Here is a 72,089-nt window from a genome sequence, read left to right on the forward strand (position 1 = left end):
TCGTAAATAAGATAGATTACGCGGATCTATTCACCCCCCAAAGTCAATACTTTGTAGAGACACCTTTTGCGACTATCACAGCTCCAAGTTGCTTTGGATATGTCTCTATGAGCTTGCCACATCTTACCACTGGGATTTTTGCCCATTCCTCCTTGCAAAACTGCTTCTTCAATTTGGATGGTTTACGCTTGTGAAAAGCAATCTTTTAGGCCGCGTACACACGGTCGTTCCAAACCGATGAGAATGGCTCCGACGGGCCATTTCCATGGGTTCACCGCTGAAGTGGCCTGATGGTCTGATGTGCGTACACACCATTGTTCCAAAAACCGATCGGGTCAGAATGTGGTGACGTCAAACACACGACGTGCTGAATAAAACGAAGTTCAATGCTTCTAAGCATGCGTCAACTTGATTCTGAGCATGCGCAGGTTTTGAACCAATGCTTTCTGTACTAACCATCGGTTTGGAACGATCGGGCAGCGGGCCATCGGTTCGATTTTTGAAGCATGTTTTAAAATTTTGGACCAAAGGACAACAGACCGATAGGCTATACACACGGTCAGTTTGGACCGATGAAACTGAACCTCGGTCCATTCTCATCGGTTTTGTCAGACCGTGTGTACGTGGCCTCAGTCTGACCACAGATTTTCTATTTGATTGAGGTCTGGGCTTTGACTAGGCAATTCCAACACATTTACATGTTTCCCCTTAAACCACTCAAGTGTTGCTTTAACAGTGTTTGGGGTCATTGTCCTGCTGGAAGGTGATCCTCCGTCCTAGCCTCAAATCACACACAGAGTTGTACAGGTTTTGCTCAAGAATATCCCTGTATTTAGCACCAATACCATTTCCTCAACTCTGACCAGTTTGCCAGTCCTGACTGCTGAAAAACATCCCCACAGCATGATGCTGCCACCACCATGTTTCACTGTCGGAATGGTGTTTTTTGGGTGATGTGATGTGTTGGGTTTATGCCAGACATAGCGTTTTCTTTGATGGCCAAAAAGTTAAATATTAGTCTTATCAGACCAGAGCACCTTCCTCCATACATTTTGGGATTCTCCCACGTGCCTTTTCGCAAACTCAAAATGTGCCATTTTGTTTTTTGCTGTAAGTAATAGCTTTCTTCTGGCCACTCTGCCATAAAGCCCAACTCTATGGAGCGTACGGCTTATTGTCGTCCTATGTACAGATTGTTGTGCTTTTTTAAGGTCAGTTTGCCTGAACAGTATTTATTTTGAATTCTTTTTAATGAAGATATTTTTGAATACAAATCAATCTATCAAGTCTATAATATGAAACGTATTCACGGAGACGTATGATCATACAAATTAGGTACATTTATTGGTTGATAAAAATATGAATATTTACATGAAATTAAAATACCAATTGTGTTACATGAACAACTTGAAAACCAATAAAAATACCCCCAAAATGGGCATGCAGTACACTTTGACATTTGTGCCATGATATATTCTCAATGTGGTTCAATAACCTTGTGTAAATGACAATGAAACAGAACATCTATTTCACACGTCCAACTGTTACTATACTGCAGGTAAGTAAGTGGTTAACAATGTGAAATAAATTGGACGTTTGTTTTGTCATTAAAATTGGAACTATGCAAAAAGAAAAATATAATGAAAAATGTACTCTTTAGAGAAAAATCTATCAGTTATTGATTAATGAGAATAAATCATAATTGCAAGATATTCAATACTTCAATATTTTAGAGAACAACAATAGATACTTCAATATTTTAGAGAACAACAATAGATTCAAGATAAAATAAAAAATGACATAATTACCCATTCCAAAATGGCTATTTCCTACTTGCAAGTGACCAGAGTTAAAAATTGACTGCAGTGGCTTTCTATGAATCTTCATGGGATAAGAATATGTCTTCATGCATGGTGCTAGTGTGCCCCTCCCCATCTGAGTCAGTCTTGATTCATCCCTCCATGGGTCCTTTTTCTTTCGTCCTGTCATCTAATTTTCCGTTAACTTAAGTACCCCTCGGACAATAAGGGCCAGATTCTTGTACATCCCCGTAAAATTGTGCGGGTGTAACATATCTGATTTACGTTACGCCTCCGCAACTTACACGGGCAAGTGCTGTATTCTCAAAGCACTTGCTTCGTAAGTTGCGGCGGCGTAGCATAAATTGGCCGGCGTAAGCCCGCCTAATTCAAATTTGGATAAGGGGGGCGTGTTTTATGTAAAACTACTGTGACCCGACGTGATTGACGTTTTTGCGGAACGGCGCATGCGCCGTTCGTGGAATTTCCCAGTGTGCATTGCTCCAAAGTACGCCGCAAGGACGTCATTGGTTTCGACGTGAACGTAAATGACGTCTAGCCCCATTCACGGACGACTTACGCAAACAACGTAACTTTTTCAAATTTCGACACGGGAATGACGGCCATACTTAACATTGGTACGCCGCACTTATGCCTCATATAGCAGGGGCAACTATACCACGGGAAAAGCCTAACGTAAACGTCGTAACTTTACTGCGTTGGCCGCGCATACGTTCTGGAATTCGCGTATCTAGCTAATTTGCATACTCGACGTGGAATTCGACGGAAGAGCCACCTAGCGGTCAAAAAAAATGCAGTTAAGATCCGACGGTGTAAGGGACTTACGCCTGTCGGATCTAATGGATATCTAGGCGTAACTGATTCTAAGAATCAGGCGCATAGATACGACGGGTCGGATTAGGACTTACGACGGCGTACATGGCGCTGCGCCGTCGTAAGTCCTTTCAGAATCTGGCCCTAAGACTATAAAGTTTAGACTAAGTTCTGCCCAACCGGTATGTGTCCTTATCTCAAAGGTTGGTTGCACATATGGGAGTTACTGTCAAGAAGTGTCTGATTTCTATTGGTTGACAACTTAATGATTAACTGTTCTCTGGACTTTGAGATCCTCAAGTAATATCACTTTCAACCACCAGGTGTCTCACCTTTATTGTGAGATTATCTGTTTACGTTAATATTTATATTATGCTGGGGCGACTACATATGTATGTATGTATGTGTATGTGTGTATATATATATATATATATATATATATATATATATATATATATATATAAATATGTTTGTGACTGGTGGTCAGAGAAAAGATGTTAGAGCACCCTACACCAATCCTAATGATTCCACCCAAAAGTGGGTCCCGCTTCCCCACCGGGGTTCAGACTTACCACAAATAAGGTAAATAAAGCTTTAAAACGCTTCTCCTATGTCAAAACAACATCCTTCTTCCAAAAGGGTCGTGAGGTTTAATCTCAGTAGAGGCACATATAAGAAAACAAAAAGTACTGCAATAGTATAATTCTGTTTAAAAAAGTGCCCCCCAAACAGTTAAATGCCCCACTTAGAATGCCCGTACAGATAAATCACTTGTGAATAAACAGAATATGGAAAGGGTTCACCGCTATCACCGCCGTCCTCCCAAACTAGGGGCCGCACTCGTGCTGAGCAGCGTTGTGCTGATACATCCTGGTTGGTCAGCGGTGGAACGTAATCTCCTTCCTTCCTTGTTGCGCCGTTGTAGCCACGCCCTGACGCGTTTTGTCACTTCCGACTTCGACATAAAGCTTTATTTACCTTATTTGTGGTAAGTCTGAACCCCGGTGGGGAAGCGGGACCCACTTTTTGGTGGAATCATTAGGATTGGTGTAGGGTGCTCTAACATCTTTTCTCTGACCACCAGCCACAAACATTTCATCCTTGCTTGCTTCTGGGTTTATTTCTGGAGCTGGACCTCATCCAGTCATATAGCGCTGTTTTATCATCTGAACCCCAGTTCTTTGATTTTGATACTTTGTTTTATATCTGCTTTTAGATGGTCTTTTCCATTTAATTTTAAATAGCTGCTGTTAGGTTAATACCACTTAAATTTGTAGGTATTTCCCTTTTTTATTCTCTCTGTTTTTTTAAATGTACATCCTTTATTTTACCTCGGGAATAGTTGATATATTGTTCCTAGGCGCTGGGAAGTGCATTGCAGGCCCTTACTTATGCACCTCTCTTTTATTTATATATATATATATATATATATATATTGAACATTCTGGTATTTTTATAATCTATAAAATACAATTTGTATATTTTTGATTCCTACATAACATGCTTCTATATTCCTGTATAAATGTATATCTTAGAAAACAGTTTTTCTAAACATGCACAGATTATATCTATCAATCTACACAACATAATTATTAATGTGGATACATGAATCATTTCGATATGTGTTCGATGAATATGTGTTACTCTAAATACAGGTTCATTCATATTCTTATATTTATGATTTGACATCTTTCATAATGTTGATTAGCTCTATAAAACACTTCTAATTAAAATTACATTCAGATATATATATATATATATATATATATATATATATATATATATATATATATACACAGCCCTCAAAATTTCCACTCGCCTGCTCGCATTTGGCGAGTGGAAAAACGTTGAGGGCGAGTGTACCTGCATGGCAGGTTGCTTGTCTCGGGCAGAAGGCAGGTCTGCTTGGCTCGGGCAGGGGAGGTGGGCTGGTTTAGCTCGGCTTGGCTGGGGCTGGTCCAGGCGGGGAGGTTTGGCTCCAGGCGGGGAGGGTCTGCTCGGCTCGGGCGGGGAGGTGTGTCTGCACAGCTCGGCTTGGCTCCGGCGGGGGAACGTGATTCCTCGGCTTAGGTGGGCCGACCCAGCTCCGCTTGACTCGGGCAGGGGCGGGTTCGCTCGGCTTGGGAAGCCGGCTCAGCTCGGCTTAACCCGTGCGGGGGACGTGTCTGCTCAGGCAGGGAGGTGCGCCAGCTCAGCTTGGCTTGACTCAGGTGGGGGGCGTGTCTGCTAAGGCTGGGAGGCGAGCCGGCTTAGCTCGGCTTGACTCGAGCAAGGGGTGTGTCTGGGGAGGTGGGTCAGCTCAGCTCGCCTTGACTCGGGCAGGTCCGCGCGGCTCAGGCAGGGAGGCGGGGAGGTGAACGCACCGCAACTGAGACTGACGGCCGCTCTACCCATGGCAACTAGATACCAATAAGGTGTCTCCAAAGCTACCATTCATTAGAACTTCATCAGTGACATGACAGGAAATGTTAGCGGCTTCCTGTGCGAGTGGTGGAGTCCTTAGAGGTCAGTTATGTGGCATGTCCTCATTCAGAGCTGTGTTTGCAGGCTTGTTCCAGGTCAGGGATTTCTTCCTCTGCACTCCAACCTCTCATGTCAATGGCAAACTTTACATCCAGTCTGATGATAGCTGGAGCAGAAAGGGCAACTCACTTCTGTGCAGTAAAAGTGTATTTTTGTCAGTGAAACTCCCCCTCTCCTTCTGCCTTTCAATTTGTGAAACTGCACAACTTGCCAAATTAGTGTTGGGCCAGTTCACACTAGAATGTGTTGCAGCAAAATCGCATTTAATGCTTGTTTCCTGTACCACACGTTAGTGCACTGCCCTTGAGAGATGCAGGCAGAACTATTCATTTTTAATATCACCCAAAACGCATCAGTTGCAGTCACCAAGGCCGTATGGTAAGCGTAGTAGCATGCTGTTTGGTGCGGCACAATTTAAGAAAGTTGTGCTTGTGCTACTTTTTGCATGTCAACATGGGAATGCATGTATTCTATTGTGAACCAGTGCGTTTTTGTAGTGCGACATTGTGCATTTGTTATTCATTTTTCATGCTGATGCTTTAATTTCGGAGGAGGCAGCTCGATTTAAGTTCTCAATTACACCACAAAAGCGACCTCCAGATTCATTCCAATTGTATTTCTGCATGCTCATTTTTTATGCATTTCCGGATGCATTCCAGATGCTTTTTTTTTTTTTTCCTTGTTTTATTTTTTTTTTCACTGTACTGGGGTACAGTACCTTTTAGTAGCCAATCATATTTTGTCCTTATTTTATTTATCACAGTCAGATGAATGAAATATGCTTTATGTTAATATTATTAAAGTTGTTGTTAATAATTATTTGTGTAGTTTAATTCTGCATAAAACATTTAACAGTGTAATTTCATGAGATAATTTGCGAGGGCGTGTTTAGGGGCGGACTTAGGAGCAAGGCAGGGGAGGGGTTGGGTGGGGAAAATGGTGGCGAGTAGCTCTTAAGCCCTGGCTAGTAACTCATGACTTGAAATTTTGAGCCCTGTGTATACTGTATGTGTGTATACTGTGTGGCCCCATAATCTATTGCCTGGGGGCCCCATAATCTCCTATTGTCCGGGGGCCTAATAATCTCCTATTGCCCCATGAGTTGTCAGTCTGCCCCTATGTATCTGGTCATAGTCTCTGGAATAAAAAGTGTGGGGTGTGGGAAATCTCATTTAAAGGTTGAATAAATGGTTTAGTGGAATACAGCACTTTCGGCAATTAAATATATTTTCTGAATGTAAAGCAATTCATGTTCAGTCTTGTACAAACTCCTATGTTCTCACCGACCTGTTGCATTACACAAATAAGGTCTGTAATCAAATATTTATTAATGCCAGTTTGCACACGCTCTGATAAAAAGTCAAGTGTGATCCAAACACATTTGGCATTAGATATATGTTTTTACCTTGCCTTTTTCACACAGTTCTATGCAGCAGTGGGTAACACCAAGTTTAACCTGCTAACTCAGGAAAACAGTATAACCAGGTATGTGGCTACTACACTATAGACATGTATAGAATTTTGTTCTAACTTATTTTTGACATTACACAGTAAAAGGTGTTATGTTGGTACCATCATTTTATTTCATAGAAGAAAGTAGACAGTTTTTCTTCTTTTTATGTGCTTTCACTTCAGTTATTTACAGGAACATGACTACTTTTACTGCACCAGAAAAATCATTATATAATTGAATACACCTATGCTCAGTTTTAGGATTGTTTTTATATATTTGCATAGATGATAAGAACAGTGTATTAAAATAAGTGACAAAATTCAATAAACTTAGTATACTATGTATGCAGAAAAAAGTTGATATACCAATTTAACATTGAAGTTCTATGCACATAGCATATGTTTTGCTGGACATGTGTCCACATTATTAATAAACATGTACACATTATCATAAGTCAAGATAAAGTTTTTTTTTTATGATCTTCTTGTTAAAATAATTGACATGGACAATACTTTTAACCCGATTCACAGGGTTTCACTTTTTAAAGTTTAAGGCACACGGGTCTCTAAAACATTGCAATGTAAACCCCAGCATTTCCAGATTCTGCATATAGCCACCCATAGACATGAATGGCTGTACTCCAGGTACAAGTATAAACTAAGCTATTTTTTTAAACGCTCGTATGCTATACACTATGTTGTCAAAAGTATTGGGACACCCCTCCAAATCATTGAATTCAGGTGTTCCAATCACCTCCATGGCCACAGATGTATATAATCAAGCACCTAGGCATGCAGACTGCTTCTACAAACATTTGTGAAAGAACTGGTCACTTTTAAGAGCTCAGTGAATTCAAGCGTGGTACCATGATAGGTTGCCACCTGTGCAATAAGTTCATCCATGAAATTTCCTTGCTACTAAATATTCCACAGTCAGCTGTTAGTGGTAATATAACAAAGTGGAAACAACTGGGGATAACAGCAACTCAGCCACAAAGTGGTAGGCCACGTAAAATGACAGAGCATACCAAGACATTTTGGACAATTTCATGCTCTCAACTTTGTGGAAACAATTTGGGGATGGCCCCTTCCGGTTCCAACATGACTGCGCTCCAGTGCATAAAGCAAGGTTTATAAAGACATAGATAGGCGAGTTTGGGGTGGAGAAACTTGACTGGCCTGCACAGAATCCTGACTTTAACCCGACAGAACGCTTTTGGGATAAATTAGAGCGGAGACTGTGAGCTAGGCCTTCTTGTCCAACATCGCTGCCTGATGAGCTTCTGTAAGAATGTTTAACCACTTCAGCACTGGAAGGATTTGTCCCCTTCCTGACCAGGCCATTTTTTGCGATACAGCACTGTGTCCCATTTTACTGACAATTGCGCGATCGAGCAAAGTTGTACCCAAGCAAAATGTATGTCCTTTTTTCCCCTTAAATAGAGTTTTCATTTGGTGGTATTTGATCATCTCTGCGATTTCATTTTTTTTTTTGCGCTATAAACAAAAAAAGAGTGACAATTAAAAAACAAAAAAAAATATTTTGTACTTTTTGCTATAATATCCAAGAAAAAAGGAAAAAAAATCTTCATCAGTTTAGGCCAATATATGTTCTTCTACATATTTTTGGTAAAGAAATCGCAATAAGCATACATTGATTGGTTTGCGCAAAAGTTATAGCGTCTACAAAATAGGGGATAGATTTATGTAATTTTTATTATAATTTTTTTCTTTTTACGCGGGTGCACAGCTGACTTCGTTCCCGCCGGGCACAAGCATCGGTTTCGGGGACATGTGGCGGACGTGTGCGTGCACATCCGGCGGCACCTGCTATGACGTCTTAAAGAAGCAACGTACAGCTACAGCGATTTGCGCAGCCATGCCAACCTGCCACAGTATAATTGCGGCGGCTTGTCAGCTAGTGGTTAATCATTCCCTTAGACACACTCCTAAACCTTATGGACAGCCTTCCAGAAGAGCTGAAGCTGTTATAGCTGCAAAGGGTGGGCCAACTCAATATTGAACCCTACGGACTAAGACTGGAATGCCATTAAAGTTTATGTGCATGTAAAGGCAGGTGTCCCAATACTTTTGGCAATATCGTGTATGTTCCGGCCCCATTCAGCTTTCGCATTGAAATTTTGCCGTCAGTGACGAAGTATAAACCACAGCTATAGCACTTTGGATCGTATACAATTGACAATGCAAAAATATATATCTCCCCAGTAGATCTATTTCTCAAAATACCAGAGAGCGATGTATCAGTACAAGCACCCCTCTAAAAAATGAGGAGTGAGTGGAGTGATAGGACCAGTCCACTCAATTATATTGCATACAGGACATCTAGTAAGATGAGTCTCTTGAAAACCATAAATACCTAGGTGATATTTACGAATAATTGCTGTAATCATAGTTTCCAATGGGTGCCGTAAGCCCTACACATTCCATGATGTAGCAAGGTCCTGGGGGCCCAGAGGCCTAATGATGACCTCAAGGGTTAGGAATAGACGACATCCTTCCTTGTAGAGTGAGTTACCAGGCATGGTGTGGTGCAAGAAGAAAATGTGGGCGCCAGTCACTTTTGGATGCGAACAAGAGACTTAATGGGCCTGATTTACCAAGCCTTTACTCCATGACTCATGGAGTAAAAGCAGGAGTAGCAGCCGTTTGTCCATTTACTAAAGAAATACGCTGCTAGTGCAGTGTATTTCCCTAGTTACTAATGTGCTCCGTGCGCCCAGGAGAGGGTGCATTGTGCACCAGTACAGACCTGGCGCACGGCACATTAAACTATAAATTGCGGGGGTTTGGGCGGGAGTTTATTAAGGGGGGAGGTGGGGGGATGCAGGGGAAGTGAAGTGACATGTGTTTTGAAGTGTTTGGCGGGCCGAATTGAAAGGGAAAGTGTTTTTTGAAAACAGATCCCCGTACGCTTGCACAGTGCGCCTGAACCTCGGGAGGTTCATTTGCATACTGGGCATGCGCAGAGAGAAAAGTCAGGGATTCCCGTGCGCCTTGTCAGTACGCCGTGAAAATCTTGGTAAATACCAAGCGGCGTACCCGTGATTGCGCTGCGTGACGCGGCGCACGGGAATCTCCGAGCTGTTTTCAGCCCTGAAGGGGAACTCGGCGCCAAATTTCAAACTTGAAATCGGCGCGGGTCCCCCTTCAGGGCTACATTAGGCTCTTAGGCTTGGTCCGGAACGTGAGGGGTTCCCCCCCAAGATCCAAACCAAGCCCTCATCCCAAGCATGCAGTCTGGCCCGGACAGGAATGGGGGAGGGGACGATCGAGCGCTGCCCCCCCACCCCAAAGCACTCTTGCCCCCATGTCGATAGGGACAAGAGCCTCTTCCCGACAACCCTTGCCATTGGTTGTCGGGGTATGCGGGGTATGCGGGCGGGGCTAATCGGAATCTGCGAGCTCCCTTTAATAAGGGGGCCCCCAGATGCCGGCCCCCCACCCTATGTGAATGAGTATGGGGTACAAGCCCTGTGCTCCGCGGAGGAGACAGGCAGAAGAAGGAAGAGAGAAGAAAGAAGACGGAAGAAAGCCCTGGCTCCGCGGGGGAGCCAGGCAGAAGAGGGAGCAGAGAAGACAGAAGAGGAAAGACCTGGGAGTTGGCGCACCCCCGGCAGAAGACCAGGAAGACCGGAACCCTGGCGGAAGGCACCGGAAAGACCGGGGGATAGGCGCCATCCCCTGGCAGAAGACCCCGAAGTCCGGATGCCCCTCCCTAATGAAAAAGAGCTTAAATGGGGTGGGGGCATCCGGCGGAAGGCTCCGGAGAGGACCGAGGGATGGCGCCCTCCCCCGGCAGAAATCACCGAAGCCCAGGGTCCCGGCGGAAGATCGGGAGAGAAGAAACCCCCCCTTCTAAGAGAGCTAAAGAAGAAAGGGGGGGCTCCGGAGCAGATTAATAAAATATTTTATTCTGTGTGGTGTTTTTTTTTTACTTTACATTTCCCCCATGTGAATGGGTAGAGGTACGATGTACCCCATACTCATTCACATAGGGTGGGGGGCCGGAATCTGGGGACCCCTTTATTAAAGGGGTCTCTCAGATTCTGATAAGCTCTCCGCCCGCATACCCCGACAACCAACGGCCAGGGTTGTCGGGAAGAGGCTCTTGTCCCTATCGACATGGGGGCAAGAGTGCTTTGGGGTGGGGGGGCAGTGCCCCCCTCCCCCACAGCACACACTCCCCCATGTTGAGGGCATGTGGTCTGGTATGGCTCAGGAGGGAGGGGGGCGCTCGCTCGTCCCCACCCCCATTCCTGTCTGACCAGACTGCGTGCCTGGGATAAGGGCTTGGTTTGGATCTTGGGGGGGGCCCCACGCTATTTTTTTGGGCCCCGGTTTAACCCCTTATGTTCCAGACCAAGCCTAAGAGCCTGGTATGCACCTGGAGGGAACCCACCTTATTTTTTTTTGGGGGGGTCTGGAGTTCCCCTTCATGAACAGCGATCTGTCATTTACACATGTCAGTCCCACCCCCCCCCCCTACAGTTAGAACACACCCAGGGAACATATTTAACCCCTCCCTCGCACCTAGTGTTAACCCCTTCCCTGCCAGTGGCATTTTTTGAGTAAGCAATGCATTTTTTACAGCACTGATCGCTAGAAAAATGCCAATGGTTCCAAAAAACTGTTCGATGTGTCCGCCATAATGTCGCAGTACCGATAAAAATCGCTGATCGCCCCAATAACTAGTTAAAACAACAAAAAAAAAAAATTGTAGACGCTATAACTTTTGCAAAAACCAAACACTAAACGCTATTTGCGATTTTTTGGAACCAAAAAGATGTAGAATACGTATCGGCCTAAACTGAGGGTTTTTTTAGTTTTTTGAATATATATTTTTGGGGATATTTATTATAGCAAAAAGTAAAAATAATTTTTACATATGTGGGCGGGACTTACGCAAGTCCCGCCCACATATATAAACATCGTTCAAACCACACATGTGAGGTATTGACGCGTGCATTAGAGCGAGAGCAATACTTTTACCACTAGACCTTCTTTGTAACTATAAACTGGTAACCTGGAAAAAAAAGAAAAAGGTCGCCTATGGGGATATTCACGGAATTCATTTTGGCCCCATTGCAGGAGTGTTTCCAATAGTAAAGCGTGACATGTAAGGTATCTATTTACTCAGTGTAACATCATCTTTCACATTATCCCCAAAAATTGGGCTCACTTTTGTGTTTTGTTAATTTTTAACCACTTGAGCCCGGACCATATTTCTGGTCAATGACCGGGCAAGTTTTTGTGATTCGGCGCGGCGTCGCTTTAACTGACAATTGCGCAGTCGTGCGACGTGGCTCCCAAACAAAATTGGCAACCTTTTTTTTCACACAAATAGATTATTAAATGTGCGTGTTTACTTCTGTCTTTAACACCTCCCCTTCAGGCTGGAAAGCATCAGATCAGGGGAAACCAAAAAAAAAAAGCTCTCATTCCATTGCAGCTTGGTTCCTACATGTGTGATGAACTGAGCATGCTCAAACACTTAGAAAAAAAATATCCTTTCTTTTTAAAAGGTGAAAAACACTCATTGGATGCTCATAGAGCGTGGTTTGGATTAATTGCAGGTGTGCCCAATTACAAGCTCACCCAAACTAGAGACTGCAATTTGGTCATGTGATTTCAATTGATTCATTACTAGCACTGTTATAAAAAGCTTGGATCGATCAGTCCTCAGCTGCCCTCAGAAGGGGCAGGCTGGCAGAAATGCTGTTGCTAAACACAAATGTGGTTTGTTGCATGGGTTTTGTTTTATTTTGCCAATGGTTTTGGTTTATTTTTAAATGATGTTCACTTTGATGTATTTGTCTATGTGGCCTTATTTTATGAAAAATGTGTAAAGCTATGGTTAATTAGAATTTTGAAATGTATTTTTGTTTGTTTGTCTTTTTTTGCTTTCCTTGTTTTGTTGACCAATAAAAATTACTTTAAAATTGTTAAGTTTGTCTTTTGTTACTTTTTCATGCTACATATGTTGACAGCTGCAGCTGAACTAGGTTAGGGCCTAACAAATTATGTGTGATTTTTGTCTAAGCTTCTTTCCTGGTGTGTAATCATGAAATGTTTGCCATGTTTATTCTCCCTGACTTTAAAGACAAAAACTGGTAAGTATTTTATTTATTCTGCAGTGGTCCTCAGCCCTCAAGTACCCCCGACAGGACATGTTTTGGGGATTTCTCTTATCAAGAATTGCTGTCCAGACTATTTTAAAGCACATGTGCAAGATGAAGGAAAACCTGCAAACATGGCCTGTGGGGGGGGGGGGTTTGCTATTGGTGGACAGGCTTGACGTGCTGATTTACAGCACTGTGCTTAAATCTAGCGCAAGGCAATCCTATTCAAATTGTGGGTGTTTGAGGGAAGCCAAGTGAGTGTTAGAACCCCTGCTTTGTGTTTTTTTATTTTTGTGTTGAGCTTTGTGTCCCTTTTCTTAAAATTGGCTTCACTTCCTGTCACACAGCTGAACAGGAAGTGAGGTTAAAACCCTACCAGTGTCATTTCTTGGGGACACCGGTCAATCTAACTAGTGTCCCCATTAAGCAAATTGCACTCCTGCACTGCTGTGTACACCCCAAATCATGGGTCTTCAAACTACGGCCCTCCAGTTGTTCAGGAACTACAATTCCCATCATGCCTAGTCATGTCTGTGAATGTCAGTGCATTACAAGGCCTCATGGGATGTGTAGTTCTACAACAGCTGGAGGGCCGTAGTTTGAGGATCCCTGCCCCAAATGATTATTTAGTTTGGGGTTTAGTAAAGGCAAAGCCACTCTGCAGTACAAGCATAGTTGCTGAAAATCAGAGAGGAAGCACTGATGGTTTTAACATCCAATCCTGTAGAAGCAAAGTTGTTTTGTTTTCTTCCTTGCTTTGCACTTGTAGGAGTGGATTTGCCTTTAGTAAATGGACCCCAAAGTCCAAGATCCCTAATAATTTGGGGTGTACACAGCAAAATGCTAGAGTGCAATTTACATAATGGGAAACTATTTAGATTGATCTCTGTGTCCCCAAGAAAATATATTAGTAAGGTTTTACCCTCACTTCCTGTTTGGCTATGTGACAGGAAGTGAATGAATTAGAAAGGGTGAAGACACCTCACAAATGTTGTCACTATCAGGGGTGCACACATCCCCAAAAAAATGAGCAGATAATACTTATTTGCAAATTAATAATTTTTTAGTTAACATTGGGTGGGGTGCTCTAACACACACATTCCTACATATTAGCAACGCTCTATCCTGGCCTATTGGCATGGTTATATTTTCTTAGGGCTCTCAATAAAACTCTATGAAATTTGTGCTTAAACTAGAACCAGGGGCGGACTGACAACTCATGGGGCCCCTGGGCAATAGAAGATTATGGGGCCCCTCTGGCTTACAGATGACCACCACGCCAGGAGGTAGTGCAGAGGCGGGCAGCTAAAATCTTGGGATATTCACATTAAAAGCATGTCATTTTCGGACATATCAGGGACAGATCTAAAAAAAACACAGATTTTTACATACTGTCCCTGGTTTTACTGAGCCTGGCAACCCGGATGGGGCCCCCTAGTGGCATGGGGCCCTCGGGCAGTGCCCGAGTGACTCAATGGTCAGTCCGCCCCTGACAAGAACTATAATCAACAAGTTTTATTTTCTTTCATTTTGGATAGAGTGAGGGAGGGTTATAGGCCCTGTCAGTTTATTTTGTATTATCTGTTTCCAATTGGGGAGATTTGCCTTCACTTCCTGCCCCATAGCCAAACAGGAAGTGAGAGAAAAACTATGCAAATTAACCACTTCCCGCCCAGCCTATGGCCGATTTACGTCCGGGAAGTGGTTACACAATCCTGACAGGACGTCCTGCAGGATTTCATGCCGCACGCGCCTGTGGGGGCACGCAGCGCGGCGATCGGTGATGCGGGGTGTCAGTCTGACACCCTGCATCTCCGATCTCGGTAAAGAGTCTCTCACGGAGACGGAGACTCTTTACCACGTGATCAGCCGTGTCCAATCACGGCTGATCACGATGTAAACAGGAAGAGCCATCGATGGCTCTTCCTCACTCGCGTCTTACAGACGCGAGTATAGGAGAGCCGATCGGCGGCTCTCCTGACAGGGGGCGTTCGCGCTGATTGTTTATCAGCGCAGCCCCCCCTCGGATCACCACACTGGACCACCAGGGATGCCCACCCTGGACCACAGGGTGTGCAAAAACAAAAATAATATAGAAGAAAAAAACAAAAAGCATTAAAAAATAAGAAAAAAGATGCCAATCAGTGCCCACAAATGGGCACTGACTGGGAAAATCAGTGCCACCCCACAGTGCCCATCCATGCACAGTGCCCACCTGTGCCACCCATAAGTATCCATCAGTGCCACCCATAAGTGCCACCCATAAGTATCCATCAGTGCCACCCATAAGTGCCGCCCATAAGTATCCATCAGTGCCACCCATAAGTGCCACCCATAAGTATCCATCAGTGCCACCCATAAGTGCCGCCCATAAGTATCCATCAGTGCCACCCATAAGTGCCGCCCATCTGTGCCGCCCATGAGTGCCCATCAGTGCCGCCTATGAGTGCCCATCAGTGCCGCATAGCAGCGCCGCCAATCAATGCCACCTCATCTGTGCCGTCAGTACTACCTCATCGATGTCCATCAGTGCCATCTCATCGGGGCCCATCAGTGCCGCCATATCAGTGCCCGTAATTGAAAGAGAAAAACTTATTTACAAAAAAATTAACCTAAAAAAAGAAAAAGGTTTTTTTGTTTCAAAATTTGCAGTCTTTTTTTAGTTGTTGCGCAAAAAAAAAAACGCAGAGGTGATCAAATAACAACAAAAGAAAGCTCTATTTGTGGGGAAAAAAGGACGCCAATTTTGTTTGGGTACAGTGTTGTATGACCGCGCAATTGCCATTCAAAGTGCGACAGTGTTGAAAGCTGAAAATTGGCTTGGGCGGGAAGGTGCGTAAGTGCCTGGTATGGAAGTGGTTAAGGGAATCCAGTGCCCCCCCAGAACTAGTGTGTGGGTCCCCTGAAAATTACTGGGCGGGGTTATACAAAAACAGGGTGTGACCTTGACAGGAAGGGGTGGGTCATTTTTCTATTAGGAGGTGCAGATATGTAGTCAGGCCTAGGGCAGAACCAAACCTTAATATACTACTGCATATTAGGGCTTATTTAGACCGGAACCGATTTACAGCGTGTTTTTATATTGTGGGAGGAAACCCACGCAGGCACAGGGAGAACATGCAAACTCCATGCAGATGCTGTCACGGGCGGGATTCGAACCAACGACTCTTTTGCTGCTAGGTCAAAGTGCTATACACTACACCACTGTGGTGAACGAACATGATTGCAGCTGAAAGCATGAGATTTTTTTTTTTTTTTTTTCAATACCATGCTTTCCAGCCTTATTGACCCCGCCTCTCTCCATAAAGAGGACCTGTCACACACTAGTCCTATTACAAGGGATGTTTACATTCCTTGTAATAGGAAGAAAACTGATCATTTTTTTTTTATTTTTTTATTTCAGTGTAAAACATTATAAAACTAAATAAAAATAAATAAGAAAACCCCAAAAAAAAATTTTCAAGCGCCACGTCGCGACGAGCTCGCGCACAGAAGCAAACGCATACGCGAGTAGCGCCCGCATATGAAAACAGTATTCAAACCACACAAGTGAGGTATCGCCGCGATCGTTAGAGTGAGAGCAATAATTCTAGCCCTAGACCTACTCTGCAACTCAAAAAATGCAACCTGTAGAATTTTTTAAACGTCGCCTATCGAGTTTTTTAAAGGGTAAAAGTTTGACGCCATGCCACGAGCGGGCGCAATTTTTAAGCGTGACATGTTGGGTATCATTTTACTCGGCGTAACATTATCTTTCACAATATAGAAAAAAATTGGCCAAAATGTATTGTTGTCTTATTTTTTAATTCAAAAAAGTGATTTTTATCCAAAAAAAGTGCGCTTGTAAGACCGCTGCGCAAATACGGTGTGACAAAAAGTATTGCAATGACTGCCATTTTATTCCCTAGGATGTCTGCTAAAAAAAAATATATAATGTTTGGGGGTTCTGATTAATTTTCTAGCCAAAAAATTGTGATTTTCACATGAAGGAGAGAAGTGCCAGAATTAACCCGGTGGGCAAGTGGTTAAAGTACTCATGGCTATAAAGAATAGAGTCATTGCTCATTAAAAAAAAAAAAAAAAAAAGGGGGTCCCTCCAAATTAAATTACCAGGCCCTTCAGGTCTGGAATGGATATTAAGGGGAACCCCGCCGTAAAAACCCAAAAAAAAAAAGACGTGCGGTTCCCGGCAAATATCCATTCCAGACCCTTCAGGTCTGGTGTGGATTTTAAGGGGAACTCCACCCCAAATTGAAAAAAAAAATGGCGTGGAGTCCCCCTAAAAATCCACACCAGACCCTTATCCGAGCACGTTGACCTGGCCGGCCGCAGAAAAGAGGGGGGGACAGAGTGCGGCCCCCCCCCTCTCCTGAACCGCACCAGGCCACATGCCCTCAACATGGGGAGGATGTCCCCATGTTGATGGGGACAAGGGTCTCATCCCCACAACCCTTGCCCGGTGGTTGTGGGGGTATGCGGGCGGGGGGCTTATCAGAATCTGGAAGACCCCTTTAACAAAGGGGACCCCCAGATCCTGACCCCCCCCCTGTGTGAAATGGTAATGGGGTACATTGTACCTCTACCATTTCACCCCAAAAAAAATGTCAAAGTGATAAAAATGACAGTAGCCGGTTTTTGACAAATCTTTTAATAAAATCTTCTTTTCTTCTTTCCTTCGGGTTCTTCCGCTGCTTCTTTCTCGGGTCTTCTCGTCCACATCTTGCCCGACGTGTTCTTCTATCTTCTCCGTCCGTCCTTCCGCCTTCTGGTCCCGCATCTTGCCCGTTGTCTTCTCCGTCCGCCTCCTCGTCCGCATCTTGGGTCTTCTGCGGTCTTCTTCTCGGTCCGCCGCCTTCTCGTCCCCTGCGTTTGAATTGTAATTGGCCGCCGTTTTCCCGCTCCTGGGACCCGCCCCCCTCTGACGCCACAAGTAAACTCCTTAGAAGGTCATGTGCGTCAGAGGGGGGCGGGGTCGCAGAGCGTCACACAGCGGGGGAATTCAATTTCAATCGCGCCGCCCGGAGAAGAAGTTCCCGCCGTGTCAAACTCATGTGACCCCGCCCCCCTCTGACGCCACAAGTAAACTCCTTAGAAGGTCATGTGCGTCAGAGGGGGGCGGGGTCACATGAGTGTGACACGGCGGGAACTTCTTCTCCGGGCGGCGCGATTGAAATTGAATTCCCCCGCTGTGTGACGCTCTGCGACCCCGCCCCCCTCTGACGCACATGACCTTCTAAGGAGTTTACTTGTGGCCTCAGAGGGGGGCGGGTCCCAGGAGCGGGAAAACGGCGGCCAATTACAATTCAAACGCAGGGGACGAGAAGGCGGCGGACCGAGAAGAAGACCGCAGAAGACCCAAGATGCGGACGAGGAGGCGGACGGAGAAGACAACGGGCAAGATGCGGGACCAGAAGGCGGAAGGACGGACGGAGAAGATAGAAGAACACGTCGGGCAAGATGTGGACGAGAAGACCCGAGAAAGAAGCAGCGGAAGAACCCCGAAGGAAAGAAGAAAAGAAGATTTTATTAAAAGATTTGTCAAAAACCGGCTACTGTCATTTTTATCACTTTGACATTTTTTTTGGGGTGAAATGGTAGAGGTACAATGTACCCCATTACCATTTCACACAGGGGGGGGGTCAGGATCTGGGGGTCCCCTTTGTTAAAGGGGTCTTCCAGATTCTGATAAACCTCCCGCCCGCATACCCCCACAACCACCGGGCAAGGGTTGTGGGGATGAGACCCTTGTCCCCATCAACATGGGGACATCCTCCCCATGTTGAGGGCATGTGGCCTGGTGCGGTTCAGGAGAGGGGGGGGGCCGCACTCTGTCCCCCCCTCTTTTCTGCGGCCGGCCAGGTCAACGTGCTCGGATAAGGGTCTGGTGTGGATTTTTAGGGGGACTCCACGCCATTTTTTTTTTCAATTTGGGGTGGAGTTCCCCTTAAAATCCACACCAGACCTGAAGGGTCTGGAATGGATATTTGCCGGGAACCGCACGTCTTCTTTTTTTTTTGGTTTTTACGGCGGGGTTCCCCTTAATATCCATTCCAGACCTGAAGGGCCTGGTAATTTAATTTGGGGGAACCCCTACACATTTTTTTGTTTGTTTTATGAATGAATCCCTTTAGAATTGTCAGAGCCGACAATTCATTATAGCCGCGTGTGAATTTTTAAATGACTTTTTTCCTTCAGAATGTCACTTTGTGCAGGGGGAGTTCTAAGTGCGGGAAAAATGCGCTATTTCACATGCTGACATTACACCCCCCCTAGGTACGAAATTTAAAGGAATATTTCACTTTTATTGTTTCACTTTAAGAATTATTAATTTCACTGCTCCCGAAAAAACGGCCGTTTTAAAAAATAAAAAAAGCATTGATACATGTTCCCTGGGGCAGGACTGAGGTCCCCAAACACTTTTTAGGACTAAACTTGCAGATTAGCCTTTAAAATGAACACTTTTGATTTCTCCCATAGACTTCTATAGGGAGTTCGGCGCGGCTTTACATATTAGTTTCAATGCGCCGGCTGCTACGCTGGTTCATGCGCCTGATTAAGCCTCCACCCGGAGTACTAATTAATGCATGAACCAGCGCAGCGCACATAGCTTAGTAAATCAGGCCCATTGTGTCTTAACAGAACTGGGGGAGAGGGGGTTAGGGCCAGGACACCCTTGAGAAGATGCTTGTGTGATTGGCACCTTCCTCCTTTGGTGAGGAGGAAGCCACCGTGAAGCCCAATACACAGAGGAGGAGGAGGAGATGCAGGAAGGAGCCGAAGCTGTCCGTGACCTAGATGATGGGGTAAGTGTAGGGCTCACCGGCCAGGGGGTTGCGTGGTAAGTGTGGGGCCAACTGATCGGTGTCTTGTTTGTCGCCAAGCCCCCCCCCCCAAATATACAGCATCAGCCGCCACAGGTGAAAGATGATGTTACGCCGAGTAAATAGATACCTAACATGTTACGCTTTAAAATTGCGCACACTCATGGAATGACAACAAACTATGGTACTTAAAATTTCCATAGGCAATGTTTAAAAATGTTTAACAGTTACCAGTTAGAATTTAGTGATTGTGTGATTTGAACACTGTTTACATTTGTGGACACAATTTATGTGTGCATTTTATTTGGTGTGTGAGCACGTGGGAATGGGGGCACTTTAACTTAACCCCCGGACCATATTGCTGGTCAAAGACCAGAGTACTTTTTGCGATTCGGCACTGCGTCCCTTTAACTGACAATTGTGCTGTCGTGCAACGTGGCTCCCAAACAAAATTGGCGTCCTTGTTTTCCCACAAATAGAGCTTTCTTTTGATGGTATTTGATCATCTCTGCGGTTTTTCGTTTTTGAGCTATAAACAAAAATAGAGCGACAATTTTTGCTGTAATAAATATCCCCCAAAAATATATAAAAAAAACAATTTTTAGGCCGATACGTATTCTTCTACATATTTTTCGTAAAAAAAATCGCAATAAGCGTTTATTGATTGGTGTGCGCAAAAGTTATAGCGTTTACAAAATAGGGGGTATTTTTATGGCATTTTTATCAATATTTTTTTTTTACTAGTAATGGCGGCGATCAGCGATTTTTTTTCGGTACTGCGACATTATGGCGGACACTTTTGACACATTTTTGGGACCATTGGCATTTTTATAGCGATCAGTGCTAAAAAAAATGCATTGGATTACTATAAAAATGCCACTGGCAGTGAAGGGGTTAACACTAGGGGTGGGGAAGGGGTTAAGTATGTCCCTGGGTGTGTTCTTACTGTAGGGGGGGTGGCCTCACTAGGGAAAATCACTGATCTTCTGTTCATACATTGCATGAACAGAGGATTAGCATTTCCCCCCCTGACAGGACCGGGAGCTGTGTGTTTACACACACAGCTCCCGGTCCCCGCTCTGTAACGAGCGATCGCGTCTGCCCGGCGGCGATCGCGTCCGCCGGGCTCGCGCGCGGGAGTCAGGGGCGAGCCGGGGGTGCGCGCGCCTCCGGCGGCGCTCACGCGCCCCTAGTTGCCTGCGAGAGAGCCGACGTAGAGCTACAGGCTCTCGCGCAGGAGAGCCAACCTGCCGCCATAGAATGACGGCGGCAGGTCGGCAAGTAGTTAAAGAAAAAAATAATTGTTTTACACTGTTCCTTTAAAAAAAAATTCTGATCACTTTTATTGCTGTCACAAGGAATGTAAACATCCCTTATGACAGTAATAGGCAGCGGCAGGTACTCTTTATGGAGGAATCTGTGGTCTAAAAGACACCAAACCCCTCCTCTGTACTTAAAAGTATTCAAAACATCAAGATCGTAATTTTTGAATACCTTGGGCGCCGAGTAAACCAGAAGTGATGTTGTGATGTTGCTTCTGGGTTACTACATCGGAGACCCGATCTAAGCCGATTCTGGTCTTGTTCGGGTCTCTGGCCAGACAACGGACATACTGGCTGGTCACTCGGGTCACCGGGTGGAAGCGACAGAAGGCAATGTGGGGGGTGCTTGTGATAAAGGCTCTTTAGCCACATCAGTTGTTATCACTTGAAATCCAATCGCCAGCTCTAAGCTACGATGCTGAGGTGATGCCTCTGGCTGCAGGCATCACCCCGAAACAAAACAAAATGACGTACGTGATTTTGCATGAAGTGATTTAATCTAGTGAATGAAAGGGACAAACTAGGGACAGTTAGGCTGGGGGGGAGCCGGGTGATGTCGCATGTTTTCCAGCCACAAAATGTAACAGGCTGTATTTGACAGCTGTAGCTTATATTGCATACTGTGAGAAAATCAATGTGCAGCGAAATCAGAGTAAAGCAGTTTCGGTACAGGAGAGGAGCCTCTACTATTGTAGATGACTGAATATAATGCCGCATACACACCATCACTTTATGTGATGAAAAAAAACGACATTTTCTGTGAAGTAAAAAATGACCTTTTTGAAACTTAAATTTTCAAAGACGAAGTTGCCTACACACCATCGTTTTTCTCACAATGTTCTAGCAAAGCGAGGTTACGTTCACCACGTTTTTCCATTGAAGCTCGCTTCATAACTAGCTTCTGGGCATGCGCGGGTGTAAAAACGTCTTTTTAAATGACGTTTTTTGCTACACACGGTCAATTTCTGTGAAGTAAAAAACAACGTTTTGAAAAACGACACATAAAATTGAAGCATGCTTCAATTTTTTTTGGTCGTTTTTTACAAGACATAAAACGACGTTTTCCCCCACACACGGTCAATTAAAGTGACGTTTTTAAAAACGTCATTTTTTTTCATCACATAAAGTGATGGTGTCAAAAAGAGAAAATACCGCGCTTACACACTTAAAATAACTAACTTAGCTGCAACACGGCAGTGTCATACAAACACAAATCAAGTAAGGAACAGAAAAAATGTTGCGCTATTAGTAAAAATTAAACTAAACAAACAGTTGATATCAGAAAATTGATGGAAATAATATGAATTTGCAAAGACCCCTAGTTTATAGAGGAATAAAACAAATAGCTGACAAAAGAGTCTTTGTGTCAATCAAACATCATTGCAAGCAAGTTCTTCAGTGTTGAATAAATTGTTGATAACATATGTGATGACCGACACCACTAAATAAAAAGGTGGAGGCTTACCGGATGGCAAGCAATGACAAGCTTGCGGCTGCAAACCCCAGCCAGGGCCTTTTGATGATCCTCACAGGGGGATGACAAGAGGATGGATGTTGAAGCTTCCCGCTCCCAGAGCAGAACGTAGGCAGTATGAGCATGTGGCTAAACCCCTAGCCAGGGCCTTTAGAATCCCACGCGGTGATATATAATTAAAAGCAGAAAAAGATAGAAGCCGGCCGGCTCTAACAAACGCCCGTCCACACGGAACGAAAAAACGTCTTGCGTCAGCACGCTACCTTCCCGACGCACGTTTCGTCAAAAGTTGACGTCATCTGGGGCACGCAAGCTCGCCTTGCATCCCATTTATATAGGCATCACCGTCCCATCATGCTCCGGTAGGTACCCACGTGGTGGGTGCACGTGGGTAGGGCCCGCAGTGCGCCCCCCTGCCCCAGAGCACCCAACCCCCCCATGTTGAGGGCATGCGGCCTGGCACGGCTCAGGAGGGGGGGGCGCTCGCTCGTCCCCACTCCCTTCCTGACCGGCCGGGTAGCGTGCTTTGGATACGGGTCTGGTATGGATTGTAGGGGGACCCCCTACGTCGATTTTTCGGCGTAGGGGGGGTCTCCTTACAACCCATACCAGACCTAAGGGCCTGGTATGCTCCTGGGGGGGGAACCCATGCCGGTTTTGAATTTAAAAATTGCCGTGGAGTTCTCCCTCAGGAATGCATACCAAATGCCGTCGCTTGAATGGGCCTTTACAAGGTGTGACTAACTTTACACATTATAAAACCAGCCCTAGTTTTGCGCAAGCAAATTCGGAACTTACGCAGAAATCACAATGATGAAATGCTTTGAGAATCTGCTTAAGTGCTCATTTGCATACTCAAAGCTACTGGTACTGCATCCTAAGATCTGACAGTGTAAGTGTCTTACACATGTCAGATTTTCTGCCTAACTTTGGAAAAAGCCTTTTGAGAATCGTTTCCAAAGTTAGGCACAGACTGAACAGCAGTTAAGTCTGCGTATCTCTTTTGGGAATCAGGCCCTGTATTTGCAAGAATTCAATTGGACACAGGACTTTATATTTTGATTTGCGTCACTGGCACTTTCAACATTGAAGCATTTGGACTCTACTTCATTGATATCTTTTGTGATATTTTTGCACTTTTTGCACGTTTCCACTTGGTTATTTATAGTGTTTGCTATTCTAGTACAGCATTTTGTGTGTGTGTGTATATATATATATATATATATATATATATATATATATATATATGTGTGTGTGTGTATTGACATTATTTTACACTTTTAGAGGTCGCGCTCATCACATTTCTCTTTAATTAAATTGTAGTGCGCATGTACACTTTTTAGATTTGGAGCAGCAACTTCACATATTTATTTATTTTTATGATTTTTATTTTATACATTTTTTCTTGATTGGTTTTATACACATTCACTGTACACACTAGGCAAGCGCTGGAGATTCACTTTCCATTTTAATTTTGTTTGGGAGCTACGCCGCACGACTGCGCAACTGTCAGTTAAAGCGACACAGTGCCAAATTGCAAAAAGTGCTCTGGTCTTTGGCCAGCCAAATGGTTTGGGGCTGAAGTGGTTAAAGTGGAACATCAGTAATTTTTTTTACTTTTCCATCTATTAAACCCTCTGCTTTTGTTGTTTTAACTTTGGATAGTAAAACATTTTTTTTCTGCCAGTAAATACCTTATATAGCCCACTTCCTGTTTCTTGTCTGGTAAAAAGGCTTATGACGTCATGCACAGCTCTTTCTCTCTTACTCTCGTGAGAGTTTTCCAGGAAGGGAGGGGGGATGTGTCATTAGAGGGCCAATGGGAGCTGCAGAGCTGGTGGTGTGCCTCTGTGTGTCTGTGTAAATATAGGAAGTGAACAGGCAGTAGCTTATTTGGCAAGTACAGAATCACAGTATATATAAAATAATATGAAAAGTGATTGGAGGGAAGCTTCAGAATGGCAAAGATGTTTTGCATTACAAATTATGTGAGCAGACTGCAGTTCTTTAATGTTTACAGAGCTTATTTATGCACATCCCAGAAAGGGGAAGTGGAGAGAAAGAGACGGAGAACTGATACAAATGGCCTTATACACACAGGGGCTGCTACTGCTGCAGTATTTTCACCCAGACCAAAAGCAGAGGCTATTAGGAAAGTATCCCTGTGTTCTAATGGTTTACCTGCAGCTGTCCATTGAGTGTATATCTAAATCCTTGTGGCAGACATATCTCTGTCCTATTGTTATTTGCTTACAAGCACAGTGCCAGGTAGCTAGATCTGTGCTACAGTATGTGTGTAGTGGTCATCTTGCTGTGTATTAGTAGGTGGACATGTTTATTGCAATAGTGTTTATATGCAGCTCTTGTTATTTCAGTTAACCCTGTCCCTTTTAGCTCAGGGCTCAATAGCCACCATAAGCTATAGCCAACTTAGGCATCCTATGGCCTCTTCTGATAAATAGAGGACCAGTTGCATGACAGATTAAGCGCAGAGTAGATAGGCTAACTCTGAGTTCCAGTGCTTCACCACAGTTTCTGCTGGTGAGTAGCTGCATTCCAGGCTAGTTGGACATTAGTTGGAGGATCTCCCGATGACTGTTGATCTGGTCTTCGATACAAAGGACACTGCATCATGGTGCATTGTAGACCCCTGCAACTAGACTTTGCTGCAACAATAATTTGGAGATATTGCTAATAATAACTATATATCTGTGCAGTGCCAAGAGACATGCCTCATGTTTAAACACAAACAGACATTTCTGACATAGCAATGTGAAAATTGACCCTGCTGTAGGCTGTGTACAGGGCAACAAATAACACCAATAAACTATATGATCAATGCACAAATATCTGTCACCTATTGTGTGTAATAAGATTAAATCCCCAAATGTTTCCAATGCAGGTTAGGAGGTGAAAGGAATATAGAAACATGGACACTTTTTTTTCTGACATGTCATGTATTGTCCTGTATGAGTTATGACATTTTTATAATATGTGTAATATTTCTTTCATGCTATAGCCATACACATTGGTTACACATATTGGTTGATCTAGATGGTCTCATGTCTTTTTTTTTGTTCCACCTGACCAAGTACAGTTACTATATGTAACTATGTAACAAGCATCCTGAGGTTTAAAGCAGACATTTGCACTATTTCACTAAAAATCATATCAGCATGCTGATATGAAATCATCTTATATTCATTAGTGGTGAGTGAGGCACTGGTGATGTAGCCCTGACCTCACAGCTGAATCCTGGAAAGGCTTCACCCCCAGTGCCTTCCTAGGCAGGGCCGTTTGAAGACATTTGGGGGCCCCAGGCAAAAAAAAGTGACATTTCAGTTTCTAAGTTGAGAAGCGCGGGGGGGGGGTTGGCGTTTTACCTCTATCACCACGCACACGCCGGCAGATGTTGGTGTCCGCACAGGGGCCCCAGCAGGGAGGGCCCTTGCTGCATTGCTGCGTCCTCCTGCAGTCCGGTCGGCCGTGCAACATTACCGCGCGGAACAGGAGATTCAGTTTGCTGTTCCCGGTGCCGGACTGAAAGGAAGTGAACACTCAGTGTGTGCACTTCCTGTCAGTCCGGCCGGGAACAGGAACCTGATTCTCCTGTACCGCGCGGTTATGGTACACGGCCGACCGGACTGCAGGAGGACGCAGCGGTGCGGCAAGGGCCCCAGGCAAATGCTTGCTTTGCCTGTCGGTTTCCGACGGGCCTGTTCCTAGGAGACCTTGTCTTTGAGCAGCGGTATCCGGGACCCTCAGAAGAAGCCTGCAATTATCCATAAGTATCTGTTTTGTGGATTGCCAAGACTGAACATTTGTAAAGTGCTTTTATTTTAATTGTTTTATATAAAATAATGTTCCACTTTAACCTAAAATGCAATCTTTATCTACCATATTAGAGAAATGTGGCTTCCTCTGCTGGTGGTGCTGGGTCTGCTCCTCCTTTACAGATGGTACAGACAGAGCCAGATACTGGAGAATATGACAGGCAAATACGTCTTCATCACTGGATGCGATTCAGGATTTGGGAATAAGCTGGCAAAACAGCTGGATAATCGTGGAATGAAGGTTCTGGCGGCTTGTCTGACAAACACAGGAGCTAGTGAGTTAAAGAAAGAATGCTCCAGCAGATTACAAACCGTGATTCTGGATGTTTCAGACAGCCAAAGTGTTAGTTCTGCTGCAACCTGGGCCAATGGCATTGTTGCTGATAAGGGTAAGAATTTAACATATATGTTATGAATTTAATTATGCATTTTTTTGTTTTGATTTTTTTTAACATACAAATTAAAATAAGCGGAGTGATTTTTATAAAGGTAAAGAATATCTAGACACTGAACAATACATATAATGAGATACCCGAGCCCGCCCCCGACGTCCTCTTCGCCGCTCAGCTTGGTCGTTGATTAGCTAGAGTGGATGGATTAAAAGCAGCGCAGCCATTGGCTCATGCTGCTGTCAATCACATCCAATGACGTGGTGCGCCGGGGAGCGCGCCCGCAAGAACTTGCCACCATGCACTGAGCGAGCATGAAGGTGGAAAGTTCTTGCGGGCAGGACCAGAAACAGCCGCCGAGGGACGCCAGAAGATGTGGATCGGGGTTACACTGTGCAAAACGAGCTGCACAGTGGAGGTAAGAATAACATGTTTGTTATTTTTATTTTATTTTTTAATTCCCTTTACAACCCCTTTAAGGAAAGCTGATTTGCAAAATTAAATTAGAACTGTATTTTTTTTAGAAAGTACAATTATTTTTTGCCCATCTCTCTTAAAGTGGAACTAAAGTTTCACTGTCACAAACTAAGAGCAGGAAGGCTCTTTATTTCAGAAGAGGCATGCAATAAAATAAACCTACCTGCCTGCTCACAGGATTCTCCAGCATGTGCAGCTCAGCTTGCATCTTTGGCATAGTCCCTGTGTTCCGGGATGACCAGTGGCGTAACCAGATTAATGGGCGCCCGGGGCGAAAACATTTTTTCGCCCCCCCCCCCTTATATAAACATCCACGTTTATATGTGCATAAACGTGGGGGACTTAAACATTTTGGAGCTTTTTTTAAAACTTTTTTTATAGTTACTTATTTTTTTTCATTCTTTTTATGTTTTTTTACACTTGATGTCATTGCTATTACATAGGGGGATACAAATCCCCCTATATAATAGCACAGGTACACTGACAGGTCCTCTTTATGGAGACATTAGGGGTCTCTAGGACTCCTAATGTCACCTGGGGACCCCAAAAGAAGCTGATGAAGCACAGATCTGCTTCTTCTCTCTGGCTATAGCAGCCAGATGACTGACAGGTGAATGCGGATGTAATACACATCACTTCTGCATTCACAGCCTGGAGGGAGATCAGCAAGGAGGAAGATGCTGATCTCCCTCCCATCTTACCTCCTGACACCCTCCCGAGCCGGTCCCGGGCCGCAGATCCTGGGATTGAAGGTGAGCGGTCAGGAGGGGGGCGGCGGCAGTACTGGAGGGGGGTAGGGGGGCATGCAGCCAGCACATATACACAATTGGCAGGCTATAGAGCCGCCGATCGTGTATATGTGAAAGTTCAACCGGTAATGGCACTGACCCCCGACACCTACACTGACTCATACACTGACCCATACACTGACCCCTACACTGACCCCTACACTGACCCCTGCACTGACCTGACACCTACACTGACACCTACACTGCACTGACCCAACACCTACACTGACCCAACACCTACACTGACACCTGCACTGACACCTGCACTGACACCTGCACTGTGTCTGCTCTTCTCCAGAGACTCCTCCAGGACTCTCCTCAGGACGGACAGGACCCCAGCACTGGATGTGCAGAACTGCTTCGGACGGAGTCCCGACTCTCTTCCCCGCCGGCCGCCAGCACCATCCACCCGCAGCCCGCTCCATGCTGCAACTCCCTCCACACAGTGGCAGCGCCGTACCGCAGAGCACCAGAGCGGAGGGGAAGACGGCGCCGGCGGCTCACACTTTCCGCACCTGACGTCTCCCGTCGCTCTGCGATTGGACGTATGGCGGTCATGTGCGGAGGCGGGACTTCCAGCCCCACTCCTCACATGACCCCCATATGCCCAATCACAGGGCGCTGGACATTACACATGGTGGCCGCTGGCCGCTCCGGACATCCGTGTCGCGGTGACACAGGAAATTAAAATTAGGAGGAGGCACGGAAAGTCGCCCCCCTAAATGTCGCGCCCGGGGCCACAGCACCCCCTGCCCCCCCTTCCTACGCCAGTGGGGATGACTGACTCCTCTTAGCTCCCCTTAGTTCCACTGCAGCCTCGTACGATTTGGCTGCTTCTACTTTGTAGAAACACACGATCTGTCTTCTCTCCTCTGACAGCACAGGGATTTGTCGCCCTCCGGCCACTCGCATCGGGTTCCCTGGTGTGCAGTGGGCATGCGCCTCTGGCGGCGCTCGCACGCCGTCTGATGGTTCTTCTGGACAAAGCCGTTTATGTAAGGGATTTTGCCCATGAGAGACATTCTGCCACAGTAAATCTGCATGAGCTGGTTGGGAACGGGTTAATAAAAGTAACCACCCCCACTACCCCTGCTCTAGAAGTATACTTACCTAATTCTGAAAGCTGCAGCCCAAAATTCCTCCAAAATCTTCTGGATGATTTGAAGATTGCTGCAGGCCAGGTGGTAACTTCCTATAACTCTACAACTGTACTGCATGCTTATCAGTTATATTGTTTTACAATTATATTGCTCCCCTCTATGTCATGTAGGGTGACCACGTGTCCCGGTTTGCCCGGGATCGTCCCGTAATATACATTTTTGTCCCGTGTCCCGGGAGCCTTCAAACCGGGACAATAGAGAGTCCCGGAATCAACTGCCTGCCACACTCACTGCCGCTGCTGTCGCTGTAATTAAATGATTCTAAATCACTGGTTGCTAGGGAAGCCCCGCTTGGCTTGTAGCAACCAGTGACGTCACCGTGTCCCGCTCTCTCTGCGGCTCCGACTCCACCCCCATCTCCTCCTCCTCCAGCGGCCAGCCGCGGTTCTTGCTGCAGAGAGAGCAGCAGCATCGTTACAGGGCAGGCAGAGACAGTGAGTCACTCACCGTCACCGACCAGTACCGCGGCACAGACCAAGACCTCCTCCTCCTCCCCTCCAGGCCTCGGTTGCTCAGCTGGACTCGATCCGCCGCCCGTCCTGAGTCCCGACCTCCCGCGAGTCCCGACTTCCGCTGCGCCGCGCCGGCCATCCTTGGAGCAGGGGCAGAAAAGGTAGGTGCAGGGGGGGGGGGGGGGTTGACCATGCAATGGGGGGAGATATTATACAGTCCAGATTACAATTTGCAGGGGCAGCAGAGGTGACAGAGAGAGAGGGGGGGGGGTTGCATGGTGCACCCCCCTTTCTCTGTCACCTTTGCTGCCCCTGCAAATTGTAATCTGGACTGTATAATCTCTCTCTACCCAGTCCTCTGTCACCCAGTCACTCCGTCACCCAGTCCCTCCGTCACCCAGTCCCTCCGTCACCCAGTCACTCCGTCCCTCTGTCACCCAGTCCCTCCGTCACCCAGTCCCTCCGTCACCCAGTCCCTCCGTCACCCAGTCCCTCCGTCACCCAGTCCCTCCGTCACCCAGTCCCTCTGTCACCCAGTCCCTCTGTCACCCAGTCCCTCCGTCACCCAGTCCCTCCGTCACCCAGTCACTCCGTCCCTCTGTCACCCAGTCCCTCCGTCACCCAGTCCCTCCGTCACCCAGTCCCTCCGTCACCCAGTCCCTCCGTCACCCAGTCCCTCCGTCACCCAGTCCCTCTGTCACCCAGTCCCTCTGTCACCCAGTCCCTCCGTCACCCAGTCCCTCCGTCACCCAGTCACTCCGTCCCTCTGTCACCCAGTCCCTCCGTCACCCAGTCCCTCCGTCACCCAGTCCCTCCGTCACCCAGTCCCTCTGTCACCCAGTCCCTCTGTCACCCAGTCCCTCCGTCACCCAGTCCCTCCGTCACCCAGTCACTCTGTCCCTCTGTCACCCAGTCACTCTGTCACCCAGTCACTCTGTCCCTCTGTCACCCAGTCACTCTGTCACTCTGTCACCCAGTCACTCTGTCCCTCTGTCACCCAGTCACTCTGTCACCCAGTCACTCTGTCACTCTGTCACCCAGTCACTCTGTCCCTCTGTCACCCAGTCACTCTGTCCCTCTGTCACCCAGTCACTCTGTCCCTCTGTCACCCAGTCACTCTGTCCCTCTGTCACTCTGTCCCTCTGTCACCCAGTCACTCTGTCCCTCTGTCACCCAGTCACTCTGTCCCTCTGTCACCCAGTCACTCTGTCACCCAGTCACTCTGTCACTCTGTCACCCAGTCACCCAGTCACTCTGTCACCCAGTCACTCTGTCCCTCTGTCACCCAGTCACTCTGTCCCTCTGTCACCCAGTCACCCAGTCCCTCTGTCACCCAGTCCCTCTGTCACCCAGTCCCTCTGTCACCCAGTCACTCTGTCACCCAGTCACTCTGTCACCCAGTCCCTCTGTCACCCAGTCACTCTGTCACCCAGTCACTCTGTCACCCAGTCACCCAGTCACCCAGTCACTCTGTCCCTCTGTCACCCAGTCACTCTGTCACCCAGTCCCTCTGTCACCCAGTCCCTCTGTCACCCAGTCCCTCTGTCACCCAGTCACTCTGTCACCCAGTCACTCTGTCACCCAGTCCCTCTGTCACCCAGTCACTCTGTCACCCAGTCACTCTGTCACCCAGTCACCCAGTCACTCTGTCACCCAGTCACTCTGTCCCTCTGTCACCCAGTCACTCTGTCACCCAGTCACCCAGTCCCTCTGTCACCCAGTCCCTCTGTCACCCAGTCCCTCTGTCACCCAGTCACTCTGTCACCCAGTCCCTCTGTCACCCAGTCCCTCTGTCACCCAGTCACCCAGTCCCTCTGTCACCCAGTCACTCTGTCACCCAGTCACTCTGTCACCCAGTCACTCTGTCACCCAGTCACTCTGTCCCTCTGTCACCCAGTCACTCTGTCACCCAGTCACTCTGTCCCTCTGTCACCCAGTCACTCTGTCCCTCTGTCACCCAGTCACTCTGTCCCTCTGTCACCCAGTCACTCTGTCCCTCTGTCACCCAGTCACTCTGTCCCTCTGTCACCCAGTCCCTCCGTCACCCAGTCCCTCCGTCACCCAGTCCCTCCGTCACCCAGTCCCTCCGTCACCCAGTCCCTCCGTCACCCAGTCACTCTGTCCCTCTGTCACCCAGTCACTCTGTCACCCAGTCACTCTGTCCCTCTGTCACCCAGTCACTCTGTCCCTCTGTCACCCAGTCACTCTGTCCCTCTGTCACCCAGTCACTCTGTCCCTCTGTCACCCAGTCACTCTGTCCCTCTGTCACCCAGTCACTCTGTCCCTCTGTCACCCTGTCACTCTGTCCCTCTGTCACCCAGTCACTCTGTCACCCAGTCCCTCCGTCACCCAGTCCCTCCGTCACCCAGTCCCTCCGTCACCCAGTCACTCTGTCCCTCTGTCACCCAGTCACTCTGTCACCCAGTCACTCTGTCCCTCTGTCACCCAGTCACTCTGTCCCTCTGTCACCCAGTCACTCTGTCCCTCTGTCACCCAGTCACTCTGTCCCTCTGTCACCCAGTCACTCTGTCCCTCTGTCACCCAGTCACTCTGTCCCTCTGTCACCCAGTCACTCTGTCACCCAGTCACTCTGTCCCTCTGTCACCCAGTCACTCTGTCCCTCTGTCACCCAGTCACTCTGTCCCTCTGTCACCCAGTCACTCTGTCCCTCTGTCACCCAGTCCCTCCGTCACCCAGTCCCTCCGTCACCCAGTCCCTCCGTCACCCAGTCCCTCCGTCACCCAGTCCCTCCGTCACCCAGTCACTCTGTCCCTCTGTCACCCAGTCACTCTGTCACCCAGTCACTCTGTCCCTCTGTCACCCAGTCACTCTGTCCCTCTGTCACCCAGTCACTCTGTCACCCAGTCACCCAGTCACTCTGTCACCCAGTCACTCTGTCCCTCTGTCACCCAGTCACTCTGTCCCTCTGTCACCCAGTCACCCAGTCCCTCTGTCACCCAGTCCCTCTGTCACCCAGTCCCTCTGTCACCCAGTCCCTCTGTCACCCAGTCACTCTGTCACCCAGTCACTCTGTCACCCAGTCCCTCTGTCACCCAGTCACTCTGTCACCCAGTCACTCTGTCACCCAGTCACTCTGTCCCTCTGTCACCCAGTCACTCTGTCACCCAGTCACTCTGTCACCCAGTCACTCTGTCACCCAGTCACCCAGTCACCCAGTCACCCAGTCACTCTGTCCCTCTGTCACCCAGTCACTCTGTCACCCAGTCCCTCTGTCACCCAGTCCCTCTGTCACCCAGTCCCTCTGTCACCCAGTCACTCTGTCACCCAGTCACCCAGTCACTCTGTCACCCAGTCCCTCTGTCACCCAGTCACTCTGTCACCCAGTCACTCTGTCACCCAGTCACCCAGTCACTCTGTCACCCAGTCACTCTGTCCCTCTGTCACCCAGTCACTCTGTCACCCAGTCACCCAGTCCCTCTGTCACCCAGTCCCTCTGTCACCCAGTCCCTCTGTCACCCAGTCACTCTGTCACCCAGTCCCTCTGTCACCCAGTCACTCTGTCACCCAGTCACCCAGTCACTCTGTCACCCAGTCACTCTGTCACCCAGTCACTCTGTCACCCAGTCACTCTGTCCCTCTGTCACCCAGTCACTCTGTCCCTCTGTCACCCAGTCACTCTGTCCCTCTGTCACCCAGTCACTCTGTCCCTCTGTCACCCAGTCACTCTGTCCCTCTGTCACCCAGTCACTCTGTCCCTCTGTCACCCAGTCACTCTGTCCCTCTGTCACCCAGTCACTCTGTCACCCAGTCACCCAGTCACTCTGTCACCCAGTCACCCAGTCACTCTGTCACCCAGTCACCCAGTCACTCTGTCACCCAGTCACCCAGTCACTCTGTCACCCAGTCACTCTGTCACCCAGTCACTCTGTCACCCAGTCCCTCTGTCACCCAGTCACTCTGTCCCTCTGTCACCCAGTCACTCTGTCCCTCTGTCACCCAGTCACTCTGTCCCTCTGTCACCCAGTCACTCTGTCCCTCTGTCACCCAGTCACTCTGTCACCCAGTCACTCTGTCACCCAGTCACTCTGTCACCCAGTCACTCTGTCACCCAGTCACCCAGTCACTCTGTCACCCAGTCACTCTGTCACCCAGTCACTCTGTCACCCAGTCACTCTGTCCCTCTGTCACCCAGTCACTCTGTCCCTCTGTCACCCATTCACTCTGTCCCTCTGTCACCCAGTCACTCTGTCCCTCTGTCACCCAGTCACTCTGTCCCTCTGTCACCCAGTCACTCTGTCCCTCTGTCACCCAGTCACTCTGTCCCTCTGTCACCCAGTCACTCTGTCACCCAGTCCCTCCGTCACCCAGTCCCTCCGTCACCCAGTCACTCTGTCCCTCTGTCACCCAGTCACTCTGTCACCCAGTCACTCTGTCCCTCTGTCACCCAGTCACTCTGTCCCTCTGTCACCCAGTCACTCTGTCCCTCTGTCACCCAGTCACTCTGTCCCTCTGTCACCCAGTCACTCTGTCACCCAGTCACTCTGTCCCTCTGTCACCCAGTCACTCTGTCCCTCTGTCACCCAGTCACTCTGTCCCTCTGTCACCCAGTCACCCAGTCCCTCCGTCACCCAGTCCCTCCGTCACCCAGTCCCTCCGTCACCCAGTCCCTCCGTCACCCAGTCACTCTGTCCCTCTGTCACCCAGTCACTCTGTCACCCAGTCACTCTGTCCCTCTGTCACCCAGTCACTCTGTCCCTCTGTCACCCAGTCACTCTGTCCCTCTGTCACCCAGTCACTCTGTCACCCAGTCACCCAGTCACTCTGTCACCCAGTCACTCTGTCCCTCTGTCACCCAGTCACTCTGTCCCTCTGTCACCCAGTCACCCAGTCCCTCTGTCACCCAGTCCCTCTGTCACCCAGTCCCTCTGTCACCCAGTCACTCTGTCACCCAGTCACTCTGTCCCTCTGTCACCCAGTCACTCTGTCCCTCTGTCACCCAGTCACTCTGTCACCCAGTCACTCTGTCCCTCTGTCACCCAGTCACTCTGTCCCTCTGTCACCCAGTCACTCTGTCCCTCTGTCACCCAGTCACTCTGTCCCTCTGTCACCCAGTCACTCTGTCACCCAGTCACTCTGTCACCCAGTCACTCTGTCCCTCTGTCACCCAGTCACTCTGTCCCTCTGTCACCCAGTCACTCTGTCCCTCTGTCACCCAGTCACTCTGTCCCTCTGTCACCCAGTCACTCTGTCCCTCTGTCACCCAGTCACTCTGTCCCTCTGTCACCCAGTCACTCTGTCCCTCTGTCACCCAGTCACTCTGTCCCTCTGTCCCTCTGTCCCCCAGTCACTCCGTCACCCAGTCACTCTGTCCCTCTGTCACCCAGTCACTCTGTCCCTCTGTCCCTCTGTCCCCCAGTCACTCCGTCACCCAGTCACTCTGTCCCTCTGTCACCCAGTCACTCTGTCACCCAGTCACTCTGTCCCTCTGTCACCCAGTCACTCTGTCCCTCTGTCACCCAGTCACTCTGTCCCTCTGTCACCCAGTCACTCTGTCACCCAGTCACTCTGTCACCCAGTCACTCTGTCCCTCTGTCACCCAGTCACTCTGTCCCTCTGTCACCCAGTCACTCTGTCCCTCTGTCACCCAGTCACTCTGTCCCTCTGTCACCCAGTCACTCTGTCCCTCTGTCACCCAGTCACTCTGTCCCTCTGTCACCCAGTCACTCTGTCCCTCTGTCCCTCTGTCCCCCAGTCACTCCGTCACCCAGTCACTCTGTCCCTCTGTCCCTCTGTCACCCAGTCACTCTGTCCCTCTGTCACCCAGTCACTCTGTCCCTCCGTCACCCAGTCCCTCCGTCACCCAGCTCTCCGTCACCCAGCCCTCCGTCACCCTGTCACCCACTCCTCTGTCACCCAGTCCCCTGTCACCCAGCCCCCTGTCACCCAGCCCCCTGTCACCCAGCCCCCTGTCACCCAGTCCCCTGTCACCCAGCCCTCTGTCCCCTGTCACCCAGCCCTCTGTCCCCTGTCACCCAGCCCTCTGTCCCCTGTCACCCAGCCCTCTGTCCCCTGTCACCCAGTCCTCTGTCACCCAGTCCTTTGTCACTCTGTCACCCAGCCCTCTGTCACCCAGCCCTCTGTCACCCAGTCCCCTGTCACCCAGCCCTCTGTCACGGGCCCGCTGATTTCATGATACGCCCCTGCCCCCAAAACTGGCAAAAAATTAGTAAAAAAACATATATTTTTTTTTGGGGGGGGGGGGGTGTCCCTGAATGGCAGTTTGGAAATGTGGTCACCCTAATGTCATGGTGTAGAGAAGGAGAAGGTTTCTGTAGATCTATCTTGTTTCCGATGTCCTGATACATTAGGGTGCGTGAGCTTTGTCACCCTAGATCAGGATATAGGTAGAATTACCAGGTGAAAGTAAACAAAAATAAAACGAATGCAGCCAACACATCTAAGGACTGGTAAACTGCAATATCATGAATTTTTGTTTTATAGTTTTTGTTTCTTAGCTTACGTCAAGAGTAAACTAAAAGTACGATTGTTCTTTAACCACTTCCATACAGGGCATTTTCACCCCCTTCCTGCCCAGACCAATTTTTAGTTTTTAGCGCTGTCGCACTTTGACTGACAATTGCGCGGTCGTGCGACGTGGTTTCCAAACAAAATTTACGCCCTTTTTTTACCACAAATAGAGATTTCTTTTGGTGGTATTTGATCACCTCTGCAGTTTTTATTTTTTGCGCTAGAAACAAAAGAAAGCGTAAATTTTGAAAAAAACACAATATTTTTTACTTTTTGATTTAATAAATATCATAATTTTTTTTTAAAAAAACTATTTTTTTCCTCAGTTTAGACCAATACGTATTCTTCTACATATTTTTAGTAAAAAAATCACAATAAGCGTATTTGATCGGTTTGCGCAAAAGTTCTAGCATCTACAGGATAGGCAATAGAATTATGCCATTTTTTTTTTTTTACTAGTAATGGCGGCGATCTGTGATTTTTTTTTTTTTATTGTGACCGTGACATTGCGGCGGACATATCGGACACTTTTGACACATTTTTGGGACCATTCACATTTATACAGCGATTAGTGCTATAAAACTGCACTGATTACTGTGTAAATGTGACTGGCAGGGAAGGGGTTAACACTAGGGGGCGAGGAAGGGGTTAATATGTTCCCTAAAGTGTGTTCTAACTGTAGGGGGGCTCACAACGGGAGGAGATCGATGTGTGTTCCTCTGTACTGGGAACACACATCGGTCTCCTCACCGCTGACAGGACATGGATCTGTGTGTTTAAAATAGAAATGAAAGGAAAACAGCTTTGCATAGATATAAAAATACATTTTAAATCCCTTCTTTATAAATGATTACATTCCCTCTGTTCTCAACTGCATAAGAGCTGGGGGGAGCAGAAGCAGCAGCACACTGAGCTTCCCGAATGGCCGGGTATGTCAGGACAAGTCTGATCATTGGAGGAGGGCAGGCTTAGTTGCTAGCATGGCTAGAGAACTGACCACAGTGTGTTCTCCTGCTTAGTGTGGTCAGTTTTAATAGCAAAGCAGAGGGACTTGCAGGGATTCCACATAAAGGAAGCGTACAAAGAGAACAGGATACTTTCTCATACAAGTACATGGTACAGCAGTAACATATCAGGAATATGAAATTTTGGGTTTTGACTGTGGACAAAGGCTCAGATACACTATTTTATCTATAGCAGAATTCCAAAAAAGAAAAGATAAAAATGTTCCCCAGTAGTTAAAGCGGAGTTCCACCCAAAAGTGAAACTTCCACTCATTTGTCTCCTCTCCCTCTCCAGTGCCACAATTGTCACATTTCGGGGGGGGTACAGGATATCTGTCTTTAACCACTTAAAGACCTCAGGTGTTTTTCAGATTTGGTGTTTGCAAGACTAAAACATTTTTTTCTGCTAGAAAATTACTTAAAACCCCCAAACATTATATATTTTTTTTTTCTAACACCCTAGAGAATAAAATGGCGGTCATTGCAATACTTTTTGTCACACCGTATTTGCGCAGCAGTCTTACAAGCGCACTTTTTTTGGAAAAAATTCACTTTTTTGAATTAAAAAATAAGACAACAATAAATTTGGCCCAATTTTTTTATATATTGTGAAAGATAATGTTACGCCGAGTAAAATGATACCCAACATGTCACGCTTTAAAATTGCGCCCGCTCGTGGCATGGCGTCAAACTTTTACCCTTAAAAATCTAGATAGGCGACGTTTAAAAAATTCTATAAGTTGCATTTTTTGAGCTACAGAGTAGCTCTAGGGCTATAATTATTGCTCTCGCTCTAACGATCGCGGCGATACCTCACTTGTGTGATTTGAACACCGTTTTCATATGCGGGCGCTACTCGCGTATGCGTTCGCTTCTGCGCGCGAGCTCGTCAGGACGGGGCGCTTTAAAAAAATTTTTTTTTTGTTTTCTTATTTAATTTTATTGATTTTATTATTTTTTACACTAAAATATAAAAAAAAAAAAATGATCACTTTTATTCCTATTACAAGGAATGTAAACATCCCTTGTAATAGAAAAAAACATGACAGGTCCTCTTAAATATGAGATCTGGGGTCAAAAAGACCTCAGATCTCATATTTAGGCTTAAATGCAAAAAAAAAAAAAAAAAAGGAAAATTTGTCATTTAAAAAAATGACAGAAAAAAAATTGTCTCTTTAAGAGGCTGGGCGGGACTGACGTTTTGACGTCACTTCCGCCCAACAGAGCTATGAGGACGGGTGGGGGCCATCTTGCCCTCACTCAAGTCCTCACTCTCCAGGCGGCAGCATCGGATCTCCTCCGATGCGGCGGGAGGGGGGGGGCCCTCTCCCGCCACCGATAACGGCGATCTCGCGGCGAATCCGCCGCGGAGACCGCCGTTATCGTTTACACGGCCGCCAGCTGAAAACATGGATATCTCAGTTGTGGCAGCAGCTGCTGCCGTTACTGAGATATCCATGTTTAAAAAGAGGACGTATATATACAGTGGGGGGTCCGTAAGTGGTTAATGGGTAGGACAGTGGTGTAGTGGTTAGCACTTTCACCTAGCAGAAAAAAGGGTCTCTGGTTCGAATCCCGACCATGACACCATCTGCCTGAAGTTTGCATGTTCTCCCTGTGTCTGCGTGGTTTTCCTCCGGGTACTCCGGTTTCCTCCTACACTCCAAAGACATGCTGGTAGGTTAATTAGATTCTGTCCAAATTGGCCCAGTATATATGTATATATGTGTGTACGACTGTGTGTCCCAAGCGTGTCAAGATCCTACAGGGTAAGTGACCGCACCAGCCAGGAAGACGCTGGCTGCAAAAAGCGCCTAGAGGCGATTCAGTTTGCATGTGTAGCGCTATATAAGTCACTCATTCGTTCATTCATAGGTATCCTGTTCCCACTTCCAGGAGTCCGCGCCGAGGACCATGACGTCGCCGCGGGGCTCCCTCCTTCTCCCCATGTTGCCGGGCCAGTAGAGAGGAGTGGTCCCTCGTGCATGTGCAGTGGGGTTCTGGGTGTGAAGCCGTAAGGCTACAATGCCGGGTTCCCTTACCCGTAATAGCGGTGACAGCACCTGATAGCTGATGGAAACATCAGCTGCAGTGCCGACATCGCTGGACTCCAGGACAGGTAAGGGTCCTATTATTAAAAGTCAGCAGCTGCAGTATGTGTAGCTGCTGGCTTTTATTTATTTTTTCGTTTTTTTGGGCAGACCTCCGCTTTAAAATAAAAAGCAGCTAAAGACGGAGATGGTAAAGAATTTATTTAAAAAAAAAAAGATGGGAGATGTGGTTTTAACTTTTGCTAAATATACCTGAACGGTGGATTTTTGATGTGGTTGCTTTAAGACTGGCTTCACACTTGTGTTCTGCTGCATTTTTTACACATTTTGCCTTGTTTTGGAGTATTCTGCTATCCTATCACAAGCGATCATTGATGTCTGCTCTAAATTCAACCAGCTATACGAGTTAATTATGATGCATCTGTTAAGTACATTCCCAGATGCTTCATGCAACAACTGGTTGGTGAATGGATGAAACCAATATCCACAGATCATAAAAATAATATTTCTCTATGTATTGCAACTTATTCCCTGGTAATATGCAGATAATAAACCCCCTCCACTTTACTCAATGGAGGAAAATATGTTTGCCGCAGTTAATTTGAACGCTAATGTATAACTGTACTTTCATGAAAAGAAATGACACATTCATACTTGTCCCAATACCCTCTAAAAATAGGACAATATGATACATTACCTATAGTCCTATATCATACTTCCCAACATTCTGAAATTATAAGGCCCCATGCACACCAGAAGCAAATGCAAACACATGTAAACTCAAGTTTTCAAAGGCAAAAACCGGCGTTTAAAACGCCAGTTTTTGCCGCGAATTTCGCAGCGTTTTGCCGCGTTTATCTGCGTTTTACCGCGTTTGCGGCTATCAGCGTTCATAACAAAGACATTGTAGACCCTCCCAAAGCTTTGAAACGCAAAAACGTTTGCGTCTGAACCCAAAATTTTGCGTCTGAAAAAACGAGCCTAAACCCAACTGCTTTATAACGCATAAAAACGTGAATGTGTGCATGGACACATAGGATAACATTAAATGTGTTCAGGGGCAGTTGAAAAAAATGCCCAAATGCCTCTGAACTCCAGTTTACCAGCATCTTGTGTGCATGGGGCCTAAAAAGGGACACCTTTCAGCACATGGAATGTAGGAAAATAACACGTCCCTGCCACAAGCTGGTTACACGGACCACAAATATCTAATATGAAGAAAATTATTGGCTAAACTACACAAGTGTATATATTTTTTTTTTTGTACCTCTATTGTTCTGTTTTGGCTTTTTAAAATAACAAATACAGTAATATAAAGGTTGGATAAAAGTTGAATGCATCATACCACTTTTGGTAGTAAAATAGTACATTTTGTATAGAGATGTAGACATCGGACCCCATTCACCAGTGCAAGGCTTTCAATGCTCTGGGGCCCCTACAATGATGGCAGTGCAGGTAAACAGACATTAAGTAGGTAGGAGGCAGACTGCCTCCCCTTTGCATCTATCACTCTCAGTGGGGCCCCAAATTTCAGGGCAGTGTGGGCTCAAGGACCAGCTGCTTTGGGGAAAGTGCAGGGGCCCTCCATGCAGCTGGGGCCCCTGGGCAGTGCCCAGGTGTGCCCACTCATTAAGACCTGCCATTCACACCTGGAACACACACAGAAATACGTATTTCCAGAACATGAAAAACACGGAATGCTTCTTAAAAGAGAGACAATCCCTACAAATGAAGGAGAGGTGGAAGTTATACTGAAAATAAGTCCTATCTCTAGTAATACTGTCTACATCCCTGGTGTCCACAGGCTGTTGGGCACCATGCACAAAGCAAAGTGACAGCGGGGTGCAAGGCTTTGGAAGGCTCGCTGTGTTCCGGTGTTCTGTCGAGAAGCGCCCGGCTATCGAATATCCGGGTGGAACTGCGCATGAGCCGCAGAACAGCTGAGTTGACGATCAGCTGTTATCTCGCATTGGCGCGTTCTTGTAGGAGAGTGGCGGATAGTTACATTAAGGGGCGGATTTTTAAATGATGGGCAGTGGTGGGGGTGGAATTTTTATTGATGGCCAAACAAATCTGTGAAATAAAGCTTTATCTAATTTAGAAAAGGCTGCCCTTCAATTGACTAAACACACCCCTCAAGCTTCCAGAAAGATTAGCAGATAAAGATTTATTTTGAAGATTTGTTTGGCCATCGATAAAAATTCATCCCCCACCACTGCCCATCATTTAAAAAAACGCCCCCTTCATGTAAATATCCGCCCCTCACCTACATGAACATGTCTCGTCAACACTAGACAACAGCTGATCGTAAACTCAGCTGCTCTGCGGCTCTGTACTGCGCATGCGCATTCTCGATAGATAGGGGGCACTTCTCAACAGGACACCGGCACTGAAAAAAAAAGAGACTGTACTGTGAGCGTAGTTATTTCAAAAGGTGTGTTTTACTAACTTTATTCTTTGTGTCATGTATTTACATGTGTTCATAAACTAAGGATAACCTAAAAAAAAAAAAAGGGCCAGATTCAGGTACCTTGGGCGTATCTCTGCGGCAGCGTAACGTATCCGATTTACATTACGCCGCCGCAACTTTACAGGCAAGTGCTTTGTTCACAAAGCACTTGCCTGTAAAGTTGCGGCGGCGTAGCGTAAATCACCTGGCGGAATTCAAATTCGGCGGGTAGGGGGCGTGTATCGTTTAAATGAAGCGCGTCCCCGCGCCGAACGAACTGCGTATGCGCCATCCGTAAAATATCCCAGTGTGCATTGCTCCAAATGACGTCGCAAGGACGTCATTGGTTTCGACGTGAACGTAAATGACGTCCAGCCCCATCCACGGACGACTAACGCAAACGACGTAACTTTTTAAAAACGACGGCCATACTTAACATTGGCTGCGCCTCATATAGCAGGGGCAACTGTACGCCGGGAAAAGCCTAACGTAAACGTCGTAACTTTACTGCGTCGGCCGCACGTACGTTCGGGAATTCGCGTATCTAGCTAATTTGCATACTCAACGCGGAAATCGACGGAAGCGTCACCTAGCGGGCAAAAAAAATGCAGTTTAGAGCCGACGGCGTAAGAGACCTACGCCTGTCGGATCTAATGGATATCTATGCGTAACTGATTCTGAGAATCAGTCGCATAGATACGACGGCTCAGATTAGGACTTACGACGGCGTACATGGCGCTGCGCCGTCGTAAGTCCTATGAGAATCTGGGCCAAAAATGTTTAAGATAATGCATATTCAGAACACAAAATAAATAAATGTATACACATGGAATACCTGACAACTTTATGAGCCCATTTGAAAAGTAAATCAGTAGTGCCTTTCCCTTTAATTATTTTACTTCTTTTTTTTTAATCCACCTTATGAATAGAGTTTGGAGGAGTCTGTAGAAAGGTGTAAAAAAAAGGTATTAAAAAATGGAAATGTATTTTTAAAAGAGAAGCAATAAGGCTACACTTTGTGGAATGCATTTTTTAATCACATTGTATTCTTCTTTTTCCTCTTGGCAGGTCTTTGGGGGCTAGTGAATAATGCTGGAATCTTAATTCCTATGGCCCCCAATGAATGGTTGACTAGGGAAGACTTTCGCAAGGTACTGGAAGTCAATCTCTTGGGAATGGTAGATGTTACAATCAACTTTCTTCCTCTTATCAGAAAATCCCACGGACGCATTGTCAATGTATCTAGTATTGCAGGAAGGGTAACACTGTGTGGAGGTGGTTACTGCTTATCCAAGTATGGAGTAGAAGCTTTTTCTGACAGCCTAAGGTAACTTGTTTAACTTCAAGTACATTATGTACCCACAACGATGTAAGACTGGGTTCACACTAGTGCGAGTTGGATGCGGATTTGTCGTGTCTAATTCGCAATTATAGGAGATTGTAATCGTCTCTATTGGAGCCGGTTCACATATCTCCGCTGCGGCTGCAAAATTTGCACCGGGAACTGTGTGTCTTTTGGTCCGTTACAGGTCCAAATTCAGCAAAAAAATTGGGCTGAAATTGTACCTGAAATGGTGAACAGGGACGCACCGGACCCCTGCTGTGAGCCGCATGCAGCTTAGCTGTGAACCCAGCCTAATGCCATGTATACACGATCGGAAATTCCGACAAGAAAACCGTGGATTTTTTCTAACGAAATGTTGGCTCAAACTTGTGTTGCATACACACGGTCACACAAATCTTGTTGGAAAATCCGACTGTCGAGAACGTGGTGACGTACAAGACGTACGACGAGCAGAGATCAATGAAGTTCAATAGGCAGTTCGGCTCTTCTGCTTGATTCTGAGCATGCGTGTTTTTTTGCGCATCGGAATTGCATACAGACGAGCGGATTTTCCTATAGGAACTTTTTCCGTCAGAAAAATGGAGAACCTGCTCTTCATCTTTTGTTGGTGGAAATTTCAACAGCAAAAGTCAGATGGAGCATACACACGGTCGGAATTTCCAACCAAAAGCTCACATCGGACTTTCCTTGTCGGAATTTCCAATCGTGTGTACGCCGCATAAGTAACTGACAGCTTTCCTACATGCTGTATTTTAAAATGTAATATCTGTAGGATCAGTGATGCTAAATAAGATGCTAATAATTAGCACTAAAAGTATGTAAAAAGGGAAATTAAATGTGTATGCAACATGTATGCAATATGGTATGTATGCAAGTGGTATAGGGAAGCCCACTGGATGACAAGAAGTCAGTCCCGTAACTTTTTTTTTTAGGGGATAAGAACTTGGATAGGTTGAAGGGGTTTATGGGATGCCCAGTAGATGATGACTTGGGGGGCAATCTTCCTCTCTCTCTGTACAAAAATCCTGAATGGCTTCCTTCTGTACAAACCCACAGTCCTGGATAGCTTAATAGCAAGAGTCCATTACAGACTTGGGGCCCTGGGCCCTTCTGGAAAATAGCACAAACTTTAAGGGCCAGATTCTCAAAAGAGATACGACGGCGTATCTCCAGATACGCCATCGTATCTCTGAGTCTGGGCGGTCGTATCTATGCGCCCGATTCTTAGAATCAGTTACGCATAGATTTCTATTAGATCCGACCGGCGTAAGTCTCTTACGCCGTCGGATCTTAACTGCATATTTACGCTGGCCGCTAGGGGCGTGTACGCTAATTTACGCATCAAAATATGTAAATCAGCTAGATACGCGAATTCACGAACGTACGCCCGGCCGACGCAGTACAGATACGCCGTTTACGTTAGGTTTTTCCCGGCGTAAAGTTACCCCTGCTATATGGTGGCGTACATGCGGCGTACCAATGTTAAGTATGGACGTCGTTCCCGCGTCGAATTTTGAATATTTTACGTTGTTTGCGTAAGTCGTCCGTGAATGGGGCTGGAAACCTCTCGCCACTTCCCAGTCATTTTCGAGCTTACTGGAGCCGTCGGTAAGCCCAGAACCGATCCGATGACTAGGCAGGAAGTCGAGTGAGGGTAAGATAGCCCCCACTCAGCTCTATGCCCTTGGAGGACTAGAGCAATCTTCAACGTAACTTCCGGTTCTCGGGCTGTAATAGGAAGCAATAAAAAATAAATAAAAGTGTAACAATATTTGTACTTCAGACAGACGAACTCCAAAGCATGCAGCAAATGTTAAATCATTTCATTGGCATTGAAAATAAAAAACAAATGGATCCACATAGAGCAATACTGTAATGTCTTTTAAATTAAAAAAAAGAGGGGTTCACACTTACAGAGTTGCAGATAAAAACAAGCTTGTTCTTTGGAAGGTAAAAAGCGTTTGCCACAAACGACAACCAACGCGTTTCGTCCTAATGCACATCATCTGGGATCTGAAGTCCGCTCTCTGCAGATGTCACCGATGTCAGTCCAGGCACCATGTGATCATGACAATAAAGTCTGGTCCTGCCAGGTGCCTGGACTGACAGCCCAGATGATGTCCATTACGTTCGTCCGTTACGTTCTGTCTGAAGTATGAACATTCATCATCCATCCTTGAGGTCTACATTCCACCTACTACTCCATTCACAGATTACTACATTGAGGCCAAGTCCTCATTATGCCTGTTTGACCCATGTGCTGTAAGGTACATGTGTCCACCCTATCTGGTAAGCATGCCAACCTTACTTTCCTTGACTGCACTCCATGATCAAGCACTTTTTTAAGATCGCAATTAGTTACGCTGTTTACATAAGACATACGCCGGCGTAAAGATAAAGCTGGTCTCTAGGTGGCGCAGCCCATGCAAGGTATGGACGTCGGAACAAGCGTATCTTTTTACGTTGTTTACGTAAGTCGTACGTGAATGGGGCTGTGTGTAGGTTACGTTCACGTCACAGGCATTGAGCCGGCGTATCTTTGGGCGTAAATACGACGTGATACTGAGCATGCCCGCATGCGCCGTTCGTTCGGCCATGCATCTACATGGGGTCAAGCTTAATTTAAATACAACACGCCCACGACCTGCCTACTTTGAAATACGTGCGCTTACGCCGGCCCATTTACGCTACGCCGCCGTAACTTAGGACGCAAGTGCTTTGTGAAAACAGCACTCGCCTCTCTAAGTTGCGGGGGCATAGCGTAAATAAGATACGCTACGCCCGCACATAGTTACGCCGCCCTACGTGAATCTGGGCCTAAATGTTTAATCAGAAGGAAAATGAGAATAAAAGCATTATGGGTTTTCTCTGTATGAAATCTTTTACTTAAGTAAATATCTTATGGACCGAGACCTAGCTGAACACAGTAGGACATTTATAATCTACCTGTCCACATTAGGTAAATATATTTCAAAGGGTAAAGGAGGACATCTTTGGAGATAACATAAGCAGGTTTAAAAAAAACAAATGTGTTTTAAATCATTAATTGCAGTTCAGTAGCGTTGTGACATAGACCACAATTCTCCTATACAATCTCTTCTTATTCATTTTTAATTAGTAAATTATAAGTCCCAGAGATATGAAGGTTTGTGTAAAATAAAGCTGTATTTTACTTCATAAACTTCATTTACTGTAATTTCTTTAGCGCCTACCTTAATAAATGAATTAAAACAATGAAAGCAGATCAGGCAGAATTTGGACAAACATAATCTATTCAATATGTCCTGTATGTAAATGTTGTTTTTTATTCATGATTTGTAGGAGGGAGCTGAAGCCTTTTGGAGTGAAAGTCTCCATCATTAATCCTGATTTCTTTAGAACACCAATTCTGATTTCCGAAGTAATAAAAGACCGTGTTACAGACATTTGGAAAAAACTGCCTCTGAACCTGAAAAATGCATATGGGGAAAAGTATTATAAACAATGTAAGTGATAAAGATTTGTAAAATATAACTCATAAATATAACATATCTCATGGTATGGGTATGGTATGGTATGGTATTTACTTCTGTATGAATGATCATTATGTACAGTAGAAGAATATGCAAAACACTGCTAGAAAGTAAAATGTCTCTCACAAGCAGAAAGCTTTAGGCCCCATACACACGAGAGGATTTATCCGCAGATACGGTCCAGCGGACCGTTTCCACGGATAAATCCTCTCAAAGATTTCCGCAGATTTCGATGCGATGGAGTGTACACACCATCGCATTGAAATCCGCGCGGAAATCCTCTAGCGATGACGTGTCGCGCCGTCGCCGCGATTATGACGCGGCGACGGGCGCGACGCTGTCATATAAGGAATTCCACGCATGCGTCAAATCATTACGACGCGTGCGGGGAATCCCTTTGGACGAATGGATCCGGTAAGTCTGTACAGACGAGCGGATCCATCCGTTGGAATGGATTCCAGCAGATGGATTTGTTGTGCATCACAGCAAATATCCGATCTGCTGGAATCCATCCCAGAGGAGATTTCTCCGCGGGAACAGATCCGCTGGCGTGTACACACCATAGGATCTATCCGCAGAAACCCATTTGCTGGGATTTATCTGTGGATGGATTCTATCGTGTGTACGGGGCCTAAGTCTTATGTCTATGATTTGCCAGGTATGGATGACATATAAGGTAACAGAAAAAAATTAAACACACATTTCTGGGACATTAACATTAAATGAAAATATGATAGATACATTTTTGTAGGCATTTTGTAGGCATTATCAAAACATTTTATCTATAGTCATGTCTGCATTTAAAGTACAGCAAGGAAGAGTTAAGCCTCGTACACACGATAGGTTAACCAGAGGACAACCGTCTGAAGGACCGTTATCATAGGTTAACCGATGAAGCTGACTGATGGTCCGTCACGCCTACACACCATAGGTTAAATAACCGATCGTGTCAGAACGCGGTGACGTAAAACACAATGACGTGCTGAAAAAAACGAAGTTCAATGCTTCCAAGCATGCGTCGACTTGATTCTGAGCATGCGTGGGTTTTTAACCGATGGTCGTGCCTACTAACGATCGGTTTTGACCTATCGGTTACCAATTCATAGGTTAATTTTAAAGCAAGTTGGCTTTTTTTTTACCAATGATTAAATAACCTATGGGGCCCACACACGATCGGTTTTGACCAATGAAAACGGTCCATCAGACCGTTATCCTCTGGTTAACCTATCGTGTGTACGAGGCTTTAAAGCTTACCAAAATAATAGCGTATATGCAAGTGTTGAGTTGGAAGCCCTGTCCATATTTGACAAAGTAATCACCTGTCAGTGGAGGCTGAGTGGAGATACTTCACCATTCAGACATATAAGGCAAGACACATGGTCATTGACAAATGCTGTGCATTATATAGCTACCTCTTTTAGGCCTAGGATTACAGCATCTGGCAAAGAGAAGTCTTCCGCAACCAACTTCTTTTGTGTCTTTGGGATGTTGGGATGCCATTTGAATGAATCCTGAGAACTGCAAAGGATGCTGATGCTGAAAGATGTCAAAAGGTGTCACAATACACCATACCTTTTAGGAACACCCACCTATGACAGTGCCTACCAATCAATTAGGTACTATGGCATGCTTTGTATGGTACACTTCATTTGCCAATAGAAATTGGTATGTGTTTAATTATTAGGCCAAAAGTCCTCCTTGTTATATATTTAAATAGTGTGCTCCTCAATTGATATTGTGGACCTGAAATTAAGGCTAAGAATATAAATACTATTAAAAATGAATTTATCCTTTTATTTTAAGTAGTCTATACAGTACATAAGATCGTAACCACTTCAATACTGTACAGGGCTTTTATACACCCTTACTTCCCAGACCAATTTTTAGCTTTCAGCGCTCTCAGGCCCCTTTCAGACTGGGGCGGGAGCCGTGGTGGCGGTATAACGCCGCTAAAAATAGCGGCGCTATACCGCCGGGATTGCCGCGGGAATCAGCCGCTAGCGGTGCGGTATTAACCCCCGCTAGCGGCCGATAAAGGGTTAATACCGCCCGCAATGCGCCTCTATAGAGGCGCATTGCGGGCGGTTTTGCCGCGGTTTCACATTGTTTTCAATGGGAAGGAGCGGTATACACGCCGCTCCTCTCACCGCTCCAAAGATGCTGCTGACGCCAGCGCATCGCCTCAGTGTGAAAGCCCTCGGGCTTTCACATTGAGTTTGCAGTGAAGGAGTTTTTCAGGCGGGATAGCAGCGCTATTTTTTTAGCGCTGTACCGCCTGAAAAACTCCTCAATGTGAAAGGGGCCTTACTCTTTGAATGACAATTACTCAGTCATGCTACACTATAACCAATTTTTTGCAATATAAGCGAAAAAAGAGAGACATTTTTGGAAAAAAAAATGTGTATATTATTTGGTCTATAGAGTCTACAAGCTATGGTGCAAATCAATGAAAAATTATCACATCTGATCACACCTGATGTACTGAAGGCCTATCTAATTTCTTAAGACCCTAACAAGCCAGGAAAGTACAAATACCCCCCAAATTACCCCTTTTTGGAAAGCAGACATTCCAAGGTGTTTAGTAAGAGGCATTTTGAGTTTTTTTGAAGTTGTAATTTTTTTCCCACAATTCTTGGGAACAAAAATATTTTAATTTTTTTTTGCACAAAATTGTCATAATAACAAGTTATTTCTCTCACACAACACATGCATACTTGCAATGACACCCCAAAATACATTCTGCTACTCCTGAGTATGGCGATACCACATGTGTGAGACTTTTACACAGCCTGGCCACATACAGAGGCCCAACATTGAAGTAGCACCGTCAGGCGTTCTACAAGCATAAAGTACACATCTCATTTCTCAACCACCTATTACAGTTTTAAAGACCCTGGAGCACCAGGACAATGGAAACTCCCAGAAAATGTATAATCTATGAGGCATAATGAGTCTTTTGAACGGTTCATTTTTTTCCAGACGTTTTGGAATATGTGGGAAAAAAAACGCATTTTTTTTATACAAAGTTGTTAATTTATAAGATATTTCCAACACAAAGCATGTACATAGCAAAAATTACACACCAAAATACATTCTGCTACTCTTCCCGAGTATGGCGATACCACTTGTGTGAGACTTTTACACAGCCTGGCCACATGCAGAGGTCCAACATCCAAGTAGCACTGGTGTTCTAGGAGCAAAAATTACACACATAAATTCCTGCCAACCTATGACATTGTTGAAGGCCCTTCATATTTCTAACACATAGCATGTACTGTACATACCAATTACAAACCAAAATAAATTGGTGGTCCACAGAGGAGAGCATCGGTCCAGGCAGCAGGCAGGAATGGTCACAGCCAGAGTATTTGTCCAGGGAGCAGGCAGACCATCAAGCTTAGGGCATCGGTCAGGAAAGAATAGGGACAGGGGTAGAGGCTTCTCCCACCCGAGGGACACACCTGATCCCCGATCGCCGCGCTGCACACGCGGGCGCCGTGCACGCCGCTGCTCAGCTCTGCATAATGGGAGCCAGTCAGCTACACCGGAAGCTCCGCCGCCCGCCACCGCCGCTCCATTACCGCTATAGGGGAACAACTGTGTCCCGAGGGACACACCGGATCCCCGATCACTGCAGTAGCGGCAGAAAGCCGAGGACGTCATATGACGTCCACCCAGGATGGGAGATTCCATCTGTGAACGTCATTTGACTATGGCTGGATAATGAAGTGGTTACAGTGGAACTTCAGTAATTTTTTTAATTTTTCCATCTATTAAATCTTCTGCCCTTGTTGTTTTAACTTTGTATAGTAAAACATTTTTTTCTGCCAGTAAATACCTTATACAGCCCACTTCCTGTTTCTTGTCTGGAAAAAAGCCTAGGCTTATGACATCATGCACATCATGACATCATGCACAGCTCTCTCACTCTCGTGAGAGTTTGACAGGAAGGGAGGGAGGAAGAGTCATAAGAGGGCCAATGAGAGCTGCAGAGCTGGAAGTGTGTGTCTGTGTAAATCCAGGAAGTGAACAGGCAGCAGCTTCAGCTGCCCAAGGTCAAAATGATTGCAGCCAGACTCAGAGGATGGAGATTTCTGCAACTTTTTGGTAATTCAATTGTTGTTGTTATCAAGTCACGCATTTATAAACCTCTTATATCTGGTCTATGATAAATATTATATATATCTGGTCTATGATGGATATTATTGGAAGGTTTTTTGGATACTCTAGACTTACTTTTTTTTTTTTTTTTACAGATTGTGAATTCATTGATAAGATATGTTCCATGACCAACCCAAAGATCACAGTTGTAACAGATTGTATGGAGCATGCCCTAACTGCAGTGCACCCATGGACACGTTATTCTGCTGGCTGGTATGCCAAGCTGCTCTATATGCCCATGTCTTATCTTCCCACATGTGTGGCAGATTCTTTTCTCGACTCCTCCCCAGATTTACCTAAATGAGAAACAATGAAGCACGAAGAAAAGCTCATCCAACCTTCCAAAGCAATGGCTTCTTTTTAAAGATCTATTTTACTTTAATCAATTACATATTTCTATTGATGTGACCTTATACTTATTACATATCTATATACGCATTACCTTGTAATACATAACATTTCCACATGTATATCTTTTCATATATAACATTTATGAATAAAACACACTTGAATCATCTCAGTGCCTCCTCAGGGGTATTTCCTTGCAATACAGATTCAGTGTTGCTGTATCCATAGGGATAATTGGCAGTGGCATTAAGTATCCATCTGAGACTGTAATAGTAGATCTGAACAAATAAGTGTAAAAATAAATATACTGCGCTAATCCTAAAGTATCAAAACATTGAAAAGTAGGCAGCCAACACAACAAAGGATAAATTGTATTAAGATAAGTAAATAAAGTGCAGCGCCAGTGCAGAGACCGCCCCCAAGGCGGGTCAAAATGCTGTGTCAAAAAGAAAAAGGAATAACACCTTAAAAGATACTATATCTTAGTACCTGTGACATACATTGTGAAATAATGAGGAGAGTATCCAAAGCAAGGGCTCCCCTCTAAATAAAGTAAACTTTAAATAAGTGTTCATAAACAGTGAAATGATGAGTAGCTCTGAAGTGCTAAAGGATTAACTCAAGACGATCAGTCCACATCAAACTAATGTTAAGTGTCCATACACTATGAAAGGTGAAAATGAAACAATCCCCGTACGGTCAGCATGGAAGGTTCCCATCAAAGGTGCAATCCCAGGAACTCAGAAAAGATGAAATACCCTTACCAGACTCCGTGGACCCACGATCACACCTTACGGCGGTGCGTCACCAGTGCGTGTTGGGCCGATTGCCCTATCTGGTCACTGCCGTGGTCCGATTCCTTGCTTGTGCTGGACGCGATTCACTTCAAACTGCATCTGGATAGGACTGCTGCTGCTGCCAGATACGGAACTCCGATCCGAATTCCAATGGGTATATTCAACTATACTTAAAACAGATGAGCTCCTCTGCTGCCTCTTCCAGTGATATCTCCTTTGTACTTCGTACCTCATGGAACTTCTTGTCTGCATCTGACATCCGCGGCAGTAACCAGATAGGGCAATCGGCCCAACACGGCGACCCACCGCCGTAAGGTGTGATCATGGGTCCACGGAGTCCAGTAAGGGTATTTCATATTTTCTGAGTTCCTGGGATTGCACCTTTGATGGGAACCTTCCATGCTGACCCCACGGGGATTGTTTCATTTTCACCTTTCATAGTGTATGGACACTTAACATTAGTTTGATGTGGACTGATCGTCTTGAGTTAATCCTTGAGCTCTTCAGAGCTACTTATGATTTCACTGTTTATGAACACTTATTTATAGTTTACTCTATTTAGAGGAGAGCCCTTGCTTTGGATACTCTCCTCATTATTTCACAATGTATGTCACAGGTACTAAGATATAGTATCTTTTAAGGTGTTATTCATTTTTCTTTTTGACACAGCATTTTGACCCGCCTTGGGGGCGGTCTCTGCACTGGCGCTGCACTTTATTTACAGATCTGAACAGATGCCAATTATCAATGGTTGGAAAACCCTATTACACAGGACTTATGGGTGACATAACTGACTAATGAACAAATTTATTGTATATGTTTCAGCTTTCTATGATGAGGAAGAGGCACACCTTCTAGAACAAAGTATGTAGGTCAAAGACCCTGCCACACCCTCAGGTATACAGAGGATGAGGAAATGCCAGTCAACCTCACTAATATGTTGTTCACAAGTGCTTGTAATATCATGCTGTTACAAAATACTGCTGCCCCCCTGTACCGTACATTGCTTCCCCCCTGTGTTGTGCCCTGCTGCTTCCCTGTATTGTGCCCTGCTGCTCTTCTGTGCTATACCCTGCTAACCCCCTGTACACTGCCCTGCTGACCCATGTACTTTGCCCTATTGATCTCCTGTACTCTGTCCTGCTGACCCCCTGCACACTGTCCTGCTGATACCCTTTACTATGTCCTGCTAATCCCATGTACTCTGCCCCGCTAAACCCCTGTGTCCTGCCCTGATGACCCCTGTACTCTGCACTGCTAAGCCCCGTGTACTCTACCCTGCTGAGCCCTGTGCTTTGCCCTGCTGTCCCCCTGTACACTGCTTATCTGCTTGCATTCAAATGAGAATTGAGCATCTGTGCAGAACAAAAAACAAGCACAAGTTTCACATTAAAGCATAATTAAAGTCAAAATTTGAAAAAACACTGATAGGCAGGGTTTTTATAAGTGAAGAGACCCTAATGGTCTCTTCTGTCATAAATGCCTCTCCTGGCCTGTCAACGGTAACGTAATCTGAGTCGTACATGCGCAACTGAGACCACAATTACGGCACCTGGGAGTGACATCATTGTAGCCCAGCTATTCAAGTGGCCAAAGAGTACAAACCCAAAAGGAAGACTGGGTGAAGATTGAAGTGCCTAAGACTAACAGCGCAACGCTGGAGGACTGGTTTGCCAGATAAGTTTGCCATTATGTGCTAGTATGCATCGCATATTATTATGGCATAAACAACTCGGGGGCCCATTAAAAAAAAAAGAAATGTGGAGTTAAATATCACTATAATGAAATATGTTTTAATTTTGATTACATTATTTTATGCTTCAAGAATAATTGTTTCGTGAAAAAATTATTTCAGGTGTTCCCTGAGATCTCAGACTTTTGTGCTGGTGTCAGTGTTCTCCATCTCGGTGCTGGTGTCAGTGTTCTCTATTTCGGTGCTGGTGTCAATATTCTCTATCTCGGTGCTGGTGTCAGTGTTCTCTATCTCGGTGCTGGTGTCAGTGTTCTCTATCTCGGTGCTGGTGTCAGTGCTCTCTATCTCGGTGTTGGTGTCAGTGTTCTCTATCTCGGTGCTGGTGTCAATGCTCTCTATCTCGATGCTGATGTCAGTGCTCTCTATCTCGGGGCTGGTGTCAGTGCTCTCTATCTCGATGCTGATGTCAGTGCTCTCTATCTCGGGGCTGGTGTCAGTGCTCTCTATCTCGATGCTGATGTCAGTGCTCTCTATCTCGGTGCTGGTGTCAGTGCTTTCTATCTCGGTGCTGGTGTCAGTGCTCTCTATCTCGGTGCTGATGTCAGTGCTTTCTATCTTGGTGCTGTTGTCAGTGTTCTCTATCTCGGTGCTGGTGTCAGTGCTCTCTATCTCGGTGCTGGTGTCAGTGCTTTCTATCTCGGTGCTGGTGTCAGTGCTCTCTATCTCGGTGCTGGTGTCAATGCTCTCTATCTTAATGCTGATGTCAGTGCTCTCTATCTCGGTGCTTGTTTTAGTGCTCTCTATCTCGATGCTGATGTCAGTGCACTCTATCTCGGTGCTGGTGTCAGTGTTCTCAATCTCGGTGCTGGTGTCAGTGTTTTCTATCTCAATGCTGATGTCAGTGCTCTCTATCTCGGTACTGGTGTCAGCTCTCTCTATCTCGGTGCTAGTGTCAGTGATTTCTATATCGGTGCTGGAGTCAGTGCACTCTATCTCGGTGCTGGTGTCAGTGCTCTCTATCTGGGTGCTGGTATCAGTGTTCTCTATCTTGGTGCTGGTGTCAATGCTCTCTATCTCGGGAATGGTGTCAGCGCTCTCTATCTCGGTGCTAGTGTCAGTGATTTCTATATCGGTGCTGGAGTCAGTGCTCTCTATCTCGGTGCTGGTTTCAGTGCTATCTATCTCGGTGCTGGTGTCAGTGTTCTCTATCTCGGTGCTGATGTCAATGCTCTCTATCTCTGGGCTGGTGTCAGTGCTCTCTATCTCGGTGCTGGTGTCAGTGCTCTCTATCTCGGTGCTGGTGTCAGTGCTCTCTATCTCGGTGCTGGTGTCGGTGCTCTCTATCTCGGGGCTGATGTCGGTGCTCTCTATCTCAGTGCTGGTATCAGTGCTCTTCATCTCAGTGCTGGTGTCAGTGTTCTCTATCTCATTGCTAGTGTCAGTGAAGGACATAGCAGCGGAGAAACCAATCAGCAGGCAATTCCAGGGCAGGATGCGGAGAACCTGGCCCACCATGGCTGAGGATCAGCACTGAACTGGGACCCTTCCATTGGCTCCATACAGCGCTCATGAGGCCTCCTTCATGGAGTCATGCATCTCCAGAGTTAACATTTTGCTCCTGCTGCTGGAATCTCCTCCCCTTCGCCTCCTTCGGACAACGCAGCGCTGGCCCCGTCTCCTCCCCAAGACCAGTTTCCGCGGACATGTCCGACTGTGTGTACGGCCTAGCGGACCGGATTCCTGGGCTAGCAGACAGGTTTCCAGCGGACAAAAGTTTCTTAGCATGCTAAGAAACATGTCCGCTGGAAGCCTGTCCGTCGGACATGTCCGATGGTTAGTACAACTCATCGGATATGTCTGCTGGCCCGAAATCCTGCGCATGCGTCAAAGTGATTCGACGCATGCGTGGAAGCATTGAACTTCCTGGGTTGCGCACGTCACCGCCACGTCACCACCGCGTATTCTGTCCGCGGGGAATTTGGTCTGATGGTGTGTACACACATCAGACCAAATGATCCCAGCAGACATGTCCGATGAAAACGGTCCGCGGACCGTTTTCATCGGACATGTCTGGTCGTGTGTACGAGGCCTAAGGCTTCTGAGTACATTGTTCCAGCAATGCAGTAAAGTGTTCTTTGGTAAAGATGTGTGCACACTGTGTTCGGTAATGGTGATAGTGGATAGATAAAGATTGAGCAGCTTGCTCTCTCACCAGTATTTTTCCATTTGTTTGCACTCCCCCCCCACCAAAAAAATAATAATAATTTGAGCAGCAGCCGCCACTGTCTGCTTATATAGTGCAAAACAGTATTTGCAACTACGTGATACTGTTTAGATGTTGAATTTTGAAAGCAGCGGCAATCCTGCAGATCTAACAGGTTTGCTAATCTGACAGAACACCATTATTTTTAAAAGTCAACATGAAAATAGTGTTATGGATTTGTAAATACAGTTGTAGCGCTACCCCCTCAGGAGCCGCTGGTTGATTTGGGATCGGCGTATTAAGTTACCTTTAATCGTTGTCTAGGGTGATAGCAGTGAGTAGAGCAGTAAACGAATGTCCAATCAGCGAAGTAGATTTTCTGAATGCTTTATTTCACGGCCCAACACGACCAACATCAACATGAGATAGGACAGGAAAGGTTGATGAAGTAAAGAACTTTGCAGTATCAGGCTTGGATGAGAAAAGAGCAGTCCTGCTCTCAGTAGTAGTAGTGGATACAGTTCGTCGCCACTACAGCCGGAGTGGGTGAAGTGCCTCCGGACAGACTCCTGCCACGAGCTTGGCAGCCGAAGTGTCACTTTAAGGATGGCTGAGAAGAACAAGTCACTGCCACTGACTTGGCTCTGATTTTTAATAGGATGCCAGATGAGGCCTCTGCCACAGGCTCGATGCTGACAATGGTGAGCAGCAGAGCAAATCTTCCCAGTCTTTCTCTTTGGGGTCACCGCCATTGCCACTCACTGTATCACTCGGCCCTGCCCCTCAGCGTGCCGCGTCACTGCATGTGATTGACAGCAGCGCCAGCCAATGGCTGCGCTGCTCTCAATCCATCCGCTCTAGCCAATCAGCAGCCAGGCTGAGTGACGAAGAGGATCTCGGGACCGAGCGCGGGACTTTCGAGGGGTCAGGTAAGTAAAACGGAGTCTCGGGGGGGCCAGCAACATTATATGTTTTTTCACCTTAATGCATAGATTGCATTAAGGTGAAAAAAAATTCCTTTACAACTGCTTTAACTATATAAATACAGTTTAGTGCTAAAAATAAGTGTGAAATGCAAGAGTTGGGTGGGTAAAAAAAGATGTCCGCTGCCGTCTTCTGACTGTAGGTTTAGTATGGCTGAGTGTGGGGTGTTGCAAGATGGCCATCAGTCGAAGAATTTGACATGCGGTATCCTGACGTCAGCAATGACGTGCTGCGCATGCGCAGATGATGCAGTACGTGTGGTTTTCTGCAACAGCTGATTCATGTCACAGGAAGTGACGTAGTTCATTATTCTGCCGGGTTTGTCATTTTGTCAGAACACCGGCAGCAGTTTCAGCTGCCCACAGTTAAAATAATTGCCGCCAGACTCAGTGGAGGGATATTTCTGCAGAGTATTTGGCAAGTACAGAATCACAGTATATATAAAATAATATGCAAAGTGATTGGAGGGAGGCTTCAGAATGGCAAAAATGTTTTTATTACAAATTATGTGAGCAGACTGCAGTTCCTGTTTACTACCATTATGAATAATCCAAATACTGTCCATGAATCAGTAATACTGTAGTACTAGTTGATATTGATAATATATACTGTGACAACTGACTACTATACCTCTCCAAGCAGTGACGCCTCAACCCCGCCCACACCACCATCAGGAACACCCCCTGATCCTCCCTCTCCCGCACTCCACCAAGAACACGCCCTGTGACTGTGGCTGAGTTCGGGCCCCTTTTCCGGTGGCGACGGAACGTCATTTCCGTTACCAATTCTGACTGGTCGCCGAATCTGACGAAAAAACGGCGCACTGGTCGCTATGATTATGACGTAGTACTGGGAGAGCGGTGTTGGGATTGGCTCTCCTTTTCCCGCGCACTTTGTGTTGTTGCTGTCAGTCTCCCGGATCGCGCCGTGTCTCCTTATGGATCTTTCCGTGTATGACTCCGCCAGCCTTCCGGACCTGCTGCCGCTCTACTACCGGAGGCTCTTCCCCTTCTTCCAGTACTTCAGATGGCTCAACTACGGGGGCGGTGAGCACATAGCGGCGCCTCTGTCATTGTGTTCTCCATAGACACCTCCGCTGGCTGTTCTCTGTCACTGCTTTCTACATAGGGCTCTGTACTGCAGGGATAGCTGTGCATACAGCGCCACGGATCTTGTTGGCGTTATAGAAGTCAATGTTGTATTTTTCTGCTATCTCTGTATTCATTGATCTAGAATTCAATGTCAGTTAGGTTTCCTGAGTCACAGCAGCTGGAATGGGAGTTGAACATTTTTAAAACATTTTTGCTTAACCACTTAAGCCCCGGACCAATATGCTGGCTAAAGACCCAAGGGGTTTTTACAGTTCGGGACTGCGTCGCTTTAACAGACAATTGCGCGGTCGTGCGACGTGGCTCCCAAACAAAATTGGCGTCCTTTTTTCCCCACAAATAGAGCTTTCTTTTGGTGGTATTTGATCACCTCTGTGGTTTTTATAATTTTTTGCGCTATAAACAAAAATAGAGCGACAATTTTAAAAAAAATGCAATATTTTTTACTTTTTGCTGTAATAAATATCCCCCAAAAACATATATAAAAAAATTTTTTTCCCTCAGTTTAGGCCGATACGTATTCTTCTACCTATTTTTGGTAAAAAAAATCGCAATAATTGTTTATCGGTTGGTTTGCGCAAAATTTATAGCGTTTACAAAATAGGGGATAGTTTTTTTGCATTTTTATTTTTTTTACTAGTAATGGCGGCGATCAGCGTTTTTTTTTTTTTTTTCGTGACTGCGACATTATGGCGGACACTTCGGACAATTTTGACACATTTTTGGGACCATTTTCACAGCAAAAAATGCATTTAAATTGCATTCTTTATTGTGAAAATGACAGTTGCAGTTTGGGAGTTAAACACAGGGGGCGCTGTAACATTTAGGGATCACCTAGTGTGTGTTTACTAGTGTAGGGGGGTGTGGCTGTAGGACTGACACCATCGATCGAGTCTTCCCTATAAAAGGGATCACTCGATCGATGCGCCGCCACAGTGAAGCCATGTTTACACACGGCTCTCCCCGTTCTTCAGCTCCTGGGAACGATCGCGACGGAGCGGCTAAAAACATAGCCGCGCCGTCGTCCCGGATCGCTCCCCGAGCGGACCCGACCTCCGCATGTACCGGGGGGGGTCCCGATCGGACCCCCCACCCACGTCTAGCAGAGGACGTACAGGTACGTGGATGTGCCTGTCCGTGCCATTCTGCCGACGTAAATGTACAGGAGGTCGGGAACTGGTTAAACAACTAAAAAAAAAATCGGAACGTTTCAAAAGTTTTTTTTCTTCGTTTTTGTTATAAAATGTTCCAAATAAGTAATTTTCCTCATTCACTGATGTGTGGCACTGACAGGCAGCATTTGTCAGCACTGATAAGTGTTGTGATTATCAGTGTTAATGTCCCCTGTGTGGATTTGCTGGTTATTGGCTCTCCTTATGCGCTGTCACCATGAGGAGAGGAATGCCGATAACGGCAAATACCGTTTACACTGTGATTCAACACAGCTGGTCACATGGTAAAGAGCCAATTGTGATTGGCTCTTTACCCTGATCTGTGACCAGGGAGTGTGGGAAGCGCTGTCACAGGAGGACGTCCATACACCCTAGGGTTGCACCGATACTAGAATGCTTCACCCAATACCTCAACAGTCAGGGGTGATCAGTGCAGGGGTTGAGGGTGGTTACAATCACTGATCTCCCTGTATAGAGTTATATAAAGCAGCTGACAGCTGCTTCTCCATTCCCCCCCCCCCCTTTGAGTTGGGAGATGGATGCTTGTAACTCACCGCACCGATCACCCCTGACTGTCCTCCAGTCTTCTGCCATGTCCTCTGTGCTCCTCCTCCAGTCCCCCGCCTGTCCCAGATCTGTCAGGGTGGGGAACAGAAGGAGCCGGTAAGGTATGTAATTTACTGGCGCCTTCCTTTTCTGAATGCACTGTCCATTCACATAACTGAGCCTAGTAATCTATATTTACGATGTCTCAGTTTATGAATGGGGAGGAGCCTCTGTCTTCTGTCCATTCATTTTCAGTGCAGCTGAGGCTGCTAAGGGACTGGGGAATCTGTGTCCTTGGTCCCTTTCTCTGTTTCAAAAAGGAGACGTCATCTCACCAAACCAGGGGCTCAGGTTTAAACGGTATTAAACACAAAACTAAAATTTAATACATTGCAGCTTATCAATCGGATGTGGGGGCTGCATTCGATTTAATTTGTTTGGCTTTTTTTTTTGTCTGGTGATCTTGCCAGCAACACATCTCCTCCTATATTGGTGAGACACAACTCTGGAGGAATGAGAACAGGAGGCGCAGCATTGTCAGTTGGGAGGGGGGGGAGTGCAGTGTTGCATGTTTTAGCAGATTTAGATGCAGTAACAAACTGAAACCAAACTCAGACTCGCACTTTATAACCAGTTGCACCAAACATTATTATTTTTTTCCTTTTTGGGATAAAGGTTTTACATAAATAAATGCATTTGAATTACCCCTGCTAGTGTTAAGTGGTTTGTCTTATCCATGTATACTGATGCATTCTGCGGGAGAAACAGACTGGCTGGCTGGATTACCAGATGAACATAGAAGAAAGCCTAGAAAAGAAAACGAAGCTTTCACATCTAAGAATTCGTAAGCTGCAATATCATAAATGTTTTCTTTTTGGTTTAATACTGCTTTAACCACTTCCTGCCCGTAGGACATCCTAAAACATCCTCGACTTCCAGTGGTTGTACCGGGATGATGCCTTCAGCTACAGGGCTGGCGAATCTCTTTGATGTAAAATTTATCCTAGCGGCTAATTAACCACTGGAGTGCTTTTACAAGCCGTGGGAAGGGTTGTCCCCTACCACCGCCTTCGGGTGCCTCTTGGGGCTCTCGCCCCAGCACAAAAGCTGACCGTTCCACCGGCTTACCATAGACGTGATTGGGGACCAGATCTTTCCTGATACTATCTATGGTATTGGAAACCGAAAGCGATGAGCATTTTGTCACTTCCGGGTTCTGTCTTCTGTTTACCACCCATTGCCAACTAGTACAAGCATCTGGGGGGGTTCTGCAGGCACCTGTATCCCCAATTGCTGCAGCGAACTGAGTGGAAGTTTGGACTCCCTCCCCCCAGAACCTTCTGGGACACATCACAGATCCCAGACAGCTGCGGAATGCGCATGCGCAACGAGCAGACAGCTGTTGAACCACAAGCAGTCGCAGCCAGCTGCCCACAGTTGGTATTAGTGATGCACTGAAATGAACGTTCTGGTGCCGAAGCCGAAAATTCAGGATGTGCTTGGCCGAAACTGACATTTAAAAAAAATATTTTTATGAGTGTACTATATTCCAACTTTTTATTTAATATGAATTCTATTGTCGGTCATTATCGGCTTGTTTTTAAAGCGGTGTTAAAAATCCTGCTTGCTGCATTTTTGGTGCATATTTGGTCAGTTAAAAAATGCACCTTTCCATTGAAATGCATTGAAAATGCAGCAGGAACACATCACAAATGCAACCGTGTCACATGACCTATGAAAAACACACAGTAAAATTGCAGCTAAATCTCTTTTTTTGGCAGCCATTATCTGTACTTTTCTTCATCTTCTTTTTTTTTTTTCCGGCACAACCCTATTTTAAGCCAATCATTTTCGATGCATCACTAGTTAGTATGCTGGGGACGGAAGCCTGGTGAAGAAACTGGCCATGTGAGAACATCACTGGATCCTGGGGAAGGCAAATGTCTCATTACAGCCAGCAGCTACAGTTTTTGTAGCCGCTGACTTAATTTATCCAAAAATAACTGAACCACTGCTTTAAAAACCAAAACCAGCCCAACAAGTTAGCTGTGGATAGAATAGGAACCATGAAGCTGTCCATATAGGTTGCAACCACCTGATTGTACAATTTTCTTTTAGATTTGCTAAAATGTAGCTTGAGGTGACACCTATACAATCTATTCAATTGATAGCTAATCGTGCACTTCATCCACTTTTGCCATTCATGTTGAATGTTGTCTCAATGCACCTTGCCTACGTACTTCAATGCACTTGTGTTTCTGCACATCACAGTGCCCATGTGTGCTAAATAATCTGCCCATTGTGATGCACTAAAGTACCAAATCCAGGTACTATGTGATGTAAAAGTCTCAGTCAGGGAAGGTAAAGGAAGTTTTTTACTCTGAGCCAAATCCTCCTTTGTGTCTCACACACTCCCTCTCAGACACTGCAGCTCACAGTGGAAGAGTTTCATTAGCAGAGGCAGTGGTCCGCATTAGGTGTGGCAAGGTGCTGATTGAAAGTCTAGGCTTCTTAATCACCGGTGACTGTTTATAGTCTCATTTATGTTCACTCCATACAACATAACGTTAGTACCACTAGCTGTTTTTTCGGTTCCAAGCTTGTGATCCATGTGAGTTCCATAAGAGAACTGGTCAAACCTCCTCTTCCTTTTGCTGTCGGCAAGAAGCTAAACATGCATCTAGGATTTCACAACTGTACATGCATTATTTATCTCAATGGGAACATTCAAACTCTAGAATAATAAAGACAAACATAAAAAAAAAAACAGGTTACAGATTGATGGAGAACAAATAGGTCAGTGCGTGTAGCTTGTACCACACACATTTCGAGATTGTTATAAGCGAGCCAGAGACGCCATTGGTTTTCTTATTGGATGATCCTACCGTCTTTATCATTTTGTTTGCTTTTAACGTTCAGGAATTTTGGAATGAATGGACATTCCTGAACAAAAAACACTTATACTGTTCGTTTGAGAAAAAAAATTCTGCTCCCTCAAATTTTTCTCTTCACTGTGGTCCAAAACGAATGTCAATTTGACCCATTGACAAAAAATGGAATAATAATTTTATACATAGACCCCCAAAATATCCTGGTAATTTTATGGTATTTTTGGAGGCAGGGGGTCAAAAAGAATAACACTGAAAAACAATGTTTCTACCTACTTTTTTTATTTTTATTTTTATTTTTATTTGGAGACATTGAATAACTTATCTTTTTCTGGGTGTTCTTCCAGTTGTGAAAAACTACTTTCAGCACCGGGAGTTCAGTTTCACCCTGAAAGATGACATATATGTACGATATCAGTCTTTCAACAACCAGAGTGAGCTGGAGAAGGAAATGCAGAAGATGAATCCATACAAAATAGATATTGGAGCAGTATATTCGCACAGGGTGAGCACTCCTATATAGGTTTTTATTTTCTAGTATCTCTATAGTATGTGTTTGTATGTTTATCGTCTTTACATGTTTTACAACTAAAAACATGCATCATTTACACATTGTGCTTTTGGACTTGTGTGTGTGTGTATGTATATATGTATGTATATATATATATATATATATATATATATATATATATATATATAGCCTGAAATTTCATTGTTGCAACTGTTCATGTTAAAATCCTGTGAGGTTCATACATCTAGCTATCATTTTTCATAACATTTGTTGCTAGGACTGGTATCTACTTCTTTTACTTTTTAACCTACACATGCCAAGGACACTCTTGCACATCAGACCCCAATCATTCTAAATGCTGTTTTTTGAAAAATCTGGCATCATAAATGTGTTGTATATTGTTACTGTGTATCTGGTTTAAATAGATATTTGGTACTTGCTGTATTAATACTTGAAACATATTAATATATACATTGTGGGAAGCAAGTGTTTAGACCAGGATCATAGCTGTAGCCATTATCCGTGTTACATTTTTTTTATTTTTTTTTATTAATATATATATATATATATAATTTTTTTTTTTTTTTTTTTCTGCCAATAATTGACTGTCATGTAAAAGTGATCCGAATGGCTTCTTTAGCCACCTGATCACTTTTGCAACACTGTGGAGCCCTTCTTTTCCTTATCTGTAAAGGCTTTTTATAGGCCTATGGAAAATTTTAGGTAAGGTCGTTTATCTAAATGTCACAGGCGTGCAGTTTTGAATCTTAGATCATCTATTTATTCAATGCAACATCTTTTATATTTTACAAAAAATTGGGTATGGTATTGTTTGTGTGCACTAAAATTAATTTAGCTACGGTATATTTTTATTTTTCCCTGAAAATTTTCATTGGATAAATGGCTGTGCAAATATTGTGTGGAAAAAATGGAGACCACCATCATTTTATTCTCCAGGGCCTCTCCTTTCATTCAATCAATCAAAAAAATCAAGCGGGCAACATTAATGGAGAAGTACAGCCAAAGCTTATTTGGCTGTACTTGTCCTATGGATTACAGGAGTGCAATTTGTTTTGCACTCCTGTGACCCGTTTTTAGCAGTTAGCAGGCTGAAGTCCGCTCTCTGACGTCATGATTTCAGTTCAGGCACCTTTCTCAGCCTCTCGGCGAGCTGCTCTACCCCATCCACAGCTCGGCGTACTGTATATATGTATTGGTTCTTCGTTAAAAATCATTTTGTTACACACACACACGCCCAACCACATAATGTAAGTATCTTGACAAGTTTGAATGTATGGAAATATGTTTATGATTTTTTCTCCACAGCCCAGCTTGCACAATTCAGTAAAATCGGGCACATTTCAAGCACAAGAGAAGGAGTTGGTGTTTGATATTGATATGACAGATTATGATGATGTTCGGAGATGCTGCAGGTAAATGCTGTATTCTCTTATTTTCTAAAGCTGGGTACTGCCACAAGTGCAGTAGAATAATTTGCTCTGGCTATTGAAATGAATTGACAATCAAGTGCTAGGTGCGCCTACATCAAAATGTTTGTTTATTTTTTTCCTGCCAAAACTGCTACTGTTTTGTGTGGGGTGTTTTTTTTTTTTTTTTTTTTTTAAACCTCCCCTTCCCTGGGCCAGTTGATAACCTTCCATGGCTTCCAATACCACCTCTATGCTTCCTACACCCAGCTCTATCTCTTCTCCCTGATCCCCTCTCCATGACTTAACCATGGAGCTCAACGGGACAACAATTCAGGGTGCTACATGTAATCCTAGACTCTGACCTCTACTACAGCCCCACATCCAATCACTGGCTGCATCTTGCCGTCTTAACCTCTGCAACGTTTCCAGAACTCGCCCCTGACTAACGATGCCGCTAAACAATTTTTGTTTACTCCTGGCTTATCTCCCACCTTGACTACTGCAACTCCCTCCTCACTAGCATACCTTTTTACACAGGCTAAAACTCGCTTATTCAGGAAAGCTTATCCCACCTCCACCTAAGAACTGTACTTGAGTCACCTCCATCAGATATTCCCCTGCAGATATTGCCTTTTGTACCACTTCTCCCTCCCTAATTGTACTGTCCCCCTCTACATTGTACTGTCCCCCTCTACATTGTAAAGTGCTGCGTAACCTGTTGGCGCTATATAAATCCTGTATAATAATAATAATAATAACAAAAGGCGTTTTTAAAGGCAGAAAAAAAGCCAGATTCCCCTAGATGCAGGAATTAAAAACATCCAGTGTGCGTGAAGCCTTAAAGTGGATGTAAACCCACTCTCATCCTTCTGCCATAGTGCTGATCTATAAGGATTTAGATGCCTCCTGCATGTATCCTTACCTGTCAAATATCTGTTATAAGAACTGAAAAACTGCAGATTCTGTGGGTGGATCTGTTGTCTGGAGCTCGGTGGGTGGAGTCTTGATGTCAGTAGACTCACCGCCCACCTCTACACTCCCCTTGTCAACATGCATTTTCTCCTATGTATTCCTTACACTAAATTCTGCTATGATCACTAACATCCAGTCAAAATCCAGAAAAGTAACCACATGACTTCAGAAAAGTGGGGGGTGGGAATTAAAAAATGCATGCCTCAGACTAGTGCATGAGATATGTAAATAACCTGTCATTCACAGCAAGCGGGAAGAACAGACAAACGTTTTCTCCTGTTTGTCCCTTTATCTCGCTGAAAAAAGATGATTGCTCAGAGCTGGATTAACATTTTGTGGCAAGACTGGGCACAGATGATAGGAAATCTTATACTCTACATTGTGGCAGCAAAAATAAATACATCGGGTTTACATCCACTTTAAGAGCAGATTACCTCTAAATCTCATGGGGTGAGTCACAGTATCGCATAACTAGGGAAGCCCTGTGTTTTTTGAGAAGCCACGTTGTTATGGATGGACTTGCACTCTTTCCAAGTCTTGCTTTGTTGCAGGTCCTATTTTTGCACTTTTATGAAATTCCCTAACCAAACAAAGCTTGTGCAGTTCATGTAAACCCCCCCCCCCCCCCCCCCCTAGTTGTTGAGAATGCATTCTGCCAGTGGATTTAAAAATGTTCAACAAGCTTTACTGATCTTAAAAGCTGTACATGGTTTAGATGCTTTCCAGACTTTTCGTTTCCATAGGATGAGGGTAGAGAACTTCAACTGATCATATACTTGGACCTACGAAGCAATTGCCCCAAATATCCGATTTCACCCAGCCAGTCCACTATTTTGTTAACGCTATAAATTCTGCGCAAACCAATCGATAAACGCTTATTTCGTTTTTTTTTTTTTGTTTTTTTTTTTACCCAAAATATGTAGAAGAAATATGTATCGGCCTAAACTGAGGGAAAAAAATCGTTTTTTTTTATATATATATTTTTGGGGGATATTTATTATAGCAAAAAGTAAAAAATATAGATTTTTTTTCAAAATTGTCGCTCTATTTTTGTTTATAGCGCAAAAAATAAAAACAGCAGAGGTGATCAAATACCACTAAAAGAAAGCTATATTTGTGGGAAAAAAAGGACGCCAATTTTGTTTGGGAGCCACGTTGCACGACCGCGCAATTGTCAGTTAAAGCGCTGCAGTGCCGAATCGCAAAAAGGGGCCTGGTCCTTTATCTGCATATTGGTCCGGGTCTCAAGTGGTTAAAATATGAATCCATTAGTATATATTGATGGGAAAGAATCCAGGAAGGTAGCATTAATCGGGCATGTGATATCAAAGCTCTGGATAGCGAGTGGTGCAATTCCTCCCCCTCTGCTGAGCCAACCTCAACCTGGCATGTGAGAATATGTATCAGGATGGCAAAGTCCTAGATGGTTAAAAAAAAAACTCCTTCCACCACAGAACTGTTTGGTGGGTTTATGGTTAACAGCACTTGATTCTTAGCGCTGCACTGTTTTCACTTTACTCCATGTTTCTGTTTTTAAATTTTATCTAAGAGCTACTTGTACAGGATTTTACCCCTATCATGCTTAATACATTGACACTAGCTGGTATTGTATGTTTATCGCAACAACTATTTGAATTGATTTTTGCTTTAATGACTAGTTGTATGCAGTAACCTGCTTTGTGATGTTCCAGTTCCGCAGATATATGCAACAAGTGCTGGACTCTAATGACCATCGCCATGCGAATACTGGATAGAGCTCTAGCAGGTAAGTAGTGTTGTATGCCGCAAGAGGTTTTACTATAATCGGTAAAAATGCTTTAAGAGTTACGTTTTTGTATTTGTTTTGTTTTTTATATATACAATGCTTCTTGTATCACAGTATAAAAGATGTAACGCTAACGAGTCACATGACATCGAGGAGGGAAAATAGCTAAATGGGCCCAATTTGGAAATTTTCACTTAGGAGTGTACTCATGTTTGTTGCCAGCGGTTTAGAAATTAATGGCTGTATGTTGAGTTATTTTGAGGGGACAGCACATTTACACTGTTATACAAGCTGTACACTCACTACTTTGTAGCAAAGTGTAATTTCTTCAGTTTTGTCTCATAAAAAGATAAAATATTTACAGAACTGTGAGGGGTGTTCTCTCTTTTGTGAGATACTGTAGCTAGGAACTGGAAATCATTAAAAAAAACTCCTTGTTTTCAGGAATATGAGTGCGTGCGCGCATGCATACATGTATGTTGTTGGTCCTGTCCACCATCTTAAACTGTCTCTTCCCATTCTGGTCATGCACTGCTGGATCTTGATCTGCCTTTCACCTGCAGTGGTGTCTGTTTGCCCTATGCTGGCACTGCTCTTAGGTGTATGCTATTTAGAAAGCAAAAGGTTAACAATATGCGGGGTAGAGTAGGAACTGGCCAGAGAGGGATACCTTTTTGATGCAGTTGGTCAGTTTGAAAATGAATTGCATTATATGTTAACCAATTCATATTATTGTTTATTTTTTTTAGATGACTTTGGGTTCCAGCATCGATTGTGGGTTTATTCAGGCAGGAGAGGCGTCCATTGCTGGGTGTGTGATGAGTCTGCCAGGAAGCTCTCCCAAGCTGAAAGATCTGCTGTAGCAGAGTATTTAAGTTTGGTGAAGGTAGAGTATTAATAATCGTCTTTTGTGGCTATCTGTGGCCATGTTTGCAATGCAAAATTAATGTTTCTCATTAGTTGGCTCAAGATGGCCAAAGATCTGAATTGACAGCCAAGTTTGGGGGAAAATTATCTTATTGTACAGGATTTTTATTAGCACCAACACTTTGAGCAGTGCCTGCATGCCTTTTCTATGGAAGATACTTACTGACTAACCACATTCTGGGAAAAAACATTGGTGGTTTGAACCTAGTAAGAATTTTTATCTCTTACAAGAAATGTGGCGCCAGAAGCATTTTTTATTCTTTTTGTTTCTATTCACTAAATGTACATTCAGCCTGGCCAAGCATAAACATTTAGAACTAGGGTGGTTGACTGCTGTTGCCTTTCCTGTGTCCACACGGCAAACACGCTAGAGCAGGGGTAGGCAACCTCGGCCCTCCAGCTGCTTTGAAACTGCAAGACCCTGACAATCACAGGCATGAGTCCTAGAGGCAGAGACCTAATGGGATTTGTAGTTTCACCGCAGCTGGAGTGCCGAGGTTGCCTACCCCTGCGCTAGAGGTTATTTTTAAAATGTTTACCTTAAAGCGGAGTTCCACCCAAAAATGTTACTTCCGCCTTTCGGAACCCTCCAGTGACACATTTGGCAACTTTCAGGGGGGAGGGGGGTGCAGATACCTGTCTAAGACAGGTATTTGCACCCACTTCCAGGCATAGAGTCTACGCTACACCCGCCGCATAGAGTCTGGGTGCTTACCTGGCCTGCCTGCAGTGCAGACCTTTCACAAATTTTATAAAATTTGTTGTATTTTTTAGTTTCAAAATGCACCAAGACCCAGGAATTTTGAGTAGTTAGAATCCTATATTGGGCAAGAATGGGAAATTTCTCTCCCAAAACTCCATTAACTGGTGCTCCTCAGTTCCCAGGCCTTTACAGGTGTTAAGAGGGAATGTTACACCATGGTAAACGTGTACCTGTTCCAACTTTTTGGAGATGTGTTGCTGCTATCCGTTTTCAAAATTAACTTATTTTTTTTCTTAAAATGGTACATTTGCTCAGTTTAAACATTTGATGTAATACAATAAAAATACATTCTGTTTATAGGTGCCTTTCAGAGCACCCAAGGTGACCTTACAAGAATAGCAACAGAATATGGGTTTATGAGATTTGCAAATCATTCTGATTTTATGTAGATTTTACACAGCGTCCCCTCTTTTTTGGAATTGGGGGTGTAACTACACACTATGCAAACAAGGCTTTTACAAGCAAATGCACATTGATGCAAATGTTTACATCATTTGAATGTACTTTGTATGTTTGACAGTCCTGAGACAAATGAAGATATTGGCGATTTTACAACCGTTGGACCCCTTTCACACTGGGGCTGTGGCCAAGTTTTGTGTAAAGTGCCGCTAGTTTTAGCTCCCGTTTTGCTGCGCTTTCAAAACGCATTTCAGGTGCTACCCATTTATCCCAATGGGCAGGACATTTGGGAGCGCTAAATACAGCGCTCCCAACCCAGTGTGAAAGGGGTCTTAACTCCTTTACCTCCCTGGGGAAATAAAAGGTTATATTTTGTCTCCACCCTCACTATCACTTTTTTTTGGACAGCTTGGTAGAGGTTGGCCGATTTATATCTGCTGATATTTGACTTTTTTAAAGAAATCGGCATCATACGATTTATTATGCAGATTTGGCCGATTACTGACTCCACCGTGCCAGTCGACCCATGAGTGTTACTACTCCCTTCCCATACTTCATTGGCAGAGCGGCGCTTGACGCTTTCCAGAGCCGCTCAGTGTGTGAAACTGATGTATATAACTGAATGCAGAGAGGATGGGGAGCTGTCAGAATTCAGCATTGATGTTGGGGGTGGGACCGAGCAGCTATCGAACACCAGCCAATAGTAGGGGTTCTGTGTGGGCTGATGTGTATGTGGCCCCGCCCCCTTAAGTGGCCCAATCATTAGCTGGTGTTTGATAGCTGCAGGGTTCTGCCCACCCCTGACATCTCCGCTGAAGTTTAATCCATTTACTAAAGAGTATTTTTTGTGGTGCAGGATATTTGTGTGTGTTTTTGCAGAGAGGCTAGCGCACTCACAGGGGTGCAGGGTGAGGGGCCTGGCGCCACTCGTAAGTAAACAGACTCGCTCACCACTGTGAATAAACAAACGATCGGTGCTGCTGGGCTGTCATACATGCCACTGGCCCAGCATTGTTGATCGTTCTGTATGTGTAAAAAACAGCCATAGATAGAAATTCAGTGCTGACTGATCTTTTACTAATATGAATAAATGACCAGCACTGCCTGTTCATTCGTAATGGTAAAGATCACTCAGAGCTCACCTCTGTGTTCTGTCTGAGGCTGCTTTTACACCTAACAGGGCACCGGCACATACTTTACACAAAGCTGCAGCGCTGAGTGATATTTTATCATTATGAATGAACAAAGATCACTGCTTGTTCATAATGGTGGTAGTATACTCAGCTGAAAGAGGGGACAGGGGGGCTCTGTGCTGCCTGTCCCTCCCCCCCCCCCAGGAATGCCACTTCTATTGGTCCTTAAAATTGGATAGAGCTAAAGCCAGCATTAAGAGGTGCATTTAGGAGACAACTGGGCCATCGATCAAACAAAGATCAAGTGACATTTTATTTTAAATTCAAAGAAACTGCTAATTTTAGCTGCTTGTGACTATTCTTTTTCTAGGGAGGGGTAGAGGCCATAAAGAAAGTCCAGCTCTCCGATCCCATTCACCCATTTATAAGGTATGTTTAACTAGTTATTGATGCTGCCATTTGGTTTACTGTCTGGTTTTTCTCCCTCCCCATTGGGCATCACCCTCTTGGTGACTGGCTCGGATAATTTCTGTCAGTTTTTTAATTGGCCTGCGTTCACACTAATGCGAACACAAACATCACATGTGATTCACACCGCATTGCTGTGTCGATCACATGCCATACAATCCGATCTGGAGGTGTCATTAACTTGTATTGGCACCCACAGTGGTTTGCAGAGGGCAGTGTGAACTGCCTGCTTGGGAGATGCAATACGGGGACCAGCACTGGAATCGCACTGGTTTCCATATCACATGTGCTGGGCTAAAAATGTGGCCCTGGACTTCCAGACCGGCCCACTTTAATTTTGCAAAAACAGTATCCTGTGCATTTGTGCAAGACCATATGTATGATGGCAGTGGCATTAGCATGTGTTTGGGATGATTATCTGCATGATCTCCTTGATGGATATCCTGAAGTCTTGTAGCATGGTAAAGGTGGCATGGGTGGTTACCCTAACTTTTCGTAGCACTGGTGTGTGAGGAGGATGACAATGTGTTTGGCAGGCACCCTTAGATCTTTTAGCATCGGCATGTGATAAGGATGGTAATGGTAGATAACCTAACATCTTGAAGCATTGCCATGTGCTGAGGATGATCAATGTGTATGATAACACTGGTAGGAACCCTAAAGTCTTGTAGCATTGGCATGTGATAAGGATGGCAGTGGTAGGTATCCCAGGGTCTGGTAGCATTGCCATGTTAAATAGGTAGCCCAATGCCTTGTAGCTTCGCTGTGTGGTAAGGGTGGCAATGCTAGGTACCTGTAGCTGGTCTTGCCTAAGTTGCAAAATGGTAAAGATCTGCAGTGCCAGTGCTAGACTTTGTTCAGGTCCACTTTAAAGTGCATGTATATCTAAAGCCAAACTTTCATTATTATTTTGTTTATTTATTTTTTTATTGTATTTCAGCTTTTCATGTATTTTCAAATAGGTGGGCAATAATGCTTTAACCCATTAATGAAAACCTTATAAAACTATCAGATTTTTGTTAGCAGGTGCTAATTTAATGGTACCATGCAAAGAGTCTCTAGAAACTGAACACAATGTTTCACTTTATAAAATACTAGTTCTGTCTTTTAGGAAATCCATCATGGTGGTGGAGAAATATTTTGAACAATATGCTTTGGTGGGTCAAGACATTCTGGAGAATAAGCAGAACTGGGAAAAGGTGTTGGCACTTGTTCCAGAAGATATCCTTTTTTTTTTTTATTTATTTTTTTTGACCAGTCCTTTATTGTACGATGTGTGTTGATGTGAAAAAAATCTGTTTAAATCCTTAACCAATGAGATCACCAGTCCGAGAGGCTTTGCAGAAAGATTTCCAGAAAGCACGTACTTCAGTTGAGCGATGGGAGAAGCTAAAGAAAAGTTTAAACTCAATGGTGTGTAACAGAAATGCAGGAAAATGCACTTGCTTTTCAAATTGACCCTTTTATTCAGACGTGAGGGATGTCCTGCTTTGACAGTTGTCATTG

General features: G+C 45.3%; 2 protein-coding genes across 3 annotated transcripts in view; both read left to right on the forward strand.

Annotated features, from left to right (window-relative positions):
* Positions 1-6,472: 6,472 nt before the first annotated feature.
* On the forward strand, positions 6,473-50,992 carry LOC120929498 (retinol dehydrogenase 16-like). 2 transcript variants are annotated; one of them, XM_040340983.1, is made up of 5 exons: positions 6,473-6,641; positions 26,322-26,587; positions 42,526-42,784; positions 46,124-46,287; positions 50,571-50,992. In XM_040340983.1, the coding sequence occupies exons 1-5, from the start codon at positions 6,487-6,489 to the stop codon at positions 50,777-50,779; spliced, it is 1,053 nt and encodes a 350-aa protein (XP_040196917.1). In that variant the 5' UTR covers positions 6,473-6,486; the 3' UTR covers positions 50,780-50,992. The 2 variants fall into 2 exon arrangements, with proteins under 2 accessions (XP_040196917.1, XP_040196915.1); XM_040340981.1 differs by having other exon boundaries at positions 6,536-6,641; positions 26,271-26,587.
* Positions 50,993-57,252: 6,260 nt separating this feature from the next.
* The window catches only part of PRIM1 (DNA primase subunit 1), a 26,416-nt gene continuing 11,579 nt past the window's right edge, over positions 57,253-72,089 (forward strand). The window contains exons 1-8 of the mRNA XM_040340984.1: positions 57,253-57,546; positions 62,563-62,720; positions 64,053-64,159; positions 66,820-66,893; positions 67,643-67,779; positions 70,486-70,544; positions 71,695-71,804; positions 71,908-71,996. Coding sequence (XP_040196918.1) covers positions 57,438-57,546; positions 62,563-62,720; positions 64,053-64,159; positions 66,820-66,893; positions 67,643-67,779; positions 70,486-70,544; positions 71,695-71,804; positions 71,908-71,996 — 843 coding nt within the window. The 5' untranslated portion in view covers positions 57,253-57,437. The remainder of the gene's footprint in view (positions 57,547-62,562; positions 62,721-64,052; positions 64,160-66,819; positions 66,894-67,642; positions 67,780-70,485; positions 70,545-71,694; positions 71,805-71,907; positions 71,997-72,089) is intronic.

The sequence above is a fragment of the Rana temporaria genome, chromosome 2 (genome assembly GCF_905171775.1).
Source record: "Rana temporaria chromosome 2, aRanTem1.1, whole genome shotgun sequence".
Classification (NCBI taxonomy): Eukaryota; Metazoa; Chordata; class Amphibia; order Anura; family Ranidae; genus Rana; species Rana temporaria.

What these genes read in the sequence shown, in the direction of transcription:
- LOC120929498 (XM_040340983.1), top strand. Translation starts at nt 6,487, where the DNA reads ATGCCAGTTTGCACACGCTCTGATAAAAAGTCAAGTGTGATCCAAACA. An exon ending in TGGCATTGTTGCTGATAAGG is followed by an intron (nt 26,588 to 42,525) that starts GTAAGAATTTAA and finishes TCCTCTTGGCAG; the next exon opens with GTCTTTGGGGGCTAGTGAAT. An exon ending in GCTTTTTCTGACAGCCTAAG is followed by an intron (nt 42,785 to 46,123) that starts GTAACTTGTTTA and finishes CATGATTTGTAG; the next exon opens with GAGGGAGCTGAAGCCTTTTG.